The sequence below is a fragment of the Schistocerca nitens genome, chromosome 1, assembly GCF_023898315.1.
Source record: "Schistocerca nitens isolate TAMUIC-IGC-003100 chromosome 1, iqSchNite1.1, whole genome shotgun sequence".
Taxonomy (NCBI): Eukaryota; Metazoa; Arthropoda; class Insecta; order Orthoptera; family Acrididae; genus Schistocerca; species Schistocerca nitens.
In genome coordinates, this window is record NC_064614.1 from 1264515255 (window position 1) to 1264587343 (window position 72089).

At 39.8% G+C, this 72089-nt stretch overlaps 1 protein-coding gene and 1 pseudogene across 1 annotated transcript; one reads left to right on the forward strand and one right to left on the reverse strand.

The window, feature by feature from the left end:
* Nucleotides 1-10408: 10408 nt before the first annotated feature.
* LOC126203396 (5S ribosomal RNA) lies at nt 10409-10525 on the reverse strand (annotated as a pseudogene).
* Nucleotides 10526-36077: 25552 nt separating this feature from the next.
* On the forward strand, nt 36078-40149 carry LOC126201922 (DDB1- and CUL4-associated factor 7-like). The gene has a single exon (XM_049936822.1). It carries the CDS (start codon nt 36692-36694, stop codon nt 37724-37726), a length of 1035 nt encoding a protein of 344 aa, XP_049792779.1. The 5' UTR covers nt 36078-36691; the 3' UTR covers nt 37727-40149.
* The last annotated feature ends 31940 nt before the right edge of the window (nt 40150-72089 follow it).

The following is a 72089-nucleotide window of genomic DNA, read 5'->3' on the forward strand; positions in this document are numbered from 1 at the left end:
AGCTGCCAGTGTTAGCGGTCAAGTGTGTGTGAGATGTGTTTGCGTGTGTGAATGTGAATGTGTTGTCTTTGGTGAAGAAGGCTTTGGTCAGAAGCTATAATGTGTAAGTCTTTCCACTGTGCCTATCTGCAATTCAACAGGTCATCTTTATAGTGAGTAGCAACCTATCCCTTTCCTAATATCGTTGATATTCCAAACTGGAGATACTATTGTTTGAGAAGAATAGTTACAAGCAGTATACAACACATAGAATGAAGCCACGGTAAACTGATCAAGTCAAGGCCATTGTATTGTATGTTAACCGGGCACCTAGAAATGACAGAGAGGCTCTGTCCATGCCGCAGTCGCAGTGGTCCACAATCCCACGATGACCACTGCAGGCCACTTCACCCCTCCACCGCCCCACACTGAACCCAGGGTTATTGTGTGGTTCAGACCCCGGTGGACCCTCCAGGGAACGTCTCAGACCAGATGAGTGTAACCCCTATGTTTGCATGGTAGAGAAATGGTGGTGTACGCGTACGTGGAGAACTAGTTTGCGCAGCAATCGCTGACATAATGTAACTGAGGCAGAATAAGGGGAACCAGCCCGCATTCGCTGAGGCAGATGGAAAACCACCTAAAAACCATCCACAGTCTGGCCAGTTCACCGAACCTCGACACAAATCCACCGGGCGGATTCGTGCCGGGGACCAGGCACTCCTTCCCACCCAGAAAGCTATGCGTTAGACCGCACGGCCAACCGGGCGGGCCAAGTCAAGGCCATAGGGGAGAGGGAGAAGGGTTGATGAAAATGAATAACAAATTTTTGCCCTTAAAGTACCGAACTGCTAGAACATGGTGATATACACTATTAAAAGCATAAATTTTAAATTTATCAGAGACAGTCCATTCTTTATGCCTATAAACCTGACCTACACTTTTGAAATTAAGTAAGCTGGTCGAATGCCTTTTGAGCATAATTGTCTAGCAATTTCTTCATAAATGTCACCAAGGTAAGGTATTCTGTGATGTACATGCTTGCCAAACATATCCTGATTTGCATTTGTAAGTGTTGTGTTGCATTGTACAACACCCTGTTGAGAATTTTTACAAATCAACTTTTTTTTCTCTTTTCTTAAGATGTCTTTATGTATGGAATTGACAAATTAATTATTCATTCCCTGACTATACTCTCAATGGGCAAGTTTAACTCAGCCATCAAGATTTATTAGTTTGTTTCAACTTCATCAGTGTTTAATGGTTGCTTATGCCCATGGTGAGTTGATCCTGCCTTTTCTTGCTTTATTATGCTTTTATTATCATGTATCACCCTGTTTTGGCTGTTCAGTACTTTAAGGGCAAAAAATTTGATATTCATTTTCACCCAGCCCCCTCCCTGGAAAGGACTCAGTCAGTTTGTCCTGGTTTCTCTTAAGTGCTATTTTTAAATACTTTGTGTGCTTAGCGATGTTTCATGCTTTCTTCAGAAATTTAAATCAAGCTTGATTCCTGTACAGTACATCAAACTAGTCAAGATCCTGACTTTTATTACTTCTTTTTATAAATTGTCATTACATGTGATAGTTTATAACTTGTAAATAGTTGCTTTCTTCAGTTCATTTGTAACCATTAACACTCAGTTCTTCCATGAGCTATCTTTTCCACAATAAGTACTAATAATGGTTTGTAAAAATTTACATTTTAAAAAATACATTTTATGGGTTACCCAGCCTTCCAATCAGCTCAGCTATCATTTCACTCCTCTAGTTATTCACAAATGTACTTGTGCAATCCACATGGCACCATTCTCTTCATGATGCTATCTGGCCTGTCTGTTTAGTATCCAATCCCACACACAGAGTTGTTGTTGGTAAGTTAAGTCTCCTGCCATCTGGCCTTACAATCCACTGCTTTCTGCTCATTGACCTTTTTAAGTTTGAGATGAGCTTCAGTCCCATAATATACTTCATGTTGGTTGCACGCTAATCTTTTTGATAGTTTTAGGCTGGATACTTTTGGGGATTAACTATAATTTCATATTGAATAAGTGGATCTTGTCCAATGTATTCTTTAATGCATTTAGGCTAGTAGAGGACTGTTAGATTTTCTATTTCTGCATTATTTAATAAATGATCATATGTAGGCTGTGGTTTGATCACCATTTTGGCATCTGGGGTTTCTGTTAGCTCACCATGTACTTTTATTTGTGGTGAATGGAATTTATTAGTGTTTACCTCATTTACTTACCTGGCAGTCCCTTATTAGGCATTTATTCGGTTTAATTTCCTGCATTTTACAGGAGTGTTCTCAGTTATTTTGTTTTTGATGTCCACTTCTTGGCAACAATTTGCTGACTATGGATGCTGAGTGTTTCCATTCTCTTTTTTGGATTTGAAAATGACATATTTTTGTATGTTCATCCCATATATACTTTTCAATTTTAGTTTTGTTTGCTTGTTATTTTACATTCATATCCATCTGTCAGTTTGGCCTGATGCAGCTAAAATGCTGCAAAACTGGTTGTGTCTATAAATATAGGATTTACATCTAAAGTGGTCTTATATTTACAAGAAGAAATGACAATGGTGAGGAACTTAACATGAAAATTGGTGATCATGAAGTGGACAAAGTTAAGAAATTCTCATATAAAATGTAGACTGGCAATGGCAAGGAAAGCGTTTCTGAAGAAGAGAAATTTGTTAACATCAAGTATAGATTTAAGTGTCAGGAAGTCGTTTCTGAAAGTATTTGTATGGAGTGTAGCCATTTATGGAAGTGAAACATGGACAATAAATAGTTTGGACAGGAAGAGAATAGAAGCTTTTGAAATGTGGTGCTACAGAAGAATGCTGAAGATTAGATGGGTAGATCACATAACTAATGAGGAGGTACTGAATAGAATTGGGGAGAAGAGGAGATTGTGGCACAACTTGACTAGAAGAAGGGACCGGTTGGTAGGACATGTTCTGAGGCATCAAGGGATCACAAAGTTAGCATTGGAGGGCAGCGTGGAGGGTAAAATTCGTAGAGGAAGACCAAGAGATGAATACACTAAGCAGATTCAGAAGGATGTAGGTTGCAGTAGGTACTGGGAGATGAAGAAACTTGCACAGGATAGGGTAGCATGGAGAGTTGCATCAAACCAGTCTCAGGACTGAAGACCACAACAACAACAAGAAGAGAATAGAAGCTTTAGAAATGTGGTGCTACAGAAGAATGCTGAAGATTAGATGGGTAGATCACGTAACTAATGAGGAAGTATTGAATAGAATTGGGGAGAAGAGGAGTTTGTGGCACAACTGGACAAGAAGTATGGACCGTTTGGTAGGACATGTTCTGAGGCATCAAGGGATCACCAATTTAGCATTGGAGGGCAGCGTGGAGGGTAAAAATCATAGAGGGAGACCAAGAGATGAATACACTAAGCAGATTCAGAAGGATGTAGATTGCAGTAGGTACTGGGAGATGAAGAAACTTGCACAGGATAGAGTAGCATGGAGAGCTGCATCAAACCAGTCTCAGGACTGAAGACAACAACAACATCAAGAAATTCTGCTACCTTGGAACCAAAATAACATGACAGATGAAGCAAGGAAGACATAAAAAGCAGACTAGCATAGATGAAGACACCATTCCTAGCCAAAAGAAGTCTGCTAGTATCAAACATAGGCCATAGGGAAAAAATTCTAAGAATGTACTTTCATAGTACAGCATATTATGGAGGTTAATCAGTGACTATGGGAAAAGAGGAATAGAAGAGAATCAAAGTGTAGTAACACTGTTCACATTTACGTCGCACTTCACTTAGCGTAGACCGGGACTGTGTCCTAGGCATGCCCGATGTTAACTGACTGGGCACGGCCCATGCTGCCGGAGTTGTTGTTGTTATGCCGGCAGAGGTCACATCCGAATTCTCACGTGCCCTCTGGTGGACGGCACTCTACTTGCGGCAACTACTGTCCGTGACGCGCCGTGCCAATGTGCGCCTCCCGTGATCTTTCTGGTGGCTACTGCACTCCTCCTCCTTCGGGGGGTGAAGCCACAGTGATCCACTGTGTCGGAAGGTGGAGCGTTGGGCAGGAGTGATGACCCCCACATCCATTGGATGGCCGGAGTCGAGGGGATCTGCCAACCCTCGAGCCGGAACCTTCGAATACGGCTGGAAGTGACCCACACGAAGAGGCCCCCGTCGTCCCACAACCGGAGCCCGGGACAGAACTGGTGACAAGCTGTCGAACTCCGGATCCTGTTCCACCTCGGGAGGGGCAAGACCCAGTGGTGGGGACGAAGGGGAAGGGACGACCACAGGTGAACCAGCCTACTGAGAAACCGGGCCTGCTAGGGGGGCCGGCTCTTGCTGGGGCATCTCGAACGATGGCGATGCCGGTGCTGGAGCTACTGGAGGCTGCCAAGGCTGAGAACCATCACAGTGCGGCAGAGTCACAGCGGGGAGAGGAGGTAACGTCCCCTGTGAAACCAACACAGGTGCCGGCAATGGGGAAGCCGGTGTCCGAGAGGTCGGAGGGTGGGTGCCCGAACGTGGATGTAGCTGATTTTGGTGACAACGTACCACCCGGTCCCCTGCCTGCAAGGTATAGAGCCAGCGGCCATTTCGGCGCAGGACCACCGCCGGCATCCAACATGGATTGTGACCAAATCCATGGGCCCAGACTGACATACCCAGTGGAAAACCAGGTACTCCGTTTTGTGAAGACTGGTGAGGACCAGGCCGGAGGAGGTGCAGCAGAGTCCTAGGTTGACGCCCATGGATGAGCTCTGTGGGGCTGCTTTCTCCCATTGGTGTGGTCCGGTATGCCGTCAATAAAAACGTCAATGCTTCCTCCGCAGGAAATTCGTGCACATACTTTTTCATCTGTGTCTTAAATGTGCGCACCATGCGCTCGGCTTCCCCATTCGATTGTGGATGGAAGGGGGGAGAGCAAATGTGCTGAATACCGAAGCGCCTACAAAAATCCTGGAAGGTCTGCGAAATAAACTGCGGTCCATTGTCCAAGACCAGGGTGACTGGCAGACCTTCCACAGAAAAGATTTTTGCTAGTGCCTGGATTGCAACTCCTGAAGTGGTTGAGGAGCAGCGAACCACATATGGGAAGCGGGAATAAGCATCAATGACAATGAGCCAAAAGCCATCGAGAAACGGGCCCGCAAAATCGATGTGAACACGTTCCCATGCTTGGGTTGCCGGCGGCCATGAAGAGAACGCTGCCCTGGGAGATGCTTGTTGGCTCGTACACTGGGAACAGGCGGCCACCAAGTGCTCAATTTCTCTGTCAATACCGGGCCCGTACACATGTCTGCGAGCCAAGGTTTTAGTACGGGAAACACCCCAGTGCCCCGCATGTAATAACGTGAGGACCTCCCTTCGTAAACTTGCAGGAACAACTACGCGAGGAGCTGTATCATCGGTAGCCGGAAGGAGAACTCCTTCCAAGACTGAGAGGCGGTCTTGTAGAAGAAAATAATTACGAAGAGGGTCCGAGTCCCGGCCCTGAGGGCGGGATGACCACCCCTGCTGAATGAGGCAAACTACTTGCTGGAGAACCGGGTCAGCTGCCATTTCCCTGGCGACTCGAGAACTAGTGATCGGGAAGCCATCAACCGCTTGGTGGGACGTCACATCCAAATGAAAACACATAATCTCCTCTCGATCGAACATAGGATCCGGGCCCACCGGAAGACGGGAAAGAGCGTCGGCGTTGGCATGCTGTCCTGTAGGGCGAAAATGAATGTCATAATGGTACTTAGAGAGGAACAAGGCCCACCGCTGTAGTCTGTGGGCCGCCCTATCCGGAATCTGAGAGGCGGGACCAAATAACGATATTAACGGCTTATGGTCAGTGATTAACTGAAACTTCGTGCCATACAAGAAAGGGTGAAACTTGGTAACAGCGTAGACAATGGCCAAAGCCTCTTTTTCCACCTGGGAGTAATGGGCCTGCGCGGGACTAAGCATTTTAGATGCAAACGCCAGTGGTTGCTCGGAACCATCTGCATTGCGATGGGCCAGGACCGCCCCCACCCCATACTGCAAAGCATCTGTAGCCAGGACCAATGGCTTATGGGGATCAAAAGTAGTCAAACAAGGGGCTGACGTGAGGAGGCCCTTCAACGAGGTGAACGCTCGCTCGCATGCAGGCGACCAATCAAAAGGAACACCCTTGTGCAGAAGGCAGTACAGGGGGTGGGCTACAGTGGAAGCCCTGGGAATGAACCAGTGGTAATAGGCTATCTTGCCTAAAAAAGCTTGTAACTCTTTCAGTGAAGTGGGCCGAGGAAGGTTGATGATACCTTGGACCAAACTTCCTAGTGGCTGGATGCCGTGCCAAGAGATGGTGTAACCCACATACTCAATGGACGGTTGGAAGAAGGTTGACTTATGCAGGTTGCAACGAAGCCCACAGACCTGAATTTGAGAAAGAGGGTGCGAAGGTTGTGCAAGTGTTCCATCGTGCTGCGGGCTGTGATAATTATGTCAAAAAAAAATGGTTCAAATGGCTCTGAGCACTATGGGACTCATCCTTAGGTTAGTTAGGTTTAAGTAGTTCTAAGTTCTAGGGGACTTATGACCTCAGCAGTTGAGGCAGGATTCGAACCTGCGACCGTAGTGGTCAGGCGGTTCCAGACTGTAGCGCCAGAACCGCTCGGCCACCAGCGGCCGGCAATTATGTCATCCAGATAATTAATACAATGAGGGATTGTCGACGTGACATGCTCAAGATAACGCTGGAATATCGCCGGGGCACTGGATATTCCAAAGGCCAACCGCTGGTATTGGTAAAGGCCAAACGGGGTGTTGACGACCACCAGCCGTTTGGAGTCCTCATCAAGTGGTATCTGATGATAAGCCTCCGACAGATCGATTTTCGAAAAATATTGGCCTCCCGCCACGGCGGAGAACAATTCATCAGCACTAGGCAAAGGATAGGTGTCCACCACCAATTGGGAATTAATGGTGGCCTTGAAATCACCACAAAGACGTAATTTTCCCGAGGGCTTCCTTACAATAACGAGGGGCGAAGCCCACTCACTGGAAGAAATGGGAAGAACGACCCCTAGGGCTGTCAGCTGGTCTAGCTCTTTCTTTACCTGAGGGCGGAGAGCCAAGGGGATCTGCCTCGCGCGTAGAAAACGCGGGCGAGCCGACGCCTTCAACGTTAAGTGAGCTTCAAAATCTGAAACACGCCCCAGGCCCTCCTCAAAAATATCTGGGAAGTCTGAGAGCAAAGATTCCAATGATTGATAGGGAACGTCTTCGGAGACCAACTGTATGGTGTCAGCGATAGAAAAACCGAAAGTTTGAAAGGCATCCAGGCCAAAAAGGTTAGCGGAGCTCGCATCACTGACAACAATAAAAGTAATAGGCCGAGTGACTGATTTGTATGTCACGTCGGTAGTGAATTGACCCAGTAGGGGAATGAACTGTTTACCATAACCACGTAGACGCCGGTAAACTGGCGCCAACGGGGGCGATCCAAGGTCGGAATAAGTTTGTGCATTCAACAACGAAACTGCCGCGCCCGTATCTACTTGCAGTTGTAACTGGCGCGACCGAACCGACACCTCAATAAAGAGTTTGCGTGCCGATGCATCGGGAGCCTGGCCCGATGAAACTTCCTGAATGTCAACGTCCATGTCCTCTGTACCTGCTTCCTTCGATTCTTTTGAGGCTGAGCGGCAAACTTTAGCAATGTGACCTTTTTTATTACATTTGCGACAAACGGCCCAACGCTGGGGGCACTCTGACCGATCGTGATGTATATAGCATGATGCACAGGACGGCAACAGGGGCCGGCGCCCGGAATTCTATTTACGCGCCGTGCGGGAGCGGCCGTAACGGCCGGATTGTACTGCTCGCACATCGTCCACCCCAGACACAGTGGACGCGGCCGCGCCGCCCTGAACCTCCGCGACGTCGCACCACGCTTCCAGCTGTTGACCTGCTGCGTGAGAGACTTCATACGATTGAGCAATGGACAGGACTTCCTCGAGGGAAGGGTCTTCTAACTGCAGGGCCCATTGCTGGACCTCCCTATCAGGGGCCGAACGAACAATGACGTCGCGTACCATATGGTGGGCATACGGCTCTCGCGACTGCTCCGTGACAAAATGACACTTGCGACTAAGACCATGCAGGGTAGCGGCCCACGCCCGGTAAGACTGATGGGGCTGCTTCTTGCATTGATAGAACTCGACCCTAGCCGCCACAACATGCGTGCGGCGGTGATAATATGAAGACAGCAAGGAACACAATGCGTCAAAAGACAAGGACGAGGGTTCCTGCAATGGCACTAGCTGCCGCAAAACTTGATACAGCGAGGGAGATATCCAAGACAAGAAGAGAGCACGACATACCTCCGCATCGGCAACATGAAACGCCTGGAAATGCTGCCGAAGGCAATGTTCATATGCGTCCCAATCCTCCGCCGTCTCGTCATACGGGGGAAAGGGAGGAGGGAACTGCGCTGGAGCAGACGGCGTGGAGAGCAACGCCGAAAGCACTTGTTTCATGGTGGCCATGAGCTCCGTCTGCTGCGCAACCAAAACTCGCACCAAATCCTCCATGCCGTGGAGAAGCTGCGAAACCGGAGCAACGACGCAACACGTGAAAGAACGATCCCATCCTCGTCGCCAATTGTGTAGTAACACTGTTCACGTTTACGTCGCACTTCACTTAGTGTAGACCGGGACTGTGTCCTAGGCATGCCCGATGTTAACTGACTGGGCACGGCCCGTGCTGCCGGAGTTGTTGTTGTTATGCCGGCAGAGGTCACGTCCGAATTCTCGCGTGCCCTCTGGTGGACGGGACTCTACTTGCGGCAACTACCGTCTGTGACATGCCGTGCCAATGTGCGCCTCCCGCGATCTTTCTGGTGGCTACTGCACAAAGCATTTGTGATGTGATGTTAGAGAAGGATGTGAAAAATCAAATGGATTGATGAGTTGAGGAAAGAGGAGCTTCCCCACAGGATTGGCAAAGGAAAAACATATGGAAAACAATGACAAGAAGAAGAGACAGAATGATAGAATATGTTTTAAGACATCAGTGAGTAACTTCTATGGAACTATTGGGAGCTGTAGAAGCTAGAAACTGCAGAAGAAGACCAAGTATTGAACACACCCACCAAGGAAGTTAATTATTATTATGGGCCTCACGACTCTTAAAACTGTCATTTCAAAAGGCGTCTAACATTGGAATATTTAATAAGAGTTGTTGACTGTTGATGCATCCAGTAATTTGTTAATATATTGTTTCATCTGTTCGTATTTCACAAAATATGACTTAAATGTTCTAGTTATTGTCCTTGTTCAAAATCATTTGCTTTACAGTAATTTTGAATTTGAGGTACAGAGTGAAAGTGGGAATATGAGACTGAAACTATAAAGTATGAAAACAAGAATTCTTACAATAATCTTATTATTTAAAATAATTCTCATTTATTCTTAGCTGAGTACTTTTTAAATACATGAAATGTTTTGATCACTCTGGATGATCTTCACACCTAAGTAGTTATGTGAGCACCCTCTCTTCTCTGTTCAAAACCTTGTAACAGAGTGTTCTGATGTGATGTTATGAACAGAAAAGACAGGTTGCTGATGCACTACGTAGATCTGATGATGATCCAGAGTAATCAAAACATGTTGTGTATTTAATGAATGTGTAGCTGAGACTGAATAATAAATGAGAATTGTTTTAAATATCAATACATTTGCTGATACTCTCAGGATGAATATGTGGGGTACAGTGAAGATGACCATTATTCTATAGTATGTTATATTTATTAGGGCAGACATTAAAATAATGAAAATTGACAGCATTGCAACAATCCTCACTTAGTAGTCATCGTTTTCAGTTTCATAGTTCCCAAACACCCAGACAAACTATGGGCCTTGCTGCAGTGGGTTGTTTGCATACCTCAACTATGGAGATGCATGTACCTAAGGAGCAACCACATACAAGGAGTATCTGTGGATAAGGCAGACTAATGTATGGTTCTTGAAGAGGGGCAGGAGCCTTGTCAGTGTTTTCAGGGGCCACAATCTTGATGGCTAACTGATATGTCCTTGTAACATTAGCCAACATTGTCTTGATATGTTGGTACTGTGGCATTGCTGAAAGCTAGGTAGTTACATGTTCCATAGATCATCCAAATGATTCTTTTATTGAAATGATGTGGAATGAGTTGATTTATAGGATATGTATACATGCACTCCGTCTTCAGGCCACAATTGGCCCATCGGGACCATCCGACCGCCATGTCATCCCCAGTGAGGATGCGGATAGGAGGGGCATGTGGTCAGCACACCGCTCTCCCGGTCGTTATGATGGTTTTCTTTGACCGGAGCCGCTACTATTCGGTAAGTAGCTCCTCAATTGGCATCACGAGGCTGAGTGCACCCAGAAAAATGGCAGCAGCACATGGCAGCTGGATGGTCACCCATCCAAGTGCCAGCCACGCCCGACAGTGCTTAACTTCGGTGATCTCACGGGAACCGGTGTATCCACTGCGGCAAGGCCATTGCCATATGTATACATGATTAGTGTTAAAATTAATGAATATTATACTCAGTGCCTGTGTTCTTCAGAAGTATGATTCAAATCATTTAAGTCAGTCCTGCATGGCGTGTCTAAAGGAACTTAGCATCATACTTCTGAACAACACAGGCACTTGAATACTGCAACACTGGACAAGCAACTTTCAATTAAAATGTCTCCCCACATAATGAATGTACAAGTGCAGATTGAACACACATCGTGGATGACATGGAAATTTGGGTCTGGCTATGAATTGTGCATGGATAGCCTAATGACAAGGCAGCTGCTCATGATAAGCATGAAATCCAGGTTCAAGTAATGGTCTGGCTCAGATTTTCATTGTCATCATCCCATTAAATGGCTGATGGTTGTCCATATTCATAACTGTGAACAATGTTATGTAAAATGAATGAATACAGTATTATTTTAGTTCTACTCGTGCAACTAAATTTAAAAACAATTTTTAATGAGAAATTCGTCAGTGGAATAGGAGGAGTTGTTCAGGAGAAATGAGTTTACGTTACCTTTAAAACTCACTTATAAATGTGACATTCTGTCTGACATTTTATATTATTGGGAAAAATATCAAAAATTTTTGTTGCTACATATTAAACTTATTTCTGAGCCACTGATAGCTTAAACAGCAGGTAATAAAGGTCATTTTTCCCTCTAGTGTTATAGGTATGGACATTACTTTCTTCTCAAATTGTGATGGATAATTTATGACTTATTCCATCAGTAAATATATGCATAGTTATGGCACAGTGAAAATGCCTACCTTCTCAAAGAGTATCTATGTGATATCCATGGGTGAACACTATATGTATATTATTCTTACTGCTCACTTTTGTATAATAAATACTTTCTGATATGATGTAAGTCAGCAACTGTTGTTTTAGAAGAAGCCAAATGTTATTTCCCCATTCCTGATGACAAGCTGGTGGAAGGTGGCTAAAGGGATGAGTTGCTACAGGATTCTGGACAGGCAGGCACAAGTTCAGTTGACACAAGTGCAATATATTTTACTCAACTCATCACTGAAGAACTGATACACTACTGACAACTTTGAGCAGCCATGGAAGCTATAAGTGGAGGCTCAACACAGGTTTGCATCTATGTACACTGAATGTTTGCCAGCACTTTAGGCACCAACTAGCGACATGGACTTTATCTAGAACTAGAAGAATGTGCCCAAATGCCTGCCACTTCTAACACCATCCTGGCAGTCTATATTGATCAACAGCCTGGAGGTTCTTCATTGGTCAGCTCATCCTATTGGTGGTGATGTTCAAAGCACTGCTCATACAACACACAGGAATCATCGAGGTGCTGGCTCCTGTCCACCCCGTGGTATTCATCTTGAGAATGTCCCAGAACACCAGCCAAGAAACAAGACAGAGGGCACACCCTTGCATCCAGTGATGGTCCAAGATCATTTGGTGGTCGAACTGCAATGTACTCTTGAATTGGTGCAGCAGCCGCCTGGTTGGCTGACAAGTGGAGTGAACCAATACCTGTAGATGTTTGCTGTCTGTTTGGTGATGGATGAGGTGTACAGTACAGGTTAATCAGTTTCTGCATCTCTTCAAAGCATTTGACACCATTTCCCATAAAATAATCATACAAAAATTGGAAAACAATGGCATTTGAGGGCAAGCACGAGAATGGACACAACCTCATCTATGCAACAAGTAACAGTATGTCTCAATAGGGAGGTCAGAGCAGTCAGCAAACAAAGCCATCAAATATGGTGTGCTACAGGGTTGGATAACATAGATATTGCTGCTTAACCTGTTTGGAAATAATATAGGTCTTGAAGAGAAAGAGAAGAAAATACTGTAAGAAGATGAGATGTCAATACTATCATATCCGAGCCTGGCAAATTTCAAGGTATGGAACTCAGTGACAGCTGCCAGACAGCACTGCTTAGGATTGGCATAGGGGAGGGGAGGGGGGGGGGGGGAGCTGTAGACTTGGGTCTCCAGGTGGATGGAAGGGCCTCCATTCTGATCAAAATCTCAACTGGCTGCCTAAAAAGAACCAGACAAGATACAATCATCATCATCATCATCATCATAAGATAAAATATGACCAATGTGAAACAAATTTCTTAGTTTGTTGCATCCACTGTCTTAATAAACTAGCATAAACCAGAATTAAAAATGAAGACTGAATGTAGTGCATGAAAATCATGATTCATATTATCTTGCTGAATAGAAGTGTTCTGCAGCATCATGTAATTGTAGAATAGCCACTCCCAATCCGCCAGAAAAACTGTCATTGCATAGACACACACAAAGTTATGTTCCTTTTATGTCAACAAGTTCCATCTGTTTATAAATTCTGTATGCATTGAGTTGGGTAGAATTTTTGACCACAGTCATGTGTGGTTTACTTCAAAAACATTTGTGTGCTGTGAGATACATTCACCCCTTTCCCCTTCCTCATTTTTTTACTGCTTTTATCGTTTCTCTCTCATTGTTATCGAGTAGAACTGTTAATTCATATGACAGTATTGTTTAGTGTTTTGGATCATACAGTATAGTTGCAGATCAGCTTTTATGTCAACAAGTTCCATCTGTTTATAAATTCTGTATGCATTGAGTTGGGTAGAATTTTTTGACCACAGTCATGTGTGGTTTACTTCAAAAACATTTGTGTGCTGTGAGATACATTCACCCCTTTCCCCTTCCTCATTCTTTTACTGCTTTTATCATTTCTCTCTCATTGTTATAGAGTAGAACTGTTAATTCATATGACAGTATTGTTTAGTGTTTTGGATCATACAGTATAGTTGCAGATCAGCTGCATTTAGTAAGAGGAGTGAGACTGCTTATTATAATCAGTTAGTTTATAATATTATGAAAAAGATAGATTGCTACTCACCATACAGAGGATATTTTACATAACAAACAGGCACAACAAAAAGCCTACTAAATGTGAGGTTTGGCCAAATGACCTATGTCCAAAATGGACAATACACATACAGTCACTTAAGCACAATTCATACAGACATGACCACTGTCTCTGGCCACTGAGGCTGGCCCCAGCAGCCAGAGACAGAGGTCACATGTATGTGATTTGTGCTTGTTTGAATGTCGGTGTATGTTGCCTACTTTAGAAGAAGGCCTTTTTGCTGAAAGATCATGTTTAGCAGATTTTTTGTTGTGCCTATCTGCTACTTAACATCTTCTCTATCTGGTGAGTAGTGATTGACCCTTTTCATAATACTATCATTATTCCATTCTGCATTTTCCAGTTAGTGTATAACTAACATTTGAGTTTCATTTATGACAGAACTAAAAGAGTGAAAAAATGATTGCAAAGTAGCTGATCTTTTCCAACCTTTAAGAAACAATATAGTGATGAAAGAAGCTAAAGAACTCTTAAAATAAATATCAAAACTTCATGGGAAAAGACCAAGGTGGTCTAAGAGAAGAAAGTTTTCACTCAGTACTACTTCATTTTAGTGAATATGTGGAGTACTCCCTCAAAGAAACAGTTGATAAGAACTCAACAATCGAATTGCATGAATTAATGTTTCAAAATGATCTTGGGAATATTGTTCCAAATGTAATGATTGCTTATGGGATTTTCCACTCAATACCAATTGCTAATTCTGAAGCTTTTAACATGAACTGACCAGTTCTCCTTCCAGGATGTGACAGAGGACTTCACTAGGATGAAAACTAGAAAAATAAATTTTTGGGGTATCCAGTTTTTTTATGGTTAATGTCATAGATATACAAATATTCCCTTCACTTTCCTACTGTACTTCCACAGAAATATATTAGGCCTACATGAAATCAGCAGGAGTCACACATTTTTTCTAGCCCTGAGCCTCTGCTGGTTTAACACAGCTGATGTCACTGCTGCTAGCACTGCTGCAGGAACACATGCACCTTCCCACTCGATCGGCACCTACAGTTGCCCTTTAAAGTCTGCAGGGCATCAGCTACATACTCAGTTGTGAGTTACGTCTGTTCTTGTACTGATCTCGCTACATGTCATTGTTTTGTTCTGGATTCACGATGTCTTAGGTTTTTGGTCTTGGTTTCTTCTTTGGACTAATTAGTCTGCTGCGAAATCACCACTGACTTTCCTTCTTTGTTGCTGTCTTTCTGTTTACTTTTGATGACTCACTGTCAATGCCTGAGGTCAGTCGCCCAGTTCCTGCAGGTTCACAAGTTGTTCCCAGTCTTGTCAGATTCCAATCACAATAGCTGGTGAGAAGGTATAAAGTTTGCAAAATCCCATGGACACAATGATTCTGCAGCTCATGGAACAGCAACAGCAACACCTGCTCCTGCACCAGTAATTGCATCATTTCTAACAGCAGCAGCAGCACCAGCAAGAAGCTAATTTGCTCCATCAGCAAATCCAGCTTTTGAAAATTCAACTGCAGGTTCAGGGTACCCATCCCCTCCAGCCTGTAGCCACTTCCCAGGCAGAAAGCCATCCACCTGTTTGTCTACTTTATAATGACATTAAAGACGATTGGGACATGTATCTGCAGCAGTTAAACAACACTTTGCCAATTTCATCTTTCAATTTACATTCTCTAGTGGTCACTCTTTGTGTCTTGAGCTTCTCCAGAGACAATTTTTCTTGCTAAGTGAGATTACTCCTCACTCAAATCCTCTCACACTCATATTCAAGGAGATGTGTTCATTGCTTTTGAAGTATTATTCGCCATGATTCCATGTGGTCTCATTATTTCTCAAGTTCCATCAACAACACAAGTATCTGGTCAATCATCTCTCTCATGGATTTCAGATTTGCAAGGATTTAATTGAAGTTGTGATTTCACTTGTGCAAACACAACTCACAAAACTTTATATGCAGATTCTTTGAATCAATGTGAAGTTGTCCAATTAGCTTCTGATCTGGAAACTTGCACTGCAGCCTTCAAACTGGGGATTCCTTCCTTGGAGTATATTTTTAAAACTGTGCAATCTTTTGAAATCACACAGACATCAAATGAGTGCCTCACAGTTCGATCCCAAATAGCACTGGGCCCACTGCTGCCCTGGAGGTTGGGATTTTAGTAAGTCTTTTTCCTGATGGAGGAGTCATTACTCTTTGATTTCAGACATGTTAATGTCCTGTAAACAGCCAGTCATGCTCTATCAGCATAAGAATCTGGGCCTCTCATCATATTCAGACTGTGTTGTAGCACAAAATGCAGACTGAATGGATTGCTGTGTGTACTGCACCCATTATAGGTAGGATGGGCATCTCCGAAATGTCTGTTGTAAATGTATATACTAAGGTGAGACAGCCAATGATCTATTCAGTGCAGATACACATCAGACTCAATCTCTTATAGGAATCAGCAAAATTCTTTGAGTAATGAGGTAATGGGCAAGGGGCACTCCGTTTGTAGTGTGTGGATAAGTTGAGAATATGGGTCGTCTATGCACTTGTGATGACCACCCTGACTGGATGGCTCAGTGCTCAGAGCATCTGCCTAGTAAGCAGCAAGCCCAAATTCAAATCCCAGTCTGGCACAAATTTTCAATTTTCCCCATTGATGTCAATCCATCCCCACTTGCAGCCAATGCCTACAATTTTCCTTTATTTGTCTGTTGTAAACTGTCGGGACACTCAGATCCCAATGAGCACATGCTTCAAGGGATGGTGCATGAACTTCAGCCAGTTGTTCCATGGCAAACCTTCTACTACTAACTTATTTCTCAGCCTCACAATTACAAACCACAATGTCCATTTCCAGGTGGACACAGGAGCTATCATTTCCTTGATTTCTGGATTCACAGTGTCTTAGCACTTTCATCTTGTTTTATTCATTGGACTTGTTATTCTACTGTCATCATCATTACTGTCTGTCCTACTCTGTTGTTGCCTTTCTGTTTATTTTTGCTAACTCACTGTTGATGCCTTTGGCCAGACAGCCAGTTCCTGCACGTTTTTGAGTTGTTTCTAATTTTCCACAAATGACTTGTTATTCTGCTGTCATCATCATTGCTGTCTGTCCTACTCTGTTGTTGTCTTTCTGTTTATTTTTGCTAGCTCGCTGTTGATGCCTTTGGCCAGGCAGCCAGTTCCTGCAGGTAGTTGAGATCTTCCTAATTTTCCACAAACGTATGTTTGTCTGCTCCAGTGAACCAAAGCACAACTAACATTCAAAAATGACTGACAGTCTGAAGGCCTTTTCTCAACATTCATGTCTTGTACTTGGTCAGGTTTCCATAAACTAACATTTACAAAGTTCTACTGCTGCACATAGAAACCAAGCTCCCAAGAGTTTACTTTTAGCACATACACAGTGATATAGATCCTTGGAAAAACAGAATACTATCAGTGACCTATCAAAATTCATGAACCAGGTTACAACAACCAACCACAGAGATTGGACTGGTTATGGAGCTGCAGAGGCCGAGGGTGGTGTCTGTTGAGGAGGCAGCAGGTCAGCAGCAGGCAATGGCATAGTGGTGGAGTTGATCTCCATCTGTAGCTCTGGCTCAGTGTGGAACCACCTCTGCATGGATATGTGTGGCCCTAAATACTGTCACACAGCTGGATATCACAGGATCTATTTTAGGTCGTGTGGATCGCAGATGCAAGTAGGTCCCCCCTGGTCTGCAATCCCTGGTTGTGTTGCTATGGTTGCCTATAGAAATTGCTACAAAACTGTCTTGTGGGGCAGAGCAGTTGTGTGGCATGTAGGCAATCCATGATGCTGGTGTGCCAGATGGGTTGCCACCCATACAGGTGGAATGCTGCAACATCTCAGTTCCCAGTCTTGTCAGATTCTGGTCACAATGAATACTAAGGAATGAGCAAAATATGGAACAGCATCAGAGAAGAGCAGCTGAATGGCTCATGGGAAACGAACTGGTCATAAACCTGAAAAGGTCTATTTGTGCAGTGTTCAGAAACAAAGTGGAGGCTGTGCATACAGATTTAAAAGCAGATGATAAAAAGGTGAAAGAAGTAGAATCCACTAGATTCTTAATCATTACTGTGGATAATGAGCTGAAATGGAAACAGAATATTAATTCTGTCTGTAAGAAACTCAGTCCATCATATTCATAGTGAAGTAACCATAGCAGTATGTAGACAAGCAGCTTCTGTGCCCACTACGCCAAGGTGTGACAGTGTGAAAAGACTCAAGCATTCAAGAAACAAAAATTATGTAAGCAGTACAAAAAAATAAACTGGATCATTTTAAGAAGAAGGCATTCTAAAGTGTGCATAAATTTCTTCACAAATCAAGGCAGCTCATCTTATACACCTTTGTACATATATGAAACAGTACTTCATGCTAGTGTACACACCCACAACACTTGCAGGAAGTACAATATATGAAGCATACACCATCAACTGACAGTGTCTGAAAAATGACCGAACTACTCTGGTATCAATTTATTAAGAATGTGTGAATGGTGACACTTCTAAATCCACTGAAATTGCCACATGAAGATTTCAGCCAATTTCTTAAAAGTATTTGAGGATATGTAACCTGTTTGTGAGCTTTGACATTAAATAATTCTTCAAAAACATGGTTCTGCAAGACTATTTAGCACTCTTTAGTCAAAAGAGCTGGAAGTAGTTAAGCTTTGTGAATATGCATTGATGAGTACCTACTGCAAGTGTAACAGAGAGTCTTATTTTATGACCAGATGGATGGGACTAAAAACCTCCTCATGGAACACTTTGGTCCTTGAAAGCACTTGCCAAAATCCCAAGTGCTTCTTCTGCTATGTTAACGATACTTTTGTGCTGTGTGGGCATGACAGGTATAGGATGAGTTTCTGGACCACCTTGTCAGCATTCATCGAAATATTGCATTCACTATGGAACAATAGAAACTTGAGGCAGGAATATCAACAATGTAGGGAACATTGTTTAACATAAAGAAGACACATTAAGTTGCAGACAGGCATGATTAAAAGACACTTACATAAGTGTCTGTCTGCAACTTAACAAGCCTTCTCTACAGGAAGTAGCAATCTGTCTTTTCCTACATTGTTGGCATTTACTATGGAAACAGAAGAGAATGGTTGTCTTCCTTTTTTGGGCACACTAATAAAGAAGACGTCAGATAGTACACTAGGCCATGCACTATATAGGAAGGAATCCCACCTAGACCTGTACCTGCATCCAAGAAGCTGCCACCATCCAGCACAACAGCAAACATTGCTAACCACCATGGCATATAGGGCCCGTGTCATATGTGATAAGGAAAGCCACCCAGCTGAACTACAACACCTGAAGGAATTGTTTCACAAAAATGGGCACAGTGAAGCACAGAGTAGTAGGGCATTCAGAAGAGAAAAGATGCAGCAACTTAGGAAAATGACTGTGACTGCTGTCATTCAAAATTATGACACTACTTGAAAGTTCCAACATAAAAACCATCTTCTGCCCACTGCCTAACATGAAAGTGAACTTTGAGTATGTTAGAGACCCACCAAAACTGAACATATTTGGTACACACAACATCTCTTGTGAATTTTTCACCAGTATATTGTACAAATGCAGCACTGTATCTCAGAATGCTGCAAGAAGCACATCAGGCATCATACACACAGAGAAATCAATGATAGCAGAGCGCAGCATAAAGGAAGACTGCACTTCCGTCCTCTAGAATATGAACGAGCTGTGCCAAGCAACTGGCTATTAGGAGAGCATTATAAATGAATCCATAGAAATAAGGATTCCTGAGATCCTGGTCAGTAGGGGCAAAGGGTACAAATTTAATTTGACATGGAATTATGAAACATACCCAGCACTGTCCATCACACAGGATGCATCTGGAATGCCCAGATAGAGATTCAGGCACAGCCTCTGGTGTGTCCATTACTCCTACCACTGCAAACTCACCCCCCTTCTCCACCTGCCAATTGGACAGAGTGCCTGCATATCAAGTGGAGAGGGCGTATCTCTAGTATAAATATTATGACATCCACAATATCTCGACACTTTATCATAGGATGATTATTATGACACTCTTCAAAAGTAGGATATTAACACTGTTCCTTGGCCAAAAAATGGAGATCTTCTCATTACAGCTGCTAAAAATATGCATAATAGTGTACATGATACTAACTTTCCAAAGTAGCCGAGCGAGGTGGCGCAGTCGTTAGACACTGGACTCGCATTCAGGAGGACGATGATTCAATCCCGCGTCCGGCCATCCTGATTTAGGTTTTCCGTGATTTCCCTAAATCATTCCAGGCAAATGCCGGGATGGTTCCTCTGAAAGGGCACGGTCGACTTCCTTCCCTAATCCGATGAGACCGATGACCACGCTGTCTGGTCTCCTTCCCCAAAAAACCAACCACCAATCAACCAACCAAAGTAGCCCAAAGACTATATGGTAAAAATGGAATTTTGCAGTGCTAGAGAGTATCTACTAAATTAAATTAGTGTATATTGTTCTTGATAATCAACAATGAAGCAAGCAGAAGGGCATATGGACATCTACAAAAATGATGCTAACCAAAAGTGCAAAATGGCAAGACACGATATATTAAAGGAGAAATGCGAAACTGTAGAAGCATGCATGACTAGTGGAAAGATAGACAGGCCAACATCAGAATTACAGAGACATTTCAAGAAAAGAGCTGTAGACGGGGTAACAAACTTGATGAACATATTACAGGAAAGGTAGAGGAAGTCAACGAAGGTAATATGGGAGATATGATATTTTAAGAATTTGACAGATCACTAAAAGACCTAAGTTGAAACAAAATCCCTAAAGTAAACAACATTTCGCCCAACAAAGTACATACAATAATGAAACTATTCCAATTGGTATGCACGGTATTGGAGAGGGTTCAATTGTGGACAGACTTTGAGCAGAATGTAATAATTCCATTTCCAAAGAAAGCAGGCACTGACAAGTGTTAATATTGCTAAACCATCTGCTTATAAGTTATACTTGCTAAATTCTGAATGAATTATAATACTGACTATATGGCATAGGTATCATGTCATAAGTGTCAGCCAAAAGAAAGACAAACCTATGTTTACAGAATTAATATATTTAGAGAAAGGTCTTCACAATCTTGAATAGGTAGCAGGGATAAAATTCAGGGAACTAAAGGATTATCTACAATTTGCACAGAAACCAGACTACAGTTATAGAGTTGAAGAACATGAAAGGAAAGCAGTAGCTAGTAAGGGAATGAGACAAGGTTGTGGCCTATCCATGACATTACTCATTATGATTTAGAGCAAGCAGAAAAGAAACCAAGAGGTAATTTAAGTTCAGAGAGAAAAAAGCAAAACTGAGATTTGCCAATGACACTTGTAATTTTCGAAGGGACAGCAAAGGACTAGGAAGATCAGTTTCTAGTGCTTGTGCATCAATATATAGAAGTGCACAAGACATAAAGTGTTTACATCTAGCAGTCACATTGCTGACACTGCTTTATTCTTTGTCTTTTGACAGTTATTCTGCATTGATTTTTACTGAAATCCCAAATTGTGGCATACATGTGTGTATGCAGTTAAATATTGTGTAGTGGCACTACCCAATATTTTAAGTAAAAGTATTAAATCTTTAGTGTAAGTAATAGAAAGTAGCATGAAGGCCACTGCGGAGTACTACACTAACAGCGCTGGCTGTCAGCCATGATATATTGGCACATAGGGCACAATAACAGATGTGCAAGTGAGGATAGCTGAGTGCAGCAGTAAACTGCCCCGTGCAGCAAACAATGATGCAGTAAGTGGGTTGTTGCCACCACACACGAGTGAGTCTCTATGCTAGGGGTGATGTTACTAGACATCAGGTTTCAGAGAAACAGATGGGCAGTAACAGAGTATAAATGAGGCTGAATTTGAGGACAGGATGTCATTTGATTTGGGGACTTGATCATCACTGAGTAGCCCTACCACTATGCTGGGGCACCACTGGACTGCAAGATGACTGGGCAGTGCCAACAGCAGCCTCCAGTTCAAGACCAGGTCTGTCACTGCACTGGGTCCTCTGTGGGACTTGGTGCCAAAGCCACACTGGCCTGCCATGTCGCAATGCCAGCCACCATCCACTGCTTGTCTTAGGGGTGTGGGTCGAGACCCACAAACAACTGCATCTGCCACCATGGAGAAAAGAGCAGCAGGGCTGCCTCATGGTAAGTCACTGCCCTAGGAAGCACTACTGTCACAACTGGCTGTTGTCTTATCTTCGCTGCTGCGCTGGAGTCCTGACACAGCAATGCCAGGACCTGTCCTAGAGGCCATCGCCAGCTGCATGTCCAGAGCTCATGAAGAGAGATGTGCCTGCCTCATTTAGAATTGAAGACACATGGTGAAAATTATTGAACTATATGAAAAACACGTAAATTAATTACAAACTATGTCATGCACACACTTTATTCAACATGAAAACATCACTACAGATATGAGGGTGGTTTGAAAAGTTCTCAGCACTAGCGCAATGAGTTGTTCACGTGATATTCATTGGTCTGTTGCCTATAAACATGTGCCATGTTGGTGCTCTTGGAAGAGGGCTGTGGTGGTAACATGGCTCTGTTGTTGTTCTTCCATAGTGATTTGCAAAGATGGAAAAAATCGAGATTCAAGCAGTGACTTAGTACTCCGTAAAGAAAGGTATAAAAGCAAAGGACATTCATGCTGATTTCCAGAACACACTGGGGGACTCTGCTCCTTCATATTCAACTGTTGCCAAGTGGGCAAATGAATTTAAAGTTAGTCGGGAGAGCTTAAATGATGATCTGTGCAGTGGTCAGCCGAGATATGTCACTACTCCAGAAATCATTGCAACAGTGCACACAATGGTCATGGAGGATTGCTGATTGAAAGTGCATGAAATTGCTCATGCTTTACAGATGTCATCTGAAAGGGTGTATCACATTTCAACTGAAGAATTAGAAATGAAAAAATTATCTGCAAGATGCATGCCACAGTAAGACAATGCGCAGCCGCATACATGTGCTGTCACCATGGCAGAATTACATGGACTACAGTATGAATTGTTGCCACACCCACCTAATTCACCTGATATGTCTCCATCAGACTTCCATCTTTTCCCAGAACTGAAATTTTTTCTTGGTGGGTGAAGATTCACTTCAAACGATGAATTGATAGCAGGAGTTGACAACTATTTTGCAGGCCTGGAGGAAACTCATTTTCGAGATGGGTTCAAGGCACTGGAACATCATTGTATCAAGTGCATTAATCTACAAGGTGACTACATTGAAACATAAAAAGAGTTTCAGTGATGTAAGAACTTTTTTTCTATTCCATTCCAAGAACTTTTCAAACCACCCTTGTATTTGGATTTTGCTTATGACATGTTTGATATGCCTGCCATCATTGGTAGTGATGTGCCGCAGATGAATAGTGAAATTCCGCATGACCCTCTGAAGTGTCGGAACATCAGTACTGTTTATGACCTCCTGAATGGCTGTGTTCAGCTTAGCAATGGTTTTGGGGTTATTGTTGTATACCTTGCCTTTAATGTAACTCCACAAAAAGGGGTCGCATGTGCTCTGATCTGGAGAATATCGAGGCCCATGCCAGTGGCCTCTGGGTACCACCGAGCAAGAATGTGGTCCCCAAACTGCTCCTCCAGGATATTAAACACTCTCTTGCTTTGATGGGGTCAAGATCCATCCTGCATGGACCACATCATGTCAAAACCAGGATCAATTTGGATAATGGGGATGAAATCATCTTCCAAAATCTTCACGTACCATTTGATAGTTGCCATGCCATCAAGAAATATCACACCAGTTATATTGTGACTGGACATTGCACAATACACAGTCACTCACTGGGGGAGAAGAGACTTCTTGATGGTGATCTTGAAATGTGGATTCTTGGTCCCCTAACGTGCCAATTTTGCTTTTTGATGAACCCATCAAAATGAAAGTGGCATTTGTCGCTAAACCAAACCATATTCACATACTAATTCCCATCATGTCTCACAGCCAACCATGCAGTTTGCACATCCTAATGCAAACTGTTTGGAAGTTATGATGATTTTATTTCATATAGTTCAGTAATTGTCACCCTGCATAATAAAGTTATATTGTTAAATTGTCTAGTGTCTTCACTGGTTCCATCACCTACAGCATCACCACAAATGCATCACCCTCCTTCAGAAGTGCCACTACAAAGTGGTTCATACAGAGTGGTGTCAGGAGGTCCAACATCACAGCAATCAACAGCAATGGTGTGCCGTCCCCATGTAATGTCATTTGAGCCACACCCCACAGTGTTATCATTGGATTGAGTGAGAGTATTTTGTTCTCATGTGGTGGTAGTCATGGTGTTGAACTTTATAGGGTGTGATTTTACATAGTTACATTTACAAAACCAGAGGAACTTGCAGATCTGTCACAATTTAGCAGTAATTGTAAAAATGAGTGATTAGTATCTTTAAGTTGCACTCAGTTTAATTTACTTGGGCATGCTGCATCTTGCGATGAATCAGTAGCAGAACTGCTCTATTTGTAACCGTTATGAGCACACAGCTAGGCAATGTAGAGTGTCCAGGTGGCTCATGATTAGAGAGAAGAAGTAACTTGGCAGAACACTTTGGGACTAACTGTTCTCTGTGTACTGTTTAGTTGTAGTATAATTTTTATCATGGATAATGGATACAGAGGTAAAATCAGAGACAGGAGGTGTCACCAGTGAAGAAGCAGTGCAGTCATTGGTGGGTCATGTGGCTAAGTTGAGAGTGGATAATGTGGTTACATTTAATGAACTAGCAGGAAAGAATCACAAGATAGAAGTGTTGAAGTCACAAACTCCGGGACGAGGTCACACTTACTCGTCTTCACATCAGCCACAGCCCTATGATGCATGGATTTTTACTCCGGCGAGAGAACCCTCTGATGTGTGGTGCTTGTGGTGTGCAGATCATAGTGCACCACATTTTATTGGACTGCATTTTATTTGCTGACCAGCGGACTGCGGCAGATTTGCCGGCGGATCTGCATTCTACTTTATGCAATACTCAAACAAATGTGGTTCTGTGTAGTCGTGTTGGGACTTGTCTTAACTTAATTAGTTGTTATTTGACAAAAGATATAATGTGAACTTTATTTACAAAATGCACTTTGTTGGAGCTAGTAACCACCCCAACACGACAAAATATGCAATACTTCCTATAACGTACTTTACCTAGCCATATCAGTTTTATAATTAATTTTAGCCCATGAGGCGTAAACTGTCACTGTTACATTCTATAGTAATTTTAAACATCTAGCACATTACAGACATGAGAAAAAGTAAGAATTCTAATTTTACATAGTTTTATTCATAATAATAACATGTTACTACTTAGTTACAAATATTACAAAAAATGTCATCAAAATTGTAAACTTCAGGTGCATCTCATAGAGGGCACCATACGCCAAACTGATGTATACTGTGAAACCAACATATAATTCTACAACAGTAATGGTTGAACTGTGTAAGCATTCACTTGAGCAGGAAAAATTGCTACAATTCCGCACTAGTATGTAATGTTAACATTAAAAGACAATGTTGTGATGGACTTATAACTTTTGTAAATCACATTGTAATATATACTCTTGTATTTGTTTTAGCATTGATAATGACCTGACATAGGTCAAAATTTGATCTGCGTTGTGACTATAAATGTCATATTAAAGCAACTTAATTCTACGACTGATTGCTGCTCTATCTAACCCAATCCAAGATCTGCTTTTTTTTCTGAGAGGGTCATCACCTGCCATGCCAGTAACACAACACAGGATTCCAAAAGTAAATGAAGCACTGGTATGCTGAAGACCATGTAGAATACCACAGTTGTTGCAACTATTTTTTGAAGAGTTCATAGATCAACAATTAGCTGACAGAAATATAGAAGAGAGTAATAGTGCATGGTGGGCAGAAATTGTAATTGTACCTAAGAAGTCTATGTATATTTCCCAGAAGTATCAGTTTTGTTGTGATTGTCACTGTCTGGATAGCAAGACCACAACAGGTGCAGACCCTTTTCCGAATATCATGAAGACCAAATATAACCTAGGCAAAAGCAAGTATTTCTCGACATTGGACTTAAAGAGTGGATACCATTCTTCAGCAAATGGAGGACACTATGAATATATGAGAATACTTTTTGGGTTGAAACATGCACCAGCAACATTTCAACAGTTGCTGGATGCAGTATTGAGAGGAATGAAACTATAGCAGTGCTTAGTATACCAATCACCCATTCAAGGGATATGCAGGAACACAGGCAAAGTCTAAAAGAAGTATTCAGCAGATTATGAGCAGCATGTCTCACACTCAATGCTGAAAAATGTCACTTTACATTGGAGAATGCTGAAGATTAGATGGGTAGATCATATAACTAATGAGGAGGTATTGAATAGGATTGGGGAGAAGAGAAGTTTGTGGCACAACTTAACTAGAAGAAGGGATCAGTTGGTAGGACATGTTCTGAGGCATCAAGGGATCACCAATTTAGTGTTGGAGGGCAGCATGGAGGATAAAAATCGTAGAGGGAGACCAAGAGATGAATACACTAAACAGATTCAGAAGGATGTAGGTTGCAGTAAGTACTGGAAGATGAAGAAGCTTGCACAGGATAGAGTAGCATGGAGAGCTGCATCAAACCAGTCTCAGGACTGAAGACCACAACAACAACAACAACAACAACAACAACAACATTGGAGGAAGTTAATTATTTCGGCTATGTCCTACATAAGGATAGTGTAATGATTGATCTGAAGTTGGTGCAAGCAGTGCAAGATTTTTCAATACCACAAACTACTAGGCAGTTCGAATCTATCCTTAGTTTCACAAATTATTATAGGAGGTACATGAAGAGATTTGGGGATACTGCAAGACCATTTAAGGAACTGTTGAAGAAAGGGGTTATTTGTGTGGTCAGAGGAATGTCAGAGAGCATTTGACGAGTTCAAGATGGCGTTGACATCCCGTCCAGTTTTGGTGTTTCCAGACTTTCAGAAAGAATTTATATTGTGATGTGATTCATTAAACTATGCCCTTGGCTGCATTTTGAGCCAGTAGGTTGATTGAGCAGGTAGGTTAGAAAATTTAAAAAGGGAAATGGATAGGTTAAAGTTAGATATAGTGGGAATTAGTGAAGTTCGGTGGCAGGAGGAACAAGACTTCTGGTCAGGTGAATACAGGGTTATAAATACAAAATCAAATAGGGGAAATGCAGGAGTAGGTTTAATAATGAATTAAAAAATAGGAGTGCGGGTAAGCTGCTACAAACAGCATAGTGAACGTATTATAGTGGCCAAGATAGACATGAAGCCCATGCCTACTACAGTAGTACAAGTTTATATGCCAACCAGCTCTGCAGATGACAAAGAAATTGAAGAAATGTATGATGAGATAAAAGAAATTATTCAGGTAGTGAAGGGAGACGAAAATTTAATAGTCATGGGTGACTGGAATTCGACAGTAGGAAAAGGGAGGGAAGGAAACATAGGTGAATATGGGTTGGGGCTAAGAAATGAAAGAGGAAGCCCTCTGGTAGAATTTTGCACAGAGCATAACTTAATCATAAGTAACACTTGGTTCAAGAACCATAAAAGAAGGTTGTATTCATGGAAGAATCCTGGAGATACTAAAAGGTATCAGATAGATTGTATAATGGTAAGACAGAGATTTAGGAACCAGGTTTTACATTGTAGGACATTTCCAGGGGCAGATGTGGACTCTGACCGCAATCTATTGGTTATGAACTGTAGATTAAAACTGAAGAAATTGCAAAAAGGTGGGAATTTAAGGAGATGGGACCTGGATAAACTGACTAAACCAGAGGTTGTACAGAGTTTCAGGGAGAGCATAAGGGAACAATTGACAGGAATAGGGGAAAGAAATACAGTAGAAGACGAATGGGTAGCTTTGAGGGATGAAGTAGGGAAGGCAGCAGAGGATCAAGTAGGTAAAAAGACGAGGGCTAGTAGAAATCCTTGGGTAACAGAAGAAATATTGAATTTAATTGATGAAAGAAGAAAATATAAAAATGCAGTAAATGAAGCAGGCAAAAAGGAATACAAACGTCTCAAAAATGAGATCGACAGGAAGTGCAAAATGGCTAAGCAGGGATGGCTAGAGGACAAATGTAAGGATGTAGAGGCTTATCTCACTAGGGGTAAGATAGATACAGCCTACAGGAAAATTAAAGAGACCTTTGGAGAAAAGAGAACCACTTGTATGAATATCAAGAGCTCAGATGGAAACCCAGATCTAAGCAAAAAGGGGAAAGCAGAAAGGTGGAAGGAGTATGTAGAGGGTCTATACAAAGGCGATGTACTTGAGGACAATATTATGGATATGTAAGAGGATGTATATGAAGATGAGAGATATGATACTGTGTGAAGAGTTTGACAGAGCACTGAAGGACCTGAGTCGAAACAAGGCCCCGGGTGTAGACAACATTCCATTAGAACTACTGACGGCCTTGGGAGAGCCAGTACTGACAAAACTCTACCATCTGGTGAGCAAGATGTACGAGACAGGTGAAATACCCTCAGACTTCAAGAAGAATATAATAATTCCAATCTCAAACAAAGCAGGTGTTGACAGATGTGAAAATTACCAAACTATCAGTTTAATAAGTCACAGCTGCAAAACGCTAACACGAATTCTTTGCAGATGATTGAAAAACTGATAGAAGCCGACCTTGGGGAAGATCAGTTTGGATTCCGTAGAAATGTTGGAACACGTGAGGCAATACTGACCCTATGACTTATCTTAGAAGGAAGATTAAGGAAAGGCAAATCTACGTTTCTAGCATTTGTAGACTTAGAGAAAGCTTTTGACAATGTTGACTGGAATACTCTCTTTCAAATTCTAAAGGTGGCAGGGGTAAAATACAGGGAGCAAAAGGCTATTTACAATTTGTACAGAAACCAGATGGCAGTTGTAAGAGTCGAGGGGCATGAAAGGGAAGCAGTGGTTGGGAATGGAGTGAGACAGAGTTGTAGCCTCTCCCCGATGTTATTCAATCTGTATATTGAGCAAGCAGTAAAGGAAACAAGAGAAAAATTCGGAGTAGGTATTAAAGTCCATGGAGAAGAAATTAAAACGTTGAGTTTCGCCGATGAGGTTGTAATTCTGTCAGAGACAGCTAAGGACTTGGAAGAGCAGTTGAACGGAATGGACAGTGCCTTGAAAGGAGGATATAAGGTGAACATCAACAAAAGCACAACGAGGATAACGGAATGTAGTCGAATTAAGTCGGGTGATGCTGAGGGAATTAGATTAGGAAATGAGACACTTAAAGTAGTAAAGGAATTTTGCTGTTTGGGGAGCAAAATAACTGATGATGGTCGAAGCAGAGAGGATATAAAATGTAGACTGGCAATGGCAAGGAAAGCGTTTCTGAAGAAGAGAAATTTGTTAACATCGAGTATAGATTTAAGTGTCAGGAAGTCGTTTCTGAAAGTATTTGTATGGAGTGTAGCCACGTATGGAAGTGAAACATGGACAATAAATAGTTTGGACAAGAAGAGAATAGAAAGTTTTGAAATGTGGTGATACAGAAGAATGTTTAAGATTAGGTGGGTAGATCACATAACTAATGAGGAGGTATTGAATAGGATTGGGGAGAAGAGAAGTTTGTGGCACAACTTAACTAGAAGAAGGGATCGGTTGGTAGGACATGTTCTGAGACATCAAGGGATCACAAATTTAGCATTGGAGGGCAGTGTGGAGGGTAGCTGCATCACAACACCTTGCACAGCCGGACCACCTGATGACCGGGCAGCTCCAGTGGCAGCCTCTGGTTTGAGACCAGGTTGCATCTGCCACTGCAGTAGTCCTTCATGGGACTTGGTGCCACAGACCCACTGGCCTGATGTCTGTGCCTGCTGCCACCAATGCTGAGGCCCAGGGAGAGACTCGGCATCATAACGCCAGCTGCCATCCACCGCCTGTCCAAGGAGCACAGGTCGAGACTCGTGCACAGCCACCTTCACCACCACAGAGCAAAGAGCAGCAGGGCTGCCTCCTGGCATGTCACTCCACTGGGAAGCGCTGCTGTTACAACTGGTCATAGCCTTGCCTTCACAACCAGGCCAGAGACTCGACACAGCAACACCGGATGCCATCCAAGCAGCCGACACCAGCTGCACTACCCAGAGCTCATGAGGAGAGGTGTGCCTGCTTCATGTAGAACTGGAGATATAATAAACTTATATTTTTAAATTGTGCCCAGTGTTTCCCACCACCTACGGCATCATCAGACATGCAAAATCCCCTGCAGAGGTGCCAATACAGAGTAGTCTGCACAATTGCAATACAGTTAATTTATCCCAAACTGCAACATTTTTGGAGACACTGACATAATCTTATGTTCCACCTGATGTAATCTCAGGTGACAACTGACGCTAACTGATATAATGATTCTGTTCTGAAAATTAATTGCAAACCAACCATGCCAGCTGTGCCACATGACAACACGTATTGAGTGGCAGCAACGTGTGACCCTACACCATCTATTGATGTGCCCCTGAACACTTTAATTAATCGAGTCACAGTAAAATCACCACCTTTCTGACAACAGAACACTGTTCTATGTTTTGCATGCTTTGAGAGTCAATTTACGCTTGCCAATGTCACAGCTGATGAAACCAAGTATAGCTACATTGTCGTTCTACTAAATGAAGATATAGCTATCAATGTGGAAGATATTTTGGCCTTACCACTGAGCATTGATCGATACATGATTCTTAAAAATGCCCTGATCAGTCACCTTTCTCAATCCAACACAAAGAATCTTGAGAAATTGCTGTGAGCAGAGGTGTTAAGAGACTGCACTCACTCACAGTTGCTATGTTGGATACATATGTTGGCAAGCAATGCCATTAATGAGAACATCCTAAGAAACCTCTGATTGTCATGTCTCCCTCCAAATGCATGAAATATTCTCACTCTATGTGCCAGAGCCCTAGACATGCTAGTGCAAATGCAGACTGCAGCATTAGCATCTGTTGGTTCACAATCAGATTCTGCTATTGCATCACTACAGGCACAGATCGCAGAACTTACTGCACAAATTGCTGCTCTCCAAACACAGCATTCCAACTGCTGACCTCAAGGACACCACTCACTGAGGAAACACAGCTGATTAACTTCATCAACAAAACTTTGCTGGTACCAAAACTGGTTTGGTTCTCAAACATAGAAATGCAGTCATCCATGTGAAATGGAAAATGCAGTAGGAATTCAGTAATGATGGTGATTGAATTCCTGAAAAGCAGAACTGAAATGTATTGTGGATTCGAATAAGGAGGGGGCTAAGAGATCACCAGATGAGTGACTTCTAATTAAACCTTCAATGGTTTCAGTATGCAACAATATGGAGAAAGTCCTGCAGTTTGCTTTTGCATCACACATAGCTCGCTCATAAAAATTACCCTGTGTTTAAGTTAGGAATTTTCATTACTCTTATTTGTAAATAGAATACTATGTTAGGTGAGAATGATGGCATTTTATGCTTTCCGTCTGGTCACCCAAGACGTGTGCAGTAGTGCTGAACTGCAGCTGCTCACGTCATTGCAGGTTAGTTGGAACTGCTGGCTGATCAAAGCTGTCCAAGTTAAACGTGCCGGTAAGGCTGTTGTCCCGCATTATCGCTCAGTCTATGTGCGTGTATCACAGCATAATACGTATCCATATGATCGTACTTGACTGTACTGGACACAGCTTGGCTTCCACTCCACATGAAATGAAATCCAATGAGATTCAAGAAAACATGGAAGAATACATGGTGTACAGTTTAAATCAGGTTTATTCTTATGATGAACCAGTATGGCACCAGTATGCTGTTTGTCAGTGCATTATATCCTGACTGTATCAGGACTGTCAATCCACACTCGACCACACTGTTTGTCAACAGAGAAGGCGAATGTAGCCAAACAAGAATTTTCTTGTCATGTTTGCACAAGGTATCTGCTGCCCATCAAACAGCCACTGGGCCTCTCTGCTGCATATTGTTCCCAAAAAGACCAATGGATGGAGTCCGTGCAATGACTGCCAATAGCCCATTGCCAGGATAACCCCTGATCGCTGCCCAGTTCTGCATATTGAAGACTTAACGTATGTCTACAGCAAGCATGTTTTCTCCACTTCAGACTTGGAGCGAGCATACTGACAGGTATTAGGAGTGCCAGAAGACAGCTAAAGCTGCCACCAAAGCTCCATTTGGCCTCTCCAAATATACAAAGAATGCCATTCAGGTTATCCAATGCCACAAGGATATTTCAATGTTTTATGGATGAGGTGATGCTAGATCTGGATTTTTGCTATGTGTTCACTGACAATGTATTTGTCATGCCCATTCCCGAAGTCGAACATCTGCAATATCTGTGCCAGATATTTACACCACTTCAGGTACATGGACTACTTATTAATCCTTCAAAATGCATCTTCAGAGCTTCATAAGTCTGCTTCTTGGGCTACACGATCAATGCCCATGGAATTAGGCCACCACCGAGAAGGTAAATGCCACAGTCAACTGTCTGCAATATGTGATTGTTTGCAAATTGCGATGATTTCTAGGAGTCAGCAACTTTCATTGCCATTGCATGCACAATCATGCATTGTTAGCTACTCTGCTGAATAACCTTCTATGAAGCTCACCTGGATCACCTGCATAGAATGACATAGACAGATGTGTAGTAACAAAGCCAAGACAGCTGTCAACAATGTGCTATCACTAAGGCTGCTCTGTTAGTGCACTCTGTCCTGTAACAGCCACTCAGCTCACTGGTTGATGTGTTCGTGACAGCAATAGGTGCAATGCCACAACAACAAATAGGTTAACACTGGCAACCTTTGGCATTCTACAGCAAAAAAATGAAATGTCATGTGGTGAGGGCCTCCCGGCGGGTAGACCCAATCGCCTGGTGCAACTCTTTTGAGGTGATGTCACTTTGGCGACTTGCACGTTTATGAGGATGAGATGATGATGATGATGATGAAGATGACACAAACACCCAGTCCCTGAGCAGAGAAAATCTCTGACCTGGTCGGGAATTGAACCCAGGCCTCCCGGGATGACAAGCTGGCGCGCTGTCCACCCAGCTACAGTGGTGGACATTCTACAGCAAAAAGCTCTCTCCATCACAATAGAGCTGGTCTACATATGTTCGCAAGCTGCATGGGGTGTATGATTTGAAAATACAGACACATGCTTGAAGGTCAACACTTCACTCTCACCAGGGACCACAAACAGCTGACATATGCCTTCTGTCAGCATCAAGACAAAGCATCACGAAACCAACTTTGTCACTTGGATTTCATAGGACTGTTTAAAACCCATGTTACCTATGTCAGGGGAGAGCTTAATGTGCAAGCAGATGCTCTCTCTTGCAGTGTTTTCAAATGCAGTTGACTACAAGGCACTAGCCTTGGCATAACAATCTGATGATGAGATTCAAGATTTATTGGCATGACCATCCAATCTGCAGCTCTGTTGTATCCAGGTGCTACCAACAAATGTGCTGTTGTACTGTGACACCTCCACATCAAAGTCATGACCCTTGTGACTGATAGTTTTGGACAGGCGTCAATTATGTATCTACATGACCTGTCTTGTTCTGGAATCCACACTTCAAAACACTTGGTGAAATGAACATGTTTGTGGCCTAACACAACAGAAACTGTATGGTGTTTTTTTACCAATTCATGGCCATTCAGAGAAATAAAATCACTCGCCATCTTAGTATACCACTTGGCACATTTGTTCCGCCTAACCAGTGATTCAATCACATCCATATAAATATCGTAGAATCATTCCCTCCACTGATGGATGTACCTCCTATCTCACTGCCATCGACTGGTTCACTCGCTGGCCTGAAGTCTTCCCAAGTCTGACATCACTGCCTAGACAGTTGCAACTATGTTCTTACGGGGATGGATCACCTGTTTCTTCCTACCATTGCATGTTACCATCAACAAGGGCAGGTAGTTTGAATTCTATCTGTGCAAGGCACTCACTGCCCTTTTAAGCACAAAGTGTATCTGGACAATGGCTTATCAACCTGCAGTGAATGGTCTGGTGGAACGCCTACATTGTCAACTTAAAGTACCTCTTTGGTGCCGCAAATCTCAACATTGGGCTGAGATGCTACCAATCATCCTATTGATCCTCCACACACACACATCAAAGATGATCTGAAAGCAAGTGCAGCTGACCTTGTCTATGGACAACTAATCACACTGCCCAGTTAGTTCCTCTGTAATATGCCAGACACTCTCATTGATGCATCCGATTTTGTTAGCAAGCTGTGCTCACACATACTGCAGCTCCATCCTATTGCATTAAGAGATCAAGAGACTCGCTGCCCTTTCATTTTTGCTGGCCTGTTTAAGTGCATTCAAGTATTTGTTCAACATGATGCTATCCACAATCCTTTACAGCCCCTGTGTGGTGGGCTGTACCCAGTACTCAGCAGACATGGTAACCATTTAAGGATGAACCAACAGCAATCTCCATCAGCCATCTGAAACTTGTTTTCAGCATTGCCTCCACTGGTGTATGCAAATTACTTGCCACATCACCTATGGAGGCTGTCAAACAGTTGGGATTTATGGTTGACAGCAAATTGTCAATGAATGAGCACACAGTATATGTGTGCTCCAGTCTCTGCAATGTAATATACCTCCTGAGGAGACTAAAAGAGTATATATATGCACCAAGCTCTCCTATGTAACATACCTTCTGAAGAAAGTAAAAGGTATATTAACTGACACAAGTCTTATAACAGGGTATTATGCACAATTTCACAGCCACATAAATTATGATCTAATGTTACAGGGACACACTGCAGGTTACAAGGGTGTATTACTGCTACAAAAGAAAGCAGTCAGAATAACTGCATCAATCAAAAGAGTGGAGCACTGCAAGCTTATATTCACCCAGTTAGGAATAATGACAATCTTCAACCAGTACATTTTTTAATGCTTCATCTGTGTACAAGAGAATTAAAGAGTTTTCAGCATGAGGCAAGACGTACACAATCATAACACCTGCATCAACATTGATATACCAAGCTGTTGACTGTCTGCAACATGAGATAGTTTTCCAATGGTTGCTTTAAAATGTTCAACTCATTCCCCAGAGAAGTGCAATCTCAGCCACCAGGACCACTCAACGAAAATTGCACAGGATCTAAAAGAGTACCCATTCCATTCCATTGGGGTATTCTTCAGTAGTGACAAAACTAAATGGACAAAATAATACTGTTTCATCTTTTATATATATAGCGTGAATATTTTTCTTTATATATATATGAGAAACTGTAAATAACACACATGTAAGTAATCTTGACACAATCTGTAAACGATGAAGCTCTAGTAATAAAATAATATGAACGAGACGGAATCACCTGTCACTGCCACCTGTAGCTCACAAGCTGATATGGGCACTGAGTGCTACTGTTGATGGCTCCGCAGCAGCAAGACCTGTCATCACATGATCAGGAAGCCAAGTCAGATTCAATCGCCACTATCGTTAGCACTTCGGGGGAGAGGGAGGCGAGTGAATGCAGAGGTTGTGCTTCGGACCTCATTTTGTACTTTGTCTTTTGATGGGATGGTAGTATACAGACTTGCATACAGTAAAATGTTGCAATAAAGTTAAAGTATCCTAAACTTCAACAAGCTGAATAGAATGGATGTTGTCTTTAAAAGAGGTTTGTCCCAAAGATGCGCAACAACAACAAAAATTAAACAAATGTAATGGAAAGTAGTCAAATGAATCAGGTGATGATGAGGAAATTAAATGAGGAAAGAAGGCACTAAATGTACTAATAGTAGACGAGATTTTTTATTTGAGCAGCAAAATCACTGATGACTGAAATAGAGAGTTATACATATCACAGACTGGCACAAGCGAGGAAAGCTTTTCTGAAAACGAGTAATTTTTTAACATCCACTATAAATTTAAATGTTAGAAATTGTATTATGACTTCTGAAGGTATTTGCTTTTTGTGTAGTCTTATATATAGCCGTAAGTGAAACATGTATGATAAACGGTTTAGACTAGTGGAGGGCAAAAAGTTTTGAGATGTGTTGCTACAGAGGATGCTGGAAATCAGAAAGTTACTATCGAAATGAAAAGACTTCCATAGCGGACTACAGGAGTGAAAACTGATCTTTTCTTTGGACTGCGGACCACAAAGCAATTTCCGGAAGTAATATCAGATAAACTGCTATTTGGTTATGAAATGTGATTTCCGTTCAGAAGTCTTTATTGTTGAAGTGCAACGGTAGTATTTACAGCAATGCGTTAAAGGCACAACAATCATTGCCAATCCAGTCGTAAAATGGTCAAGAGCAATTTGTAGGTGGCGTTCCGGAGCCCGTGTTCATGAGTTTTTCAATTTATTTCTTTTATTTTGATTTTGGCAACTCGACTATTTAGACATACAGTATTGCATTTAAGAGATAACTAAATTCTGTGCAGGTGAGGAATATTTTTTTTAAACCAAATCGACACATTACACGTAAATGTTATCGTTGGTGCATAGTGTATATGTTACGTTTGTTTCGAAGTGAATAATATCTGTGATATTGATACACGAAGTTGTTGTTTATATTTGTAATGTATGTGCGTTTTTGTCATTGACCTTTGTAATGTGTGCGTTTTGTACTGTATGTACGGTCCACCGTGCGTTATCAGTATGAGAACAAACTTCAGAAAGAAAATTGAAGACTTCAGCTTGGAAATGAAGAGACATTCAATATCTAATAGAAGTGTTCACTACGAATAACAACGGGAATTTTGCATCAAGGTATCATTGTATGCGTCGTTCCCAAGAATTGTACCATGCAGTCTTCGGGACAGAGACGTCTCCGTATAAATGCTGTGCGTGGGAAATCATGCTTCATGTCTGAGATCTTCGAACGTCCGTAATGCCACGCCGGTATTGATTGCGCGTATATTTCGGAAATTTATAACGTGCGCGCTACAGAAACACTTTTAAATTTTGAATCAAAAAGCTTGAATCTGTAATTTTATCGTACAGCATGTTATTTCACTTTATAAAGAACCTTGTGTTGCGTATATTATGTTTGACGTGAATACTTAGAATTAGCATAGTATCTGTACGTTTCAGTTATATACGCAACAAATTCTCTCTCTCTCTCTCTCTCTCTCTCTCTCTCTCTCTCTCTCTGTCATACACAACAATGGCGAGTTTTCCAAAACGTAAGGAGATATATAAATACGACGCACCGTGGCCTCTGTATAGTGTGAACTGGTCTTTAAGACCAGACAAACGTTTCCGTCTGGCATTGGGTAGTTTTGTGGAGGAATACAATAATAAGGTACAGATTGTGTCTTTAGATGAAAATGCATCATCAGAATTCACTGCTAAAAGTACATTTGATCATCCATACCCCACAACCAAAATAATGTGGATACCAGATAGTAAAGGAGTGTTCCCCGACCTCCTCGCAACGAGTGGTGATTACTTACGTGTGTGGCGGGCAGGAGAGCCAGAAACTAGGCTAGAATGTGTACTAAATAACAACAAGAATTCGGACTTTTGTGCACCATTGACTTCGTTTGACTGGAACGAGGTAGATCAGAATCTAATTGGAACGTCTAGTATTGATACTACTTGTACCATTTGGGGCCTAGAAACAGGGCAGGTATTGGGCCGAACCAGTTCAGTGACAGGTCACGTAAAAACACAATTAATAGCCCATGACAAAGAAGTTTATGATATTACTTTCAGTCGTGCTGGTGGTGGTCGTGATATGTTTGCCTCGGTGGGTGCTGATGGCTCAGTCAGAATGTTCGATTTACGACATTTAGAGCATTCAACCATAATATACGAAGACCCGCGACATACACCGCTTCTTCGTTTAGCGTGGAACAAGCAAGATCCCAACTATTTGGCTACAGTTGCAATGGATGCTACAGAAGTTATAATACTAGATGTGAGGCTCCCATGTGTACCTGTTGCACGCCTTAATAACCATAGAGCATGTGTTAATGGTATAGCCTGGGCACCACACTCGTCTTGTCACATATGCACGGCAGGTGATGATCATCAGGCCCTTATCTGGGATATTCAGCAAATGCCCCTGGCAATAGAAGATCCAATTCTTGCCTATACTGCTGCTGAAGGAGAAATTAATCAGATACAGTGGGGTGCAACACAGCCTGATTGGATAGCCATTTGCTACAATAAATGTCTAGAAATTCTACGTGTATAAACTGTTACAGACTTACGTATTCCAGCAGTTATTAAGCTATTTCACAACACACTAACCAGGAAAAGCTTGTAACATAAAAATTGTGATATTTACTTTGTACAAATAAGATTTTAAATCATATCGTTCCAATATTGATATCTTCCATTAAAATAATACTCTGTATGTATCACTGTTATAAATATAAATTTAGAATTCATTGACTATGCATTTCTAAGTTAATTTCTGTATGAAACTTGGCACTGATAAAATGGAGTTGATTGTAACTTTTAGAACCCATATCAGATCTTGCTCATTTAGCAAGCTGTAGTTAGCACACACGGTGTATTTTGTGAGAAGTCTGGCATGACAAATCTGCAGGATTGATAAAAGATAAAAATGGTCTCTGTGACTAGAAAAAAATGTAATGATGTAATAAGAGAAGTAGATGTTCAGTATACATATTTTGGCAGTGTGGATTCTCTTTGCATCATACATTTCAGGAATAAAATAGGTAGGTCATGTAAAGTTCGTTATTTGTATTGCAATTTCAGTGCAAAATGTGTCTACTAAATGTTGTATGAGTTAAATGAAAGTGTCATTACCCTTACTAATCATATTTATAGGTTACGTTTTTGAATCAGTCAGCACAGTATGGTAAAAAACACATGTAACTTGGACATATTCTGTAGAGTATGCTGTAACATCTGTGATGTTATGATGTAAATTTAACTGATCTGCCCTGTGTATCCAGTACATGCTTAAGCAAACAAAGCAGAATTATGAATTGTAAGATAACACAGTTATCATTCATATAATATATAGGTAACAGACCATTACATTTCCTGGAGAAACAGAGATTTATTACGTAGGCCTATAACTAAATTATTCTTGAATTTAACTTCAGCATTTATGTTCTTTAAAAAGGTCACATATTTTTTGTAAGATTTGGTGAGATGAAAACTAATGACTATACAACTAGTATTACATGTAATTAGCAGACATTGTGTGACACTTGTATAAAATATGACCATATCAAACTACAATATGGAATTAAAAGTAGTGTTGCTGAAATCAAATGCTTTAATGCATTACGAATACACTGTATTTTGCTTCACAGTTGAAATACGTAGATATTCTTATAATCTAAATAGTTTCATTAAAATTTGAGCAAATGTGTACTGTCTTCAAAAGTGTAGGTGATAACAGATATCAGGGGAAGTTTGTCAACTATGATGAACCTAAATCTCATTTTCTTGGAGCATTTATGTAACTGCTCTGGATAGATGGCAGTCTTTATGTGATAGATTATTCTTATTCCTGTGTTTCTTCTTTCATATTTCTCATGAAAAACTTTCAGAATTTAATTATCCTACATTAACTAATATAGTATATTCTCTGATCTCAAAATAGGTCCAAACATTTCTTGTTGGTTCACACCTTTCAGTAAATTTATGTTTCTGTCCTTTCTATAGTGTGCATTTTAATTATGGAATTTTTTTTCTCAGACAATGATATATCGTAATTTAGCCAGCCATAACAAATGCTAAATCATAAATCAGTGTATCATGTTGAACTCTTTAGTGCCTGATGAATCACATTTGCATTGATAATGCATATCTGTTTTCGTAAAATTCTTCTGTGTCATGTTGGTACTGGTACCAACATTTCAACTGCTTTTTCAAATGGCAAAACTGCAACAAAATTTTACAACCTGGCATGGTCTGTAACCCAGAAGAATATTATGGAAATTGATACAGGCTCTGAAATGCTATAAAATTACAGTTGTATCCAGCCTTGAGCAAAGTTTTACATGTTCTAAAAGTAGATTAGTCCCTCATTAGATTATCAGTTCATATTCTAAAAGAGGAATTCACTTGTCAGAGAAATAGAGGATGGGATAACATTTGGCATTGTTTTGAGTGGTTGTATTGAATGATGTTTCCCTAGTTGTTTCTTGAAATTATTAGAAGTTAAGTATTGTTATTTCTTATTCTTGTTATGTAAGCCTTGTATGTTGGTTAATCAGTTCAAGTATGATGTACCAGTACATTGTGTGATATGTCATTGATTTTACAAGAGCTGCCACTTACATATGCTCATTTGTAGCAGCATTCAGACTGTTAACAGCAAACTAAATGAGGCACTTAAAGATGCTTATATCAGTACTGCATGTGATTTTGTGTAATTACATATGTGCATATGCAAACCACTCATATCTAGTCAAAAATTAGTATATAGCAGAGAAGGGATTCACTAAGAGGAACAATCTGAATATGCTTAGGAAAGTATTTTTGCGAATTGTCATATATTTTTTTAATACTCGGCATTGTAATTGAGAGGAATTCAGTGGATAATAGTTAAGGCAGTTTGTTTATTACAATAATGTATTTATATGCTCTTATCTTGTGTTTGAGCTATGTTGAGGTGTTAATAAAGTCTTAAATTGAAAATAGTCAGATTGTTTAAGCAGATATAATACCCTAATTGTTTAACCTACTTGACATTGTTCGTATGTGAATATCGCATGTGGAGTAGTTTAATCATGGCTGACTCTTCAAAGAATATCAGTAATTCTGATGGAATGTACTCAGCTCCAAGGGCCTTGTTTTGACATAGGTCTTTGAGTGCTCTGTCAGATTCTTCCTGCTGTATCATCTTCAAATATATAATAATGTGTGTAATAATCCATGTAATAAAATGAAACACATGCAGCTGTCCTTTCAATGTAATTTATTATGTAGCAACCAATTTCAGTGACTCGGTACACCATCTTTGGGTGTTAACTGATGCTGAGGGGGGGTCAATTCCAATTGTATTTGCAATACCATCAGTGGCCAACATCTGTGAACTGACTTCCGTAGACCCCTGTAATAGTGATGTTGTGTCTGCAATCAACAACTGCCAACTGACTGGAGAAACATAAAAAAAGAAGATTATGGTTTAATGTTACATTGAAACAAGATAGCATTCTTTATTTTTTAATGTTTCTCCAGACAGTGGGTAATTGATAGTTGCAGATGCAACATCACTGTTAAATAGTCTGTGGAAGCCAATTCATAGATGTTGGCCACTGATGAGATTGTGTATACAATTGGAGTACAACATCTCAGTGTCACTTAAGGGCTGATGAAGATGTATAGAGTCACCGAAACTGGTTGCTATATAATAAATAATGTGTTGGATGGCTGCAGATGTTTCATTTTATTCCATAATTGAACTGCTGAAGTCCCACAACCCTTCAATCAGAAGGATGGACATCCAAAAGTGTCTTCATCTGTGCCCTCTTCCCTTTCTATATTATTGCCTTCAAGGTCATTTCCCCTATATAGCCCCTCTATATACTCCTTACACTGTACAACATTCCCTTCTTTGCTCAGTACTGGTTTTCTGTCTAAGAGCATGATATTCATACAGCTGCTTATCTTTTCTCCAAAGACCTATTTAATTTTCCTGTGGGCAGTATGTATATTTCCGATAATTAGATATATTCCTGCCTCCATATAACTAGAATTCTTTTTCACAAAATGATGACGTAGTATCAGTTGCAAGAAATTTTTCATGTTATTCAGTTTGTTACTTTTTGTCCCTCCATGGAACACCCGCCACTCTTTTCCCAGTATAAGCCATCAGTGGATGTCCAAATGATATGCCCCTTATGCTTGCTGAATAAATGTAATATTCCAAGGGAAGAGTAGTTCTACAGCGGCATGTAATAATCCTGCAGAGGGATGCCCTTAACCATGAGTCTTAGCTTCACAAGGAAGCTGTATAACGCAGCAAGGTTGTGTAACTGACTGTTAGAGATAATCTCCAACTTCTATGCCTGGTTGCAACTCCTTTTATTCCCCCCCTCCCCCCTCCTCCTTTCCTTACTAGTGCGCAACAGTAAAAAATGTAAAATTTTGCCTTTAGTAGAAATTATAAAGATCCTAACAAGCAATGCACAGTTTTTTTAATTATTATGAATGCACCTTGTGGAACAGCTTGTATCTGCATCCACAGATCAACAGGCATATGGTAAACCTTTACAAATATAGTATCGAAAACAAGTCAGTTGAACAGTTTCAAATATTGGTTTGGTATGTATTTGCACATTTGTTTGTTTTCTCTTTTACTAGAAGGGTTAAGATGTTATAGGCAGTAAATGTGTGGTATGTTAGTACTACAAATTTCTACAATACAGTGCTTCTGCTAAGAATTAGGCAAAACAGATAGAGACAGATGTAGCTGGCAGATGTCTTAGTCAATTCAAGTCAGGAGTGAAAGAGCAAAAGTAGAACATCATTTATTTGTGCATTGTTTTGGCAGGTATATTCTGAAAAACATTATCTTTCTTTTTACTGAACTTCTCTCACCCGTAACTTATCCTCTTCCCTGTGCTACCTTGTTGTCAAAGTAGCATTAAACCCTAATCTTTCTTCCCATCTTTCTCATTCCCAGGAAGATTGGCAGATAGAGTTTTAATAAATTCCAGAGTACATGTTTTTTCCTTTCCTGAGAGACTAAGGCTAATGTTTCAGCAATTGCAACAGAATAAGTAGCAAACATTGATAAAATTTTGCTCATTTGTAGGCAACTATAAAAAGCATGAGAGTCAAAAAGTGAGTTATAAGTACTGAGAGTGAAAGATTTACTATTTTAAAATTGGTGAGTGTGCAGTGTGCATTCAGTTAAATATGGGTTTTCTACGTTATCCATCACCATTTCTTTCATTTCCATTATACACTTTCTCTTCAACATTTTAAAGATCTCCTGAGCTTTGTATTTTGAGTAATTGGCTCTGATTGTAATAATTTACTCGTATTTTACAAAAACCAAATTTTTTTAATCCGAACTTTTGATTATGGCTTGTTTTCTTAGATGCAGTATATTCACTTTTGTTACAAGACCCTACGTCTGTAATTACTGAAACTTCACCCAAGCATAGGTATGTATGTAATATTAATATCTATAGCTCATTAGGGAATATCTGACTCTCAGTTAGTGCAAATATGTGTTTTCTTTTAAAAGCGACCTACTGTTCCTCATTCATTAGGGATCTGGAATAAGTCAAGCTATAGATTCACAGGCATAGACAGTCTGCTGCTCTAAAGTATATTATCAACAAATTACCATTAGTGGTAACTCTTCACAGTGATAATTATGGGAACTGCTTTTAGATTGCTTTATGTGTATATGGTAGGAGAAAAACAGCTGGTATGAAAAGAAAAAAAACTGCTGCTCCATATATTACTCACCTACTGTTCTTAGTTAAAAGTTTCAAATAAAGCATTTATACAGTTGTAGACAGAGCAGTCTATATACTGAAAAATCAATGACTATTTAATACGAATATTAGCACTACATGCAATTTCTGTGAACCCAATGATTCTGAGAGATTTTTATATTAACCGTAATTTCAAATTGAACGCACCACCTCTTGTCCAAGGATACTTGTTTTGTTCTGTATGTGTTGAGCACTTGGGATGGGGCAGGAATTACATGGATTGCCATGTTGTTATGATATGCTGTCACATGTGGTTAATGTTTGATTTTTTATACCATGATGATAGGGTAAACCAAGTTCAGTAACAATGATGCAAGGCAATTATATTACGAGAAGGAAAGGTGTTTAAATTGTGCCTCATTATCTATACATGGCATTTACCATTCTCTGGCAGATTGTTGAGTAGGTGTATACTCATGTATATTATTCCTTTCTGGACCAATGCTGACCCCTCAAAGCCTTCATAGATGTTGTGCTGGTCCTAATGTTGTGTTCATGCTGTTCACATTTTTTGTTTGAAGAATAGAGGAATATTGATAATGGGAAAGGACATTCATGAATACATGTATATGAAATAGTTGCCAAAGTACCCCTGCAAGACGTTGTAGAAATAACACCAGAGATAATTCTTTTAACATGCTTTCGTGTTTTGAAAATGCTGTTATGTAAGTTTAGATTTCCTCAAAAATTATTCTGTAACCTATTAGTGAAGGAAAATACACAGAGTTAACTAATTTCTTAATTTTTAAATCACCTATAGTAGTAATCATGTCCACTGCAAACCTAGCTGGACTAAGTTGCTTCATTAATTCCAGGCAATGATTTTTCCAATACGTCCTTTTCAGAGATGTGCTAGTCCTGCATCATTTCCGTTATTGGTAGCTTCATAGTTAATTTAGAGCAAACTGTGTTTGTGTAGAAATTTACACAACATAGTTACATCTACTGTCCCCCAAAATAATTAAAGCTGTAGTAAAAACTCATTACCTATGAATTTTGGTAGGTTACCTCAGGTAAGAATCCTCCGAACTTAGTGCCCCGTATATTGGGTACTCAACCACAGAATATTTCTGTTCTGTCATGATTCTATGTCAACAACTGTGTTTGATGAGTCCCATACTAGAAAACATTAAGCAATGAAATTCTTCTTTAAGGGAAGAGTCAATCATGACAGATTAACACATTAAAAGTAGGTCATTAACAACATCTAGTGCTCTCACTGTAGTCTCAGAAGCTGCTTTTTGTGTTCAAATACAAAGTGCTCATACAGCATTTACAGTTCTTGCTGTTACAGTCTTCAGTCTGAAGAGCTGTTGGATACGGCAAACCATGCTATTCTATCTTGTGAAAGTCTTTTCATCTCTGCTCAACTATCGCAATCTACATTCATTTGTACCTGCTTATGGTATTCATCCCTTGGTCTCTTTCTACAGCTTTTACCCCCTTTTACACACACCCTTCATTGCCAAACTGATGAGTTCCTGGAGCCAAAAAAGTTGTCCTGTCAACTGATCCTTTCATTTAGTCAAGTTTTGCCTTCCCAATTCAATTCAGTATTTCCACATTAGTTAGTTGATTACCCATGTTATCTTCTGTGGCACCACATTTCAAAAGCTTCAGTTTTCTTATTATCTGAACTTGTTACCATCCATGTTCCACATCCAACAGGCCTACATTCCACACAAATATCTTCAGAAAAGACTTCCTAAAACTTAAATTTATACTAGATGTTAACAAATTCCCCTTTTTCAGAAATATTTTTCATGCTATAGCCAGCATACATTTTATATTGACTACATTTCAGTATCCTTGTTTTCCTTTTGTTCATTTTCACCTTGTAATCTATTTGAAGACACAGTTCATTTCATTCACCTTCTCTTCCAAGTCCTTTGCTGTATCCAGCGGAGTTATAATGACATTAGTAAACCTGAAAGGGGGCTACTGTCACTCTCTTCTCAACCAGTGCTTCCTTTTCACTTCCTTCGACTCTTATGACTGCAGTCTGGTTTTTATACAAATTGTAATTAACCTTTTTCTCCCTACATTTTGCTACCTACACAATTGCAAAGTCTGTGTCCTGGTCAACATTGTCAAAAGCTTTTTCTAAATATGCAAATACTATTAACATAGGTTTGCCTTTCTTTAATATATTTTATGAGATAATTTGTATGGTCCCATATTGCGTCTTGCATTTCTCCAGGACCCATATTGCTCGTCCCCAAGATCATCTAGTACCAGATTCTCCATGCTTCTGTAAAAAATAATTCATGGCTTATTAACTTGATAATTCAGTAATATTTGCACTTGTCAGCGTGTCCCTTCTTTGTAGTTGGAAGTCTGACGATATTTCTCCTGTCTAGTATATCTTGCACACACAGTGGAATTGTTTTACAGTGGCTGACTCTCCCAAGGATCCCAGTAATTTTGAGGGAATGTTGTCTACTTCAGGGATCTCTTATTGTGACTTAGGTCTTCCATTACCATGTCAAATTGTCCTTGCAACACCATATTTCCAATCTCATCTTCATCTACTTCCTCATTCCTTTTTTTGTAATATTGTTTTCAAGTTCCCCTATATAGCCCTTTCATACTTTTCATCCACATTTCAGCATTTCCATATTTGAATGGTACTTCTTTATCATCTGAGGTTTGATACTCGTACAGCTGCTTTTGCTTTTGTCAAAGATCTCATTCTTTTTCCTATAGGTGGGACCTATCTTTAGCATATATACAGTGCTTTTCTGTAGCCTTGGATTTGTTCTCTAGCCAGCCTTGCTGGACTGTTGTGCACTTTGTGTCAGTCTCTTTTTGTACACATCTTCATTCCCTTTCACCTACTTCATTTCCTGCATATTTATATTTTCTCTGTTTGTTAATTGTTCTGTACTATCCCTGGTTCTCTATTGGGCTTAGTCCCTACTTGATCCTCTGTTGCCTTCACTATTCATCTTCCAAAATGATCCAGTCATCATCTAAAGTATTCATTTCTCTGCTTCAATTAGTCATTGTGTAATGCTGCCTCTAAAACTATCAACCACCTCATGTTCTTTCAGTTTATCTAGGTTCCATCTCCTTAATATCCTACCTTTTTGCTATTTCTTAAGTTTTCATCAACTGTTCATAACCAGTTAACTATGGCCAGAATTCACATCTACCCCTGAACATTTCTTGCAGTTTAAATCTGATTTATAAATTTCAGTCTTACCATTATATAATCAGTCTGTAACTTTCCATTGTCTTTAGATCTCTAACGTAGGTGGGTGGTTTGAAAAGTTCTTGGAATCACCATGAGAGGTCAGCGCTAGCACAACGAGTTGTTTGTGCGATATTCGTTGCACTGTTGCCTGTAGACACGTGCCACATCAGTGCTCTTGGAAGAGAGCTGTGATGGTGAAGTGGCTCTGTTGTTGTTCCTGCATAGTGATTTGCAAAGATGGAAAAAAATCAAGATTTGAGCAATGATTAAATACTTTGTAAAGAAAGGTATGAAAGCAAAGGACGTTCATGCTGATTTCCAGAATACATTGGGGGACTCTGCTCCTTCATATTCAACTGTTGCCAAGTGGACAAATGAATTTAAATTAGGTAGGGCTAGCTTAGATGATGATCCACACAGTGGTCAGCCAAGATGTGTCACTACTCCAGAAATCATTGCAAAAGTGCACAAAATGGTCATGGAGGATTGCCGATTGAAAGTGCATGAAATTGCTCATGCTTACCAGATGTCATCTGAAAGGGTATATTACATTTTAACTGAAGACTTAGAAATGAAAAAATTATCTGCAAGATGGGTGCTGCCACTCATGACGCGTGCCCGCACACATGTGCCGTTGCCATGACAAAATAGCACGAACTGAGGTATGAATTGTTGCCACACCCACCTTATTCACCTGATATGGCTCCGTCAGACTTCTATCTCTTTCCAAAACTGAATATTTTTCTTGGTGATGAAGATTAACTTCAAACGAAGAATTGATAGCAGGAGTTGACAACTATTTTTCAGGCCTGGAGGAAATTAATTTTCGAAATGGGATCAAGACACAGGAACATCGCTGGATCAAGTGCTGTGATCTACGAGGGGACTACATTGAAAAATAAAAATACTTTCAGTGATGTAAGTACTTTTTTCTATTCCATTCCGAGAACTTTTCAAACCGACCTCTTATATATACACCTTCTTACATGGTTCTTCAACCAACTGTTAGCTATGATTATTTTATGTCTGTGCAAAATTCTACCAGTCTGCATTTTTAGATGTTTATATTTTCCCACCTCCGCATTGCACATGTTTTGAGGTAAACGCCCAGTCGATGTGCTGTTGTTTTCACATCAATTCTACCAACATTTACAGTTGTTCAGTTCTCGGGGTTTTGTAAAATTCCTGGATTCATGTCTCGTCACTGTGCAGCCTATGAAAAGGATTGCGCAAGAATCCCAAATAAATTCCAAAGTGCAGTGCAGTTTTAATACCAATATATTTCCAGGACTCTGGTGTCTGAGCCTGGTGAACTGTACCGGTTACATCACGTGTACCCAAAGTTGACATCAAACAACTCAGAGTTCACAACAATCAACAAACGAGTGAGCCTACAATACATTTGCTCACAACCCTAGCCAAAAAATGAGTGCCCCAAGGCGCCTGCATGACCTCTATTTATACTTTTGTTAACAATTACCTACAATGAAAATTACAATTTTATGTAAAATCACAATTAAAAGTTAAACCGAATATGAGCTACACATTGCTGAAAATTTACCATCTGAGTGCTGAACAAGGTGAACCTATTTTCAACTTAGTTACAAGTTAATATAACATTTTCTGACTAATTATGTTACAGGTAACAATTACATTTCTAAATTTGCTTATAACAAATCAACTAGTGCCTGAATTTTAGTGCTAACATATATTGGAGATTCAGTTAATGTGCTTTATTTATATGTTCTATTTAATTTGCTGTAGTAATTTTATAATGATAGGTTTACTGGTACATCCTGACAGTGTGCTCTATTTCTTTCGATTAGTTACAGTATTAATTTCACATTTATATTATGTTTCTCACATAAGAACAATGTTAATCAGCAAAGCATCGTTTTCGAATTATATGTATACTGAAATAGTGGTTATTTTTGTATGTAATTTGGAAATAGGTCACTTTACAATTGGACAGTTAGGACTGGTGTTTATCATTAATGCTCTCCGAGGGGTTCTGATAGGTAGCAATGAGATACAGTAATATTTCAATTTCCATTCATTCCTTTCCTCCAGTCCAAGGTCCTTTTCCTAGTATTAAATTCCAGTCCACATCACAATTAAATTTCTGTCTCCCTTAAGCATCTGAATAGTTTGCCTCTGAGCTGAGCAGTCTGTGCAGCTGACAGCCATGGGTTCAGTTTACAGTGCTGCCAAGGATCTTCCCTTGGTGGGAAGACTGGGATGAAGTACACTCAGCCTCATAATGCTAGTTGAGGAGCTACTTGACCGACTGCTAGTGGACTCAGGTCTGCCATCAACAGCTGGAAGTGCAATGTGCTGATGCCATGCACCTTCATGCCACATCTCAATGGTGCCATTGGCTGAGGATGATGGTACAGTTGTTTGGCCCGATTGACCTGACAGTGGCTAGAATGGTGGTGATTTTCTTTTACGTACCTAAATAATTTCTTTTATCTATTCTACATTCTTTCAGTCTCTGTACGTCATTGGTGAGGCTAGTTGGCATTTAAACTTCTACTGCTGTGGTGAGTGTTGGCTTCCTGTCTCCCTTGGCTATGAGTGTGTGTTCACTATGCTGTTCATAGTAGCTTAACCAGAATCCTCATTTCTTGTTAATCATTAGCCCCACACCTGAATGACCCTGTTTGATTTTGTTATGTGAATCTGCTGACCTGACCAGAAGCCCTATTCTTTCATCCACCATGCTCCACTAATTCCTGCTATGTCTAACTTCAATCTATCCACTTTCTTTTTTAAACTCTCTGACCTCCCTAACTGATTAAAGGATCTAACATTCCACACTCTGACCTGTAGAATATTAATTTTGTGTTTTTCCTGATGACAACATGTATTCAGTCACTCAGTGATAACACTGGCAACAATATGGAAGATGATAAAGAGAAGACCAAAATACTGAAGCCGCTCTTCTGAAAATGATTCTTTCTTGAAGATTATATATGTACAATAATGTATGTGAGCATGAAATAGAAAATAAACTAAAATTGCTCTACAGAGTAGAAAAGTCCTGTTTTCCAGGACGGTCATTTGACAGGTACACATAGCTATTATCCCATTTCAATGACCAGTCTTTTGCAGAATTATGAAACACGTTTTATAAGCTTTATCAAGAACAAAACTCTTCTCTGTGGAAATTGATTTAAGTAAGACAGTAATAAGGCAGAATGTGTTTGATGAAGTATCACAATGATACAGGAGAAATGTTACATGTTGTGGATTGGCAAGAGGGCCAACCCACTAATGTAAGAGGAAGCCGAAAGGCACGCATTTTAGCTCACGCAGGCTGGCGTGAGGTCTGGAACAGGACAAGGAAGTTAGACTAGAGAAAAAGGATGTAGCTGGTGGAATATTTAACTTTAATCCATTAACATTGAACGTAGCTCTTGTCTGTACATTCTTTACAATATCAATAGTAATTGATAATGGCGCCTTGCTAGGTCGTAGCAAATGACGTAGCTGAAGGCTATGCTAACTATTGTCTCGGCAAATGAGAACGTATTTTGTCAGTGAACCATCGCTGGCAGAGTCGGTTGTACAACTGGGGCGAGTGCTAGGAAGTCTCTCTAGACCTGCCGTGTGGCGGCGCTCAGTCTGCAATCACTGATAGTGGCGACACGCGGGTCCGACGTATACTACTGGACCGCGGCCGATTTAAAGGCTACCACCTAGCAAGTGTGGTGTCTGGCGGTGACACCACAGTACATGCTTACAGAAAATTAGACCAGCTTTGTGATAAGATTGAGGACAGTAATTAAATATTAAATTAGCATTTACAAATGACCTGGTAGATTGTGTCATGTTCTCCATGGTGATAAGCTCTGCAGGGAAATCGCAATGCTAGAAAACTGTAGCAAAGTGCAAGAAGACTGTAGAAATTTGACAGTGCACAGACTGGAAGTTTATCTATAAAATATGCAAATGTGTTGCACATAAAGCACCAGAAAGATTAGTTACTGTGTAACTACGCAATTGGTGGCAGATAACTAGAAACAGTCACAATTATTGTTCAATATTTATGAATAACAGTCCAGAGCACTTTAAAGTGGAATGACATCATAAAATTAGTTGCTGAAGAAGCTGCTGGTGCATTGAAATTCACTGACTCATTCTTAAGGACATGTAACTCACCCATGAAGAAAACAGAGTACAGAATCTTTGAAGACTACTCAGTGATGTTTCATAATTATAAGGCCAGATTTAGAGATAGAAAAGATGCGAAATGCAAAAGTACATCTCATCACTGCTTTGTTTAATAAGCAAGAAAGTATCAGAGAGATACCGTATCCAACTTAAGTGGTGAGCACAACAAGAGAGGCATGATGCATAATGGAGAGATGTATTATTAAAATTATGACTGTATACTGTAAATTAAGATTCAAATAACATATTGCTTGGAGCTCATACAGAGGCTGACCAACAGTAACTTCTCCCGTGCACTGTTTATTACTTGAAATAATGTTAGAGATGAGAAATGATAATGGTACACAAAGTGCCTTCTGTGACACATCATAAGATGATTTACAGAGTATGAATGTAAATGACCCCCATCCCTTCCTGATAAAACTTGAACCTTGCCAAGAAGGGGGGAGGGGGTGGGGGGGTGCCTTGCATACCTCAGTGATGCAGATATCTGTACTGTAGGTACAATGACAATGGTGGGATGTCTGTGGACTGGCCAGAGAAATATATGGTTCTAGGAAGCATCCTTTTCAGTACTTGCCTGGCTTTGAAACATGGCCCTGTTGGCACTGCAAACAGCTGAAAACAAGGGGAAACTACAGTCGTTATTTTTTCAGAGGACATGCAGCTCTACTGTATGGGTCTGGCTAACAAACAATGGTATCCTCTTCGGTAAAATATTCTGGAGGTAAAATAATTCTGAACTCAGATTGCCAGGTGGAAACTACTGAGGAGTATGACCAAAATATCTTACCATTTTTCATTGGATCAGTGAATATAATTTGAGCTTTGGTTTCACTACACATTACTCATATTGCTCTCATTTTAATTTTTATTTCTAAATAATGCTTTGACTTAATTTAAATCAGTTATAAAGCTCTCTGTTCTTGCAACAGCTTTCTAACACAGTTATTTGACAAAAGTGAGTATTCCCCAAGCTTTGTAAAAAGGCCAATGCACACTGGCCATCACAGCACAGTCACGTGAGGTGTTTTCACACTGTCCATCATGTCATGTTAAGAAGTAAGCTTAAGTCAAGTGATCTCAACTCCTGTGGCTGCCCTCAATTGTTTTCAATCTATTACAAATAACAAAGACATGGAATAACAACTGATATAAACCACAATCTGAAAAAGCATGAAAAAATAAAGTATAGAGGATGAGAGATGGCGGTGGATGGGAGAAAATGGGCTTGGTGGTCACATGATCAACAATGGACAGTCGTTAAAACTTCATTCCCGAGAAATCTTGATGGTACTGTGATGTTTTGTGACATGACTGCTACTATGAATGCTGTCATTTGAAAAGCATTATGGAGTGTTCTGACGTGACAACATGGCCAGGATGAATTGGCCTGAAAGCTTGTTTTGCGATACTGGCACTCTTGAATTTTATCCATCCATACTCCACATTTACAGGCTTACAAATGAATATTTACTGTTGATTTACCAGGTAACCTGTTTCGTTTTTGCACTCAGTGTGGAGAGACATTTTGCCACTTTTATTAGTATTCCTTACGACACTAATATTCATTGATGCTTTAATGCTGATTCACTGGTCTATGCTAACTGAATCAGAAAGTTTTGAGTCTGTTTGTTTCATGGAAAACAAAGCCAGTTTTCTGACACTGTTCAGAATTGTTTTTGTATGAGTTATTTAATACAATACCCCACAAATTTCATATTCTACCTGAATCATATGAGTTTTCCAATTTACAGCTGATAAGTTGAAATCTCCCCCAGATATTGTAATATCATCAGCAAATTTACATACAATATTCCCCAAATTTTCTGTGAGTTGTTTTGTCACCACACTTTGTGAAGTAGGTGGTCTATATTGGCACCTGATTAGCATATTTGACTTACCTTTCATACTTATGTCCACCCATATTATTTACATCTGAATCCCTAGTAATTTTATTGTATGTATTTAAATTCTTTATGGCTATAAATACATTACCACTACCAGCCTTCAGCCTATCCTAGTGGCATATATCCCTATAGGAATTTGACATTTCACTGTTGATCATTTCAATTTTCAAACAGCTTTCTGTTGTTAGTAAGATATGAACATTGTTACTATTAATAATGGAGAACAGTTCTGTTACTCAGCCTTGAACACCCTTGCAGTTAACCAATACTGTGTTGTAAGTTCTCAGGCTTTCACAGCTGCTGTCACTTGTCCATAAATTTCTTCTGGCTTGTAGACAACGAGACATATAATTGTGTACTAAAACAATTATACTTCCTGATAAAAAAACGAATGAAGCATCCAGATCACAAGGCCGGATGTCTGTGTAACTTTGTACGCACACACTATTGGCAGGTATGTATATGATTAGAGCTGCAATTCTCTGTGACCGGTAGAATGGCTATCAGAGTGCATTAGTGATGTTCATGTGTATTGTTGCTACCAGACCCAGTACAGTATATAAATGGCATGAACAGCGCCAGATGTCAAGTGATCACTGTGTATGGCACGGAGATGTCGCATACTCAACATGAGACAGTGTTATTAGCATCTGACACCGTCAGAAAGAAGCCTTGATGTGAATCTTCATTTGACAATACAGTATCCATATTTGTGGGGCATTCAGGTGCCACAGTAGCCTATTATTCAACTGCATGTGAATGTGATGGCTTGCATACCCAACATCAAGGTTCTGGTTGACCACATCTAATCACCACAATGGAGGATTGCTGTATGAGAACCAATCACATTGTCTTGACAATACGCAGCATCTCAACATGTTGCCAGCTCCAAAAAATGGTGCAATCAATCTGAAGATGGCTACTATACATGCCAAAACCGGTCATTTTAAATAAATGATACTTTGCGATCATGACTTTTTCTTCATACGTAATCGTTACAAGTGAGATTGCTAACACTCCCAAACATGTTGTTTAAAATCATGACATTGTAATCCCATCACGTCTGTCCCTGCCATCCGAGACAGATTAATGGACTCCATGTAGCACTCTGTGTCATACCACACCATCAGTTGGAGGCTAGTAGCAGCTGGACTGGGGACTAACATCCCATGCATGGCTGTCATTAACATCTCAAATGAAACAGCTGCATTTAAAGTGGTGCCAGGGCTTGGAAGCATAGTCCGCTGATGAGTGGCATCCCATTGTATTTAGTGATAAATCATGGTTCCGCACTAGCCTGGATTGCCATCATCGAAGTGCAAGATTTCAACATGGAGAGAGATCCTGTTCTTCCGAAGTTTTGGAGAGGCACATTAGTATTACTCCTGGTGTCATGGTGTAAGGAGCCACTAAGTAAGACTTTAGGTCACAGCTAGTAGGATTGAGGGAAATCTGATGGCACAGTGGTGTGTTACGGATGTCTCTTGGGTGTTTCACATTTTTTTATCAGAAATTATACCTTGATGAAGATCACTTGAAGCAGTGGCTAAACATCGATATGTCACTTAACATGCCAAAGTCTACAGCCCACAAGAATTTTATGTTATGCAATATTTACATCTTTCATCTGTGTTGTTGAATTATCTCCTTCTAAATACAGTAATTATGTGCTCTTTGGTCAATGGTCAGGTATCTTTACCTAAAATCTGCATGCCACAAATTATGTGCCACCCTAGCAGTTGCTTCCTTTGTGTAATGTATACTTGACCTATTTAGAAATGCATTACTTTGCACTTGTCCACCTTCTAGCAGAGGGTAAGAAAGTTGTATCTGAGATAGTTGCTGAACTGTCTGAACTTCTGGATTAAACTTTCACTTGGTTCGGAATCTTGTGCCTCCAGTTATTTCGAATTTTCAAATGTTATCCGGCATCAATAGCAAGAAAATGATCAACAAAAGTGCTTCACAAAGTTTCAAGTCTAGTGCCACACAAAAAACTTGCAGTGAAAAATCATCCAGATCAAAATGTAAGTGTGTAACATGTGGAGTCCATCCTGACAAAGCAAAACTAGTTGAAACTATTAATTCGTTGCAAGAAATTGTGCGCAGATCCTTGGCAGAAAACAAAGTGTTAGCTGATAGACTCAAATGTCTTGAAAATGATCATAGAAAACTAAAAACCGCCAAGCAGGGCGTAAGTGAATTCGACAGAAATAAAGTGTACACAGTGACCGAAGATTCCGTCACCATTTCAAGTTTTCCAACACATTCTGGGTGTACCGGTAACGCTAACCACAGCGCAATAATTTTGTCGTCTTTAGTAATAAATTCTCCTGCCGTGCTCCAAAAAACGGTAGGCCTACCTACAAAAGATCAAATCGTGCACCATCCGAAAAAAAAGCCTGTTATTAAGCAAAATGTGGAACCTCGCCAGCCAAAACCGTCACTCATAAACAGAAGCACGGTAAATTCAACATTCAAGACGACAGTTAATTTAACTAACACCACAAATGAAGCAAGTAGAATAAACATATGTTTAATGGGTGATAGTCATCTTAGAGGCATTGCACACGAAATAAAAAGCGTAAACAGTGAAGTAAATGCTTCAGGTTTTATTAAACCTGGCGCTCGTCTTGACCAAGTGCTTTCAACTGTAAACAATATCTCTCGAAAGACAATGAAGGAAGACTTCATTGTAATATGTGGTGGTGCAAATGACGTCGCACAAAACGATGGTTTGCATGCTGTTAATGCCCTAAAATCTGCTCTAAATCATCTAAATGACTCAAACGTCATCGTTCTCAATATTCCACACAAGTATGACTTGCCTCAATTCTAATGTGTAAACAGGGCAGTAGCATATACAAACAGTCGATATGCAGAAATTTGCAACCGTTACGCAAATATACAAATGGTTAACGTGCAACATTTTAGTAGAGATCTTTACACCACTCACGGCCTTCACCTCAATCAGTGCAGAAAAAGTCGCTTAGTGTCCATTATTTGTGAAATCGTCGTAAATGCTAGGAACAACATGTACTCAAAACACACACATTCGAAGAATGAGTGCTCCACAACACAAGAAGACTGCAGGAATGGGTATAGACAGACGACATTGGACAAATGGCTGCTGAAAACACCAGGTAAAGCTGATTCTTCCCAGGCTCCCAGTACATGGAAACAGACCAACTTGAATCAATGGATAGTGAAAAATACCAAACCCACTCTGTCAACTGATATTTCTTTTTTAGGGATAAATGTATAAGTGGTTCTGGTAGGGTGACACGTCCATCAAGCGTTCAAAAATCCAAACTCACTTTCAAATTAATTCAGCAGAACTTTCAAAGTCTTGGCAATAAGCACAATGAGTTGGATACCATTGCAGCAATTGACAACCCTGATGTTTTAGTTATAAGTGAACACCGGTACACAGATGAGCTAATTAGTGTATGTAAGCCACTTTCCATGATCTTTTGCTCTGCCTTCAGTAGAAAAGAGAAATGTGGTGGTGGTGTAGCTATCTTTGCAGCCAGTGGTAGTAATTATAGTGTAATAGATGCAAGTGCTTTCAGCATTGAGGGTGTAATAGAACTAGCAGCAATTAATTATAAGTGGTGGAAAGAGAACTTCATTATTATAGGCCTATACAGACCTCCATCTGGTAGCCTAGATAGTTTCTTTGATGTTCTTAATGACCTGCTTGTTGACATTGACAGTAAACACTGCAATAAAAATGGCTGGGTTAACATAATACTAACTGGAGATATAAACATTGACTTGCTGTCCAATGACTCTGTATCTAAAAAACTAGTGCTAATACTAGCTCAATTTAACTTAGCAATTCTGATAAACAAGCCCACTAGAGAGGTCAATAGTGTAAAATCATGCATTGACAACATTATAACTAACATGTCCCACTTTACGTGCAGTGCATCAGTTCTGAAGCTTGCCATTTCTGACCACCACGCAGTACAGGTATTGATAGAAGCTGAAAATCTTCAAGTCAATAGAAAAGAGAAACAATGTGTGACAAAAAGAATGGCCAATGACGACAATGTTAAAGATTTCAACAGTTTGCTAAAAAGCCTACAACGGGGTGAAAAAAACAGCATTACTTACAGTGAGTTTTCATCAGATTTTTATTATTGCTTCACTGTCTCATGTGCAGAAATGACCTTTACAGTAAATGACTGCAAAAAGATACAAAAAAATAACTGGATAAATCATGAATTAAACACAGAAAGAGAGAAACTTAGACTTTTCCAATATGCAATGATAAATTATAACAATAATAATAGACTAAAGGTAGAATTTAAGATCTATCAGGATTACTATAAAGATCTTCTGCTAGAAACTAAAAGTAAATATGTAGCCACAATGTTAAGAAACTCTACTAACACAGGTTTAGCTGTTTGGAAAGAAATAAAGAGCTTTAGGGATTGTAAGGACAGATCAACAAGTGATTTTACTATAAACCATAAAGGGCATATCATGAAATGTCAATGTCAGATTGCAAATGTTTTTAATGAGTACTTTTCTTCTGTTGGAAAATCTGCCAATGACCATTTTAAGAATTTTCAGCATAGATATAGGGGCATTCCAATCAAACAGACCATATACTTGGCCCCAACCAATAACAAGGAAGTCAAAAACATAGTAATGTCATTAAAAAATACAAAATCAGCAGGCTATGATGGATTGTCTATCAGTACACTGAAAAGATGCATAGACAACATATCTGATGCCATGGCCACAGCAGTAAATGATGTAATTGCATCAGGTTGTTTCCCAGATAGTCTAAAGACAGCACAAGTAACCCCGATTCACAAGAAAGGTGATAAATCTAAAATTGAAAACTACCGCCCCATCTCAATCTTAACTGCATTTTCTAAGGTAGTTGAGAAAGTTATTTATACCAGACTAATGACATTCCTGAGTCAACACAATTTAATATTTGAAAATCAGAATGGCTTTATGAAAAACAAGTCAACATCAGTAGCATCAGCACAATTAATAGACAAAATAATAACAGCCATAGAGAACAAGGAGTATGTAACTGGAGTGTTCCTTGATGTAGAAAAAGCTTTTGATTGTGTCAACATCACCATACTTGACAAGCTGTGGAACCTGGGTATCAGAGGAATTTGCTATGAGCTAATAAAATCGTATATGAGCAATAGAAAACAATTTGTCTTGCTTAAAACAAACAGTGGGTCTTACAAATCTAAAATTACTGGTATCAAATATGGAGTGCCTCAAGGTTCTGTCTTGGGACCCCTTCTTTTCTTGATTTATGTTAATGATATACAGTATTATTTCTCCTAACTGTACAAAAATATTGTATGCAGATGACACATCAATAGTGTGTAAACACAAAGACTATGAGAGTCTGGAGGTACAGTGTAACTAATGAAATAGTCAAATATTTTAATGAAAGCCATCTAAATGTAAGTGCTTCAAAGACTGCAATGATGGAATTTAACACAAGGAAACAAATAGAATTTGACATGAAATTATCCATAGGAAATGACATTGTAAAAAAATAAAAATGGACAAAGTTCTTGGGAATTACAATCCAGGACAGCCTCAAATGGGACATGCATATTGATTCCTTAGCATGTAAGCTGTCGAAGAATGTGTTTGCTATAAATGTGATTAGCAAATATTGTAAGGACATGTGTGTACTAAAAACTGCTTATCATGCCCTATTCTCATCAAACTTAAACTATGCTGTAGAAATATGGGGTGCAACAACTCAAGCCAACCTAAGTACATTATTAATACTACAGAAAAAAGTTATCAGAATTATTTGTGGTGCCAAACCTTGAGAATCATGTTGGAATCTGTTCCCAAAATTAGGTGTGCTTACCATTATAGGTGTATACATATTGAAAGTTATATTGCTTGTGGAAACAATAAATCCGAATTTCAACTGTGACCTGCACCAGTATGATACAAGGCAAAAGTTCAGATACCATGTAAGTAGCCACAGAACAGCTTTATATGAAAAAAATGCACTTCATGCTGGGCTGAAGCTAGCCAATGCCCTACCAAAAAGTCTCACAACCCTTCCTACTAACAAATTAAAAGATCAGCTAAAAAGAATTCTAATTGAAAACCCTTTTTATTCCCTAGATGAGTATTATATCTGTATGAGAAGTGCTTCATAAGTATGTCAAGCTCATAGTTTTAAGTAACCTGCAACTAATATAATGTTGATAAAAACAATATTTGTAATATTGTGATTGTATACTACCAAATGTAAAATCCATCAAAATGTAAAATTTATAAATACAAACAAATCTTTAGTTTGTAATTTATAAACTGACATATTCAGAAGAATAATCTGTATGATGTCCTGAAACTGTAATATTTCTAGGGATTGTATTTGATTATTCGATGTTGAATAAATATTATTATTATTATTATTATTATTATTATTATTTTCGATTATTCCCATTTAAGAGAGCGTTTGAACTTGAATTCCTTTATGATGATTGTTTATGTTTTTTCTGAGCCCAAATTTTCTTCATGTGTTCACTGTGTTGTTTCTTTCGCTCCGCTGTCCATTTGCATCCTGTTCTCTTCTGTGTTGTGGTGTCAAATTTATGTTTTTTGATGATGTTCCTGAATTCAGTTCTATTTTCTGCATAATTTACTGTTATGTGTGCTTGTCTGAGGTCCTCTTCAACTTCTTTTATCCATTTTGTTTTTCCCCTGCCTGAGTTGATGACTTTAAGAATTCGCTTTGAAATTCTGTTTTCCTTCATCCTGTGGATATGTCCGTAGAACTGCATTCTTCTTTTCCTTATTGTATCTGTAATCTTGTCTGTGTATTTATATAATTCTGATGTTGGTCTCTTCTTCCAGATTCCTTGCTCTTGTATCGGGCCAAAAATTTTCCTGAGAATTTTCCTTTCTTGTTTCTCTATTTCTTTGATTTTAGTTTGCCCACCTATTTGTGTTGTTTCAGATGCATACAGTGCCTCCGGAAGTACGACGGTGTTGTAGTGCCTCAATTTTGCGTTAATGGATATGGACTTTTTGTTATAATAGTTCCACGTGAGTTTATATGCTTTCTGTAGTTTTTTTATTCTTTCCTCATTGGCCTTTAGGTTGATCCCTGATGGCTGGATGATTTCTCCCAGGTACTTAAAATGTGGTACTTGTACAATTTTCCCATGGGTTGTCACAATAGGCAATTTGTCTTGTGGCACTCTTTCTATGTACTGGGTTTTCTCATATGAGATTTGCAGGCCGGTTCTTTGTGCAATTTCGTGTAATTTCTCTATGGCGTTAGTAGCTTCTTTTCTATTATTTGTGAGGATTGCAAGGTCATCTGCAAAATATGCTTTGTATTGTAATCTGAGCCTCCACCATATGTGTGAGACTAGTTATCTTCAACTATTTAGGAACTGAGAGTGCCCTCTGAGTGACAGGCATCATCCGTGTTGACATCAGCCACTATTTCCAGCTGGCTGTACCCATCGTGTTCTATAGGGATGCGAAAATCTTGGACTAGCTCCCAGCCTGGTATAGTGAGTTCACATGGTCCTGATTTCTTGATCTGCTGCTAGTTCTATGAAGGGCTCTGTAATCTGCTTAACACAGGAGTTCACAATGACCATGATAAACACACTATTTGATTACCTGCATTTTTTGAAAAGACTAAACTCATCCCAATAGAAAAGGTGTCCACCGCTGACTCAGAAGTACTGTCAGGGTTGGGCAGCTGCTTATATCTGATGCAGAGGCGTAATGGGACAGCCATAGGGTCAGTAATGTCATTCACTTTTGGCCAGAGGTTTGTGTACCTGCTACTGCCCTCTGTTCAAAGTTAGCTGATGAGGGGATTCAGCAATATGTTATATCCTTCCACATACTTTTTGTGAAATAACTGTGCTGAGCTCACATGGAGGTTTATTGACAGTTATTCTTCCTACGCACCATCTGCAAGTGTAACAGCAAAGGGGGAAATAACAGAACCAGAAATATCTCTGCTACATACCATAAAGTGGCTTGTGGAGTGTAAATATAAAAGTAGATCAGGGATCACAGGCAACACCAGCATTTTTGCCAATGTCAGTATAGCCCACGACAGCATCCTGAAGCTTCTGCCTGTATCCGGACAGCAGCCAATTCTTCTTGCACCCATACACAATATGTACACTTTTAGATCCTAAAATATGTCTATTATTCTCTGTTTCGATTGCATTAATTTTTTGAAATACCCTGTTTTGGTTCAACATGAAACATCCTCAGATCTTATTGTCCCAATTACAAAACTAACCTGTGCAGCTATCAGCAAAATGTTAAGTCAGAAGATAATTTTTTTTTTCTTTTTTACCTGTGATTCAGCATGCAAATTTTGATGATACTTGGTTGGGTTACTGCTGCAATCAACAAATCATATCTAAAGATGGTTCATGCTGAACAAAACTGGTCGTTTTAAAAATGAATGCAATCAAGATGTGTAATAAAGAAATCTCTTTTATATCAGATGATTGTAGATTTCTTCCAAGGATATTTTCAATTTTTGCAAATTTTTCTTGAAATGACGATGATGAGCTCCCTCTTTGACAATGCACAATTACATGTTGTTGTGATCTTCAGTCTGAAGTGTTGTTTGATGTAGCACTCCACACTAGTCTAACTTGTGCAAGCCTCTTCATACCTGTTTCACTACTGCAGCCTACATCATTTTGAACCTGCATAGTGTACTTATCTCTTGATCTCCCTGTGTAATGTTTACTATCTACTTTTCTCTCCAATATGATATTGAAAATTCCTTGCTGCCTCAGAATGTGTTCTATCAACTGGTCCCTCTTTTTAGTCAAGTTGTGCACATAAATTTTTTCTCCTCAATTCTGTTTGGTACCTCATTAGTTACACAACCTACCCATCTAACCTTCAGCATTCTTCTGTAGCACAACATTTCTAAAACTTCTATTTTCTTGTATGTACTGTACAACAGTGTAGTCAAGGCAAATACCTTCAGAAAAGACTGCCTAATGCTGTTAATATATATTTGATGTTAACAAATTTCTCTTTTTCAGAAATGCTTTCCTTCCTATAGGCAATCTACATTTTATATCTCCTCTACTTCGGCTATCAATAGTTATTTTGCTGCCCAAATAGTAAAACTCATATTCTACTTTTAGTGTCTCATTTTGTAATGTAATCCATGCATCATTGTCTGATTCAATTGGACTACATTCCATTACCCTTGTTTTACTTTTGTCGATGGTTGTCATACAACCTTTTTTCAATAAACTGCCCATTCCATTCATCTGTTCTTCCAGGTCTCTTTCTGTCCCTTATGGAATGACAATCTTATCATCAAACCTTATACTTTTTATTTATTCTTGCTGAATTTTAATGCTTTTCCAAAATTTTTCTTCATTTGATTTACGGCTTGTTCAGTGTACATATATGATAACATTGGGGATAAACTACAATCATATATCATTGCCCTCTCAACTGCTGCTTCCCTTTTATGTCCTTCAACTCATAACTGCAACCTGGTTTCTGTAGAAGCTTTCAGCCCCTTGTGTTTTATCCTTCCTGCATTCAAAATTATGAAAAGTCATCATTGTCAAAAGCTTTCCTCTAAGTCTACAAATGCTAGTAGCATACGGTCTTTCTTCAACCTGTTTTCTAAGATAAGTCATAGGGTCAGTATTGCCTCAGCGTAAGTGTGAGCACTGATATATTGCTGCAGAACATGCAGACCATCAAAATGGCTTGCACCTACCACTTAAGAGCTACCTCGCAACTGTTTGTGTTACTTCTTGCTATACACACATTTTCTGTAAGTTTTGATATTTATTTGATATTTATTTGTACATCCTCACTGTCCTTTAGTGTTAACAAAAGAAATGTAATCAGCTCTACTTTCAAGAATGAAACTGAAAATTTTGAGATTAAGGGCTATGCAAGGCTTCGTGATGTACATTCTGATGTATTTGTACTCACTTGATATGTATACAGAATAAAATCCCTCCCATGATCCATGGACATAGCTGTTGGTGGTGAGGCTGACATGCCTCAGCGATACAGATAGCCATACCATAGGTGCAACCAGAACAGAGGGGTATCTGTTGAGAGGCCAAACAGATGTGTGGTTCCTAAAGAGGGACAGCAGCCTCTTCAGTTGTTGCAGGGGCAAGAGTCTCGATGATTTACTGATCTGGCCTTATAACATCAACCAAAATGGATTTGCTGTGCTAGTACTGCAAACAGCTGAAAGCAAAGGAAACTACAGCTGTACTTTTTCCTGAGGTCATGCAGCATTACTGTATGGTTAAATGATGACGGCATGCTCTTGGGTAAAATATTCCTGAGACAAAATAGTCCCCCTTTCAGATCTCTGGGCGGGAACTACTCAGGAGGATGTTGTCATCAGGAGAAACAAAACTAGCGTTCTGTGGATTGGAGCGTGGAATGTCAGATCCCTTAAGCTGGGAGGTAGGTTAGAAAATTTAAAAAGGGAAATGGATAGGCTAAAGTTAAATATAGTGGGAATTAGTGAGGAGAAACAACACTTCTAGTCAAGTGAATACAGGGTTATAAATACAAAATCAAATAGCAGTAGTGCAGAAATGGTTTTAATAATGAATTAAAAAAAAAACGTGGAAAGCTACTACAAACAGCATAGTGAATGCATTATTGTAGCCAAAATAGATACAAAGCCCACGCCTACCACAATAGTACAAGTTTATACACCAACTAGCTCAGCAGATGATGAAGAGGTTGAAGAAATGTATGATGCGATAATAGAAATTATTCAGATAGTTAAGGGGGACAAAGATTTAGTAGTCGTGGGGGGCCGCAAGGGTAATGAATGAAAGGGGTAGCTGCCTGGTGGAATTTTGCTCAGAGCATTACTTAATCATAGCTAACATCTGGCTTAAGAATCATGAAAGAAGGTTGTATACGTGGAAGAGGCCTGGTGACACCAGAAGCTTTCAGATAGATTATATAATGGTAAGACAAGAGATTTCGGAACCAGGTTTTAAACTATAAGATATTTCCAGGGGCAGATGTGGACTCTGACCATAATTCGTTGGTTACGAACTGTAGATAGAAACTGCAAAAAGGTAGGAATTTAAGGAGGTCGGACCTGGATAAGCTGAAAGAACCAGAGGTTATAGAGAGTTTCAGAGAGAGTATTAGGGAATGACTAACAAGAACAGGGGAAAGAAATACAACGCAAGAAGAATGGGTAGCTTTGAGAGATGATATAGTGAAGGCAGTGGAGGATCAGGTAGGTAAAAAGAAGAGGGCTAGTAGAAATCCTTGGGTAACAGAAGAGTTGTTGAATTTAATTCATGAAAAGAGAAATTATAAAAATGCAGTAAATGAAAGAGGCAAAAAGGGATACAAACGTCTCAAAAATGAGATTGATAGGAAGTGCTAAATGGCCAAGAAGGGATAGCTGGAGGACAAATGTAAGGATGTAGAATCATGTATCATCAGGGGTAAGATAGATACTGCCTACAGCAAAGAGAACTTTGTAGAAAAAAGAACGACCTGTATGAATATCAAGAGCTCGGATAGAAAACCCGCCTAAGGAAAGCAGTAAGATGGAGGGAGTATATAGAGGGTCTATACAATGGTGGTGGACTTGAGGGCAATGTTATGGAAATGGATGAGGACATAGATGAAGATGAAATGGGAGATATGATACTGTGTGAATGATTTGACAGAGCACTGAAAAGTCGGAACAAGGCCCCTGGGGTAGACAACATTCCATTAACACTACTGATAGCCTTAGAAGAGCCAGTCATGACATCTCTTCCATCTGGTGAGCAAGATGTTTGAGACAGGCGAAATACCCTCAGACTTCGAGAAGAATGTAATAATTCCACTCCCAAAGAAAGCAGGTGTTGAAAGGTGTGAAAATTACCAGACTATCAGTTTAATAAGTCATAGTTGCAAAATAATAACACAAATTCTTTACAGATAATGGAAAAACCGGTAGAAGCCGACCTTGGGGAAGATCAGTTTGGATTCCGTAGAAATGTTGGAACATGCAAGGCAGTACTGATACTATGACTTATCTTAGAAGATAGGTTAAGGAAAGGCAAACCTACATTTTTAGCATTTGTAGATTTAGAGAAATCTCTTGCCAATGTTGACTGGAATACTCTCCTTCAGATTCTGAAGGTTGCAAGGGTAAAACACAGGGAGTGAAAGGCTGTTTACAATTTGTACAGAAACCAGATGGCAGTCATAAGAATTGAGGGGCATTAAAGGAAAGCAGTGGTTGAGAACAGAGTGATACAGGGTTATAGCCTATCCCCAATGTTATTCAATCTGTATATTGAGCAAACAGTAAATTTGAAGTAGGAACTAAAATCCACGGAGGAGAAATGAAAACTTTGAGATTTGACAGTGACATTGTAATTCTCTCAGAGACAGCAAAGTACTTGGAAGAGCAGCTGAATGGAATGGACAGGAAGATATAATATGAACATCAACAAAAGCCAAATGACGATAATGGAATGTAGTCAAATTAAATCAGTTGATGCTGAAGGTATTAGATTAGAGACGCTTAAAGTAGTAAATGAGTTTTGTTATTTGTGGAGCAAAATAACTGATGATGGTTGGAGTAGAGAGGATATAAAATGTTGACTGGCTATGGTAAGGAAAGCATTTCTGAAGAAGAGAAATTTGTTAACATTGAGTATGGATTTAAGTGTCAGGAAGTATTTTCTGAAAGTATTTGTGTGGAGTTTGACCATGTATGGAAGTGAAACATGGACAATAAATAGTTTGACAAGAAGAGAATAGAAACTTTTGAAATGTGATGCTACAGAAGAATGCTCATGATTAGATGGGTACTGAATAGAACTGAGGAGAAGAGGAATTTGTGGCACAACTTGACAAGAAGAAGGGATCGGTTGGTAGGATACATTCTGAGGCATCAAGGGATCACAAATTTAAAACTGGAAGGAAGCATGGAGGGTAAAAATCATAGAGGGAGAGCAAGAGATGAATATACTAAGCAGATTCAAAATGATGTAAGTTACCTTAATTATTTGGAGATGAAGAGGCTTGCACAGGATAGAGTAGTATGGAGAGTTGTATCAAACCAGTCTCTGGACTGAAGACGACAACAATAACAACAACACAGAATAAAATACAATAAACATCACTCTGAATATCATTCCAAAAATAGCTTGGATTGTTTGCTAGAGTAGTCTGTTAATGCTGCTGAATTCAGTTTTTACTGTAGTGGGCTAAATGCTAGATGAATTGCAGATAGTTTATTGTATCAAAGGAAAATTCAGTTGAGGAAAGGAATGAATTATGACTCTGTCCGAACAGGCCTCGGAAGGCCCAATGGTACCGAATGGCTGCCGTGTCATCCTCAGCCCACAGGCATCACTGGATGTGTTTATGGAGGGGCATGTGATCAGCTCACCGCTCTGCCGGCTGAATGTCAGTTTACGAGACCACAGCTGTACTTCTCAATGAAGTATGAATTATGAGACAAAATTTTTGGTCAGTACTTACTTTCAGGAGACAAAATGTGTTGTACTGGTGACAGACACACATAAAACTAAAAGTGACTCACATCTAGGTCTGAGAACTACCAACTTCTTCCTCAGGGACGAGAAAGGGATGGCTTAGGGATGGGTAAAAGCAAGGGCAGAATAGAGCAACCCACATATAGTAAGTGGTCATACCTTTCTCTGAAAGCTTTGTCATCCTGCTGTTTATTTGATTTTACTGTAGTGCCTCATAATTTCATACAATTAAGAGATATTTGTTACTTTCTTATATTCCTGCAAGAAGTAGAGCCTGTGCACAGTGTATGAGGATGATGATATATAAAAAGTTAATGGGTAAGAAACATATTTAACACTATGCTGTCTGGCGACACCACAGTGGTGTCATGCGCAAAATAGTGGTCAGTGGCCAGTGACACCACAGTGGTGTCATGCACGAAATAGTGGTCAACGGCCAGTGACACCACAGTGGTTTTATGTGCATAGTATCGCTCAGTGGCTGGCGACACCACAGTGGTGTCATGAGCATATTATGGCGCAATGGTGGTCCACAAAATGTTAGTATCTTTTGCATTCTGTTGCTGTTTTGTATAGGTAACAATAAGTTACACATGTCAACAAGTTTTTTGTTTTTATAAGTACTTGTGCCCTTTCATCATGGCAGACGAAAGAGACGATACGATTATTTACGACAAATGGGCGGGTATCTTGTCTAACATCCAGGACGACTTGACTGATTGGTAAGAAGACGTTGTATGTCAAAAAAATGAAAGTGCAGCAGAATTGTTGGAAGATAGTGAAATACCTCCAAGAAGAATTCAGCGAACGCTATGGTTGCCAACTGATTCGGATGAATCAGACAAAGTTGACAGCACACAGTGGTCACACTTTGATTTACCGATGACCAATAATAAATTTGAAGGATCTTTTGGTCCAAACATATTTCCCAAAGATACACAGAGCATTGAGGATATCATAGAATTATGTACTGGGGATGATATATTTGACTATATTAACAACAAAGCCAACAAGTAATACAGTCAAAATTGCAATAGGAGGAAACTGGATAAAAAAAAGAAATTGCCAGATTTGTCGACATTACAAGACCCGAACTTGACAAATGATTTGGGCTTGCTATCCTTATGGGAACTGTAAAAGAAGCAAGAATCAATGATTATTGGTCAACTAATCTGTTGATAGACACACCGATATTTCGCAAAACGATGTCCCACAACCGATTCAGAGAAATATTATCGTTTTTGCATTTTTCTGACAGCAACAATAAAGCAGATAATGCTTGACTGGCTTTTCAAAGTGCAATTCATAATTGATTATTTTTCCAAAAGGTTTAAAGAAACCTTTAATCTAAGTCAAAACATGTCAGTTGATGGAGGAATGATACTATGGTGTGGACGATTAAATTTTAAAGTTGACAATCTGTTGAAAATTACAAAATATGGCATACTCATTTGGATGCCGTGTGATTCGAGTATGGGATACATTTCCTCATTCAAGATATATTCTGGTGCTGGACAGCCTTTAGCTAAAATAGTGATGGAACTATTGACACCTTTTTATGGAAAGTGGCATCACCACTATATGGATAATTATTATAACAGTGTGGAACTTGCAGAGAAGTCTGAAAAGAAAGTTTGAGTTTGTGGAACAGTATGGCAAAATAGAGGATTTCCAGAAAAATTAAAGTGTGAAAGTCAATGTGTTTGAAGCTTGACATCAGCGGAAAGGTGAAGTACTCACACAGGTATGGAGAGCTTTGAAAACTAAAATGATACAAATGATCTCTACAATACATAATGCCACTTTGACTGACACTCAAAGGAAATGTAGAAAAACCAATTACACAATACAGAAACCTGAAAGTGTATTAGACTACAACAAATACATGAAAGGAGTGGATTGGGCAAACCAATATTTGAGTTATTACCTTATATGCAGAACAACTATAAAATGGTCAAAAAAGGTTTGCATATATCTCTTTAATTGTGCATTATTTAATGCATTCCGTACATGGCAATATTTCAATAGAGAACACAAGAGACTCTGATTTCATGATTTTTCATTGAAAATGACTGATTTGTGTATAAAAGACCATGTACCTGCTTCTGAGGAAAACCTGGAGGTTGCCACTACATTGCGTACGTCTCATCATGATCCAGCTGACAGACTTTCCGGTCACATAAAGCAACACCAACTAATACTTATTTCCGAAGCAAATAAATGAAAATGAAGGAACTGCCATGTATGTTCCAAAAATAAAAACCGGAGAACAACAAACTTAATGTGCAAGTCTTTTGGAGTTGTGTTACATCTTGGAGACTGTTTTGCTGCATATCATATGAAAGAGAAACACTAAGTACCAAAGATAATGCAAATAAACAAATATATGAAACAAACAAATTTTGTATTTATTTACGTATGTATATCTTAGAAATTTCATGAAAGTAGGAGAACAGGGTTGTGAACTTATGAGAGCTAATGATGAGATTAGTAAAACTTAACAATTTATAATCTCCTGATAATGACAAGAATGGCCGGCAACAAGCCAAGTAATCCAAATTAGTGCTGACAATGCCAAGCGGATGAATTTGTACAAGACTTGCAGATGGCAAAGTGTTAATATGGAGCCAGAGATTCTAAAACCAAGGCTATAGCAGATAACTGTGGGACAAATCTTACTATACAGTAGAAGAATTCCAAGAGGATAAAATAATAATTTGAGCAATGGCTAATAATTATTAGATTTTTAAAATGTATGTGTGTATAAAAAAATTGTATTACTCTGATGATGCTGCTTGTTAACATCAGCTGTTATATGTTTATGGTGAAATTTTACCACAATTTTGACATGTCTCCTGTACTTGAATCAAATGATTTAGGTTATGTACATTATGAGACTAAGAAACCACAATTGACAAAAAAAAATTATTACTATTTTAAATGTGGAAGCACATCTAAAAATATCCAGACAGACTGAATAGGTGAGGGTATACTAGGGTTACTACTATAACATGAAGGATGTGCATCAAATGGTATGTGCTCTCTCTGTAGCTAATAGCGGAATGTCAGTTGAAATAGCACAGAGACCTGTGACGACTGTGTGTGAGTCAGTGTTTACTGTCTGAAAGAGCAGGAGATCAGTTCAGGTGCCATGACAGATGGTCACTGCAGCCTACTGCTGCTATTTCTTGTGACATCACCTTCACCCCAGTCTGAGAAGAAAGTAACAGCATCTTGTGGCACTGTATCCTATCATCTTTCATATCAGTGTACATGTCTCATAGCGAACCCAGTGCATGAGCTCCTATGAATGTCAGGGTGGGAGATATCTACACCTACATCCATACTCTGCAAACCACAATGAAGTGCATGACATAGGGTATGCCCCATTGTACCAGTTACTAAGGTTTCTTCCTGTTCCATTCACATATGAAGCATGGGAAGAATGATTGTTTCAGTGTCTCCCTGCATGCAGTAATGATCGTAATCTTGTACTTATGATCCCTATGTGAATGATACATAGGGAGTTGTGGTAAATTCCTGGAGTCATATTTTAAAGCCGGTTCTTGAAACTTTGTTAGTAGACTTTTTCAGGATACTCAGGATAATTTATGTCTATCTTCAAGAGTCAGCCAGTTGAACTCCTTCAGCATCACTGTAACACTATTCCATGGGTCAAACATACCTGTGACCAATCGTGCTACCCTTCTCGTATAAGTTCAATAGCTCCTGTTAGTCCTATTTGGTATGGGTACTACAGACTAGAGCAGTATTCTAGAACAAGTGACCCGAGTGATTTGTAAGCAATCTCCTTTGTAGGCTGATTGCACGTGCCCAGTACCTTAACAGTAAACTGAGGTGTACCACCCACTTTACCAATAAACCAAAGTCTACTACCCGGTTTACCCACAACTGAGCCTATGTGATCATTCTGTTTTGTATGCGTACAAAGTGTTACACCCAGGCATTTGTACACCCAGGTACTTATATGAACTGGCAGTTTCCAAGCATGATTCACTCATATTCTAATCATAGGATACTACATGTTTTTCACTTTGTGAAGTGGACAATTTTATATTTCTGAACAACTGAAGCAAGTTGCCAACCTTTGCTTGAAATCTTATCAAGCTCTTATTGTATGTTTATGCAGCTTCTTTCAGACAGTACTCCATCATAGATAACTGCATCATTTGCAAAAATTTTGAGGTTCCTATTCATATTGTCTACAAGGTCATTAATATACAATATGAACATCAACAGTCTGAACTCATTTCCCAGGGGCGCACGCTAAACAACTTTTACATTTGACATCAAAAAAGTCCACAGTCCAGTCACAAATTTCACTTGATACCCCATAATATTGAACTTTTGACAATAATTGTAGGTGTGGTGCTGAGTCAAATGCTTTTTGGAAATCAAGAAATACTGCATCTACCTGACTGCCTTGACCCAAAGCTGTCGGTATGTTGTGTGAGAAAAGTGCGAGTTGGTTTTCACATGATGGATATTTTTGGAATCTGTGCTGGTTGGCATGGAGGATATCATTGTGTTCAAGGTACTTCATTGTGTTTGAGCTCAGAATATGTTCTAAGATTCTACAACAAATTGATGTTAAAGATATTGGATGGTAGTTTTGCTAACTTTCTACTATACTACATGTAGACAGGTGTTACCTGTGCTTTCTTCTAACTACTGGTCACAGTTTTTTGTTTGAAGGATCTACAATAGATTATAGTTAGGAGAGGGGCTAAGCTGCAAATTCAACATAGAATCTGATAGGAATTCCATCAGGTCCTGGAGCTTTGTTCAGTCTTAATGATTTTGGTATTTTTCAACAACACTGATACAAATACTGATTTCACTCATCTTTTCAATGGTACATGGCTTAAACTGGGGCAACACTCCTGGGTTTTCTTTTGTAAAGGAACATTTGAAAACAGAGTTAAGTATTTCAGCTTTTGCTTTGGTACCCTCAATTTCAGTGCCTGTCTCATTCAGTAGGGACTGGACACTAACTTTGGTACCACTAACAGCCATTACATACAACCAAAATTTCTTTGGGTTTTGTGAAAGATCATTTGACAATATTCTGCCGCAGCAGTCACTGAAGGCTTCACACATTGCCATCTTGACAGCCAAATTCATTTCATTCCAAATCCTAAGCTTTGTTTTACCCCTATATGCATAAGTCTCTGTTTCTTTAGAAATTTCTTTATAGTGACTGTATACCATGCAGGGTCTCTCCCATTATGAACTGTTATACTGGGCATATATCTATCCAGTGCACTGTCAACTATTCTTTCAAACTTGAGCCCTAGTTCCTCTACAAATTCCTGCCCTGTGCTGAAATTTTCAGGTTCCTCATTGAGATATGACATTACTGATTTTTTATCTACCTTACTGAACATTTAATCAATGGAAAATCAAGGATGGAATGTAACAGTATTATGAGAAGGAAAGTTGTTATTCACCATATAGCGGAGATGCTGAGTTGCAGATAGGCACAACAAAAAGACTCTCACAATTAAAGCTTTCAGCCATTAAGGCCTTTGTCAACAGCACACACACACACACACACACACACACACACACACACAAAAAACTGCAGTCTCAGGCAACTGAAATCACACTCATCAGTGGAGTGTGGTATCAGTTGCCTGAACATTTATATCTTTCTGCTTGTTTTAGTTGCCCTTTGCACTTTGGTACTCATTGTTGCCACAACTGAGTCATGGTCACTGATACCATTTTCGATGTGGATGCCCTAAAAGAGGTCCGGTCAATTTGTTGCCATTAGATCTAATATATCTCCATCATCAATGCTGTTCCAACCTATCTGTTCTACGTAGTTTCTAGAGAAGGCATTTAGTAATGTTTCACAGTAAGCCATATCATGCCCACCACTAACAAAACTGTAATTTTCCCAATTGATTGTTGGATGATTAAAGCTTTCACTGATGATTACAGTATGGTTGGGGGCTTACATACAAATGAACTGCGGTTTTTCTAAAGTTTTTGGTTGCACCAGGAGATGAGTTATAGTCAGTAGAAGGATCCAATTACCATTTTATGCCCACCCCTGATACTGAGTCTTGCCAAAACAATCTCACATGCAGCTTCAATTTCTGTCTGACTGAATTTGAGTTTCTTGTGTACTGCGAGAAATGCACCACTTCCATTTCCCATTAACCTATCCGTTTGGTATACACTTAAATTTTTCCCAAAAAATCTCACTAATATCAATTTCAGGTTTCAACGAGTTTTCTGTACCTAGAAGTATGTGAACTTCACTCCTTTTCAG

Coding starts and splice junctions, on each gene's coding strand:
- LOC126201922 (XM_049936822.1), top strand. CDS start 36,692: ATGGCGAGTTTTCCAAAACGTAAGGAGATATATAAATACGACGCACCG.